Raw genomic sequence first — 72089 nt, 5'->3', positions numbered from 1 at the left:
CTTCAATGCCGCTGTATAAATGTTTTCTGCAAAAAGTGTTTCTGCATTTTGCCGATGATCACAAAACATTGATACGAGTTTGTCAATGTGCTTCTTGACACCTAACATGTTCAATTGGACTGCCTGAAGGGCTTGGGTGACAGGCTCCAAAGTTGATGAATACTTAGCGATGATATATAGCGTTACTACAAAAGTAGCGGTTCCAGAAGCGGTCCGCAGCTGGTGTGCGGTCTGCCGTCCCTTTGCATTCGATTCGTGCTGCGCTAAATTCTCCAACTGCCTGTGAATTTCGGTGAAATTTTCCGCGAAGAGTCTTATACTTTTATATTTCGCGCTCCACCTCGTTTCACATAACAATGGCGTGTTTGGTATTAGGCATCTTCGTTTCGGGCTCTAAAAAATTTTATTATAGCCTTCACTGTTCCAATAGTGTTCCGTACATCCGAAACTGCATTCAGATCGTTGACCACGAGGTTAAGGCGATGGGCTGAACAGTGGACAAATACTGCCAACGGATACTCGCTTCTAATACGTGCCTGTACTCCATTTTCTTTGCCTGCCATAGTGGAGCATCCATCGTATCCTTGACCACGTAGTTTATTTAAATTTAGACCGTACCGGTACTTATTACACTGATTTATTATTGTCCCTGCAATCGTTTCTGCGTCCATTTCGTTCAGTGACGCAAAACCAAGAAACTCTTCTCGAATGACGAGATTTTTTCGTCGAAAAACCTCACTCCAATAGCCAGTTGCTCTTTTCCTGAAATGTCAGCGGTCTCATCCGCTAAGATTGAGAAGCCAACGGAATTGTTTGCTTCAGTAACAATTTCATCTCTAACCGTTTCTTCACACAAACTTATCATCTCGTTTTGTATAGCCTACGAACCGATGTATACTTAGCTTTGTCACTTGCGTGCTCCATGTGATCTTTCAAAATTCCATCACCAGCTTCAATTCTAAAACTTAATAAATCATTCAGATTACCGGACTTGGAATCCTTTCCCCTTAATGCAATGTCATGGGTACTACAAAAGATGATGCTTGACAAAATCGGGCCTAACTTTGCACGGTTACTGGCAACTGTGGCATTGAAAGCATTGTCCAATAAACTATCAACGCGACGTTCCAGATGTTTCACATTTATGATGAACTCGTTAGCGTCCTCCTGAGCATGACAATGCCAAGCACTACTAACATAATAATGGTTTCAAAGATTATAGACTCCCAAATACCATCGCGTAATTGAAATGCTTCTTTTTCTCTGTTCTTACCTTCCTTTACTATCTCTTCTTGGAACTACTAGCTACTAGCAGTCGATCGCTGCTGAAACCACACAGTTATGACAAAACAAAGTGCATTGTTACCCCAAATGTAGGCTATATATTATACCTTACGCAAGGTTCACTTGAGCACGATAATAGTATGCAATAAAACGACTATATAACTCTGATAATTTTTGCTCTGGCCATTTTTGATAAAAATCCGTAGAAATGTAAACACTGATATAAAATGATAAATTGTCTGGATGGTGTAATGGTCAAATTTTCAAAAAAATTTTGCATCCAGCCGAAAGGGCAGAGTGAACCCACCTTGACCCCCCATAACCGAAAACCTGCGGACGCCCATGCATATGTTGGTTAGATTATAGCTCAATCAGGACGGTAGCGAAAGACCATAAGCGGTCATCTAGTCAGCCATCACCCTCATAACAATAAATCTAACAACACATTCATACACACAGGAATGCATGGGCAGGCCACACTATTTCAGTAAATGAAAAGGGTTCAGCCATCACTGACACTAAAAAACAAATTAGCCTACTGTAGCCTACAATAAACAGTTGCAACAAGGGCGAGTTAACGGTGATAAACTGTTTCCACCCGGGAGAGCGGTACACTAGGTACCAGGGGCTCCAGGAGGGGGGATCGGGCAACTTTCCCTCCTACCATAACATTGTAAAGAAAAAACGAGGAGTTTTTTGTTTTTCCATGTTTAAGGGGGACCCATTTTGCCACTAAAATAAAAGTGTACGGTACCAACTGAAAAAATAAACAAATGTTTGAATGAAATAGGCATTTCCAAGTATTTTTTGATCATGGTAGATGCTACTTCAGATGTTTCTCATCAAGAACAAATCATTCTCATATTTAAGGTACAGTAGGTCATGTTAAACTGCTTCAAGACGTAAAATTTGATGGTGTTAGCCTACTGCTTTCTGCATCATTAAAGGGTTTCCATTGTTTCGACTTGAAAACTGGCGCTGCTGCGTTTGGTTAAGGATTAGCCTACAATTTGTGCTTGACCAACTGAACCTTGAATTCAAAAACTGCGTTGGCCAGGCGTATTGATCCAACATGTCTGAAAAGATTAAAAATGTTCAAGCAAGATTCAATTTAAAGGAAGTAAGCCCTTTTGCCTATTGTCCAGATGTCATATCATTTTTGGAGTAATTGATCGACTGTTGGCTAAGCTTGTGTCATTTTCAATTGTAACCCGACCAGATAGGAAATTCCAAAGAAAACTGTCTCATCCAAGCAGACTACATGAGCAGTTTGAAATCTATGCTTCTCTGCATTTTGTGGATTACAGATCTAAACAATATTCACTTGACTAACTTATTTATACAGCGATAAAGAACTGTTCAATGGATAGCTAGATATTCAATGGATAGATGTCCGCCCTGATAGCTCAGTTGGTTAGCGCGTGTGGCTTTGTGAACGAACAAGTCTCAAGATCAAGCAGCGCTAGTCCGACTCTTTGAGTGTGCGCTTGAGCAACGCATTCTGAAGACTGCTCTCAATTCAGCAGCACCTAATGGATGGAATAATTCTGCCGCAACAACACTTCAATAATCGGAACATTCACTCTGTCAATTTCGGTAACCGACCCTGCGTCAAAAGCCTCTACAAGTGTGCGAACCTACCAGGAATAACCTATTCAAGGCTTTGTCAGTCCAAGGATAAAGATTCAAAATCAAACTAACCAATCCATAATCAACTTATAAAATTGTAATCAAAGTTAAGGGAAGCTAGGAAGAGTAGGCCAGACTATTCGCAAGCCTAAGTTGTTATTACAGGAACTATGAATTGAAAATAAAAAGATTTGATTTTTCCAGGGACGGAACGCTCCAACAACAACGCTTCACCAGCTCAATTACAGCCTACAAACAAAATTTATTCTACTATGTTGTAACATATTCGCTAGCTGTTGATAGTTAATTAACAACTGTATCAACAAACTCAAAACATATTGAAATTTCATCGTACCGATATGTCTGATGTGCAGCTGGGGCATGTATGGAACAAATTTAAACAAATTGTGGGCTACAATAATGCCATTTTGGATGAGTTGGTACTTTTGAAAAAAAGCTACACAACAAACCTGTGCTGCAAACCGAATCACACCACCCATGATCTCTGCTCAAAGAAACTATTGAAAGCAACTTTCGAAACACTTTTTCAAATAGTTTTGTTACTTCGAAAAATTTTGACGTAAACTGGTAACCTTCAACGGTTGCTAGTTGAAAACCTAATTTTAGGGCACACAAATCTGTAAAGAATTGTTTACAATTCACCAGGACTCAAAACCGTGGCCACGCTTAAATCCGATTGAACAGCCTAGGCAATAGGCTATGCATGATGTGTATTAAATCAGACGTTGCAAATCTTTATTAGCCTACTTGACGCTGTGACCTGCAGCTTTGCATTGCAAAAGGTCTTTTTTTTTATCTTTATCCTGCATTGCGGGAAAGCGGACTTGAGCGCTATGCATCGGTGTACGTCTTCCGACGTACACCTGACCCACGCTGCAGCCGACTGCAATGTCTGTTTCTGGTTGTCTAAATTTGGTAAAAACTATGAATTTATGAATATTATGAAAAATATTAATATTAATAATATTAATTAATATTAAAAATATTATGAATTACTAAATTTGGTCTAAATTATGACTTAAATTTGGTAGCCTACTTACTCATTACTCGAAATCGATCACTGGGTAGAGGCAATTATCGTAAAGTTTCTTGCCCAGAGAAACAACAGCAAGAGCGGGTGACTGGAGTCGAACATGCAGGCTCTCGACTGCGAGCCCAACGCGCTAACCACTCGGCCACTGCTGCTTTGAATGTTTTGTTGAGCTATTTTCATTGCCTGTATTGGGTGCTTATAATTTTCTCTCCACTTACCGGTTACCAGCTACAATAAGTTCGACTCGCATCATGATCGGAACGAATAGGTTACCTGCACGCAGACTTGTCAAGAAGAGGAGACGTCATCACCGACCCAACAACGGCTCTTCCAAGATTCCACTCAACAAACAGACAAAAGTGGATAACAGGATCATCAGCAAACACGCCAGCACTGCCCAAACACTACATAAGCAGGGTATACCTTCAGCAGTCCTGAATGCCCATCGCCAAAATCAGTGTCGGATATGGAGTAGTATATGACGACAGATATGTGTAGATGTTGATATATGACAGTATATATGTATTTAGGCTATGTGACGACATGTTTAAACACTGGTTGAAGTGCCAAAGGTATGAGATACGCAAACCATACGACTCTACAATTTTTTATTTTTGCTGCAAGTGTAGTCGAGTGAATTTTGTTGATTTTCATATTGAAAGAAGTTTTTTTTTCGTATTGATACGTTGTTAAAATCTGTAGGAAAGTAGGCCAAGTTCAGCTTGAAACATATGATGCAACGCATGATACAAATTCGTTGCTTTGGTTTTTTCTGAAAAAAAAATTGGGGCTCATTTTACGTATTGTTTCCCGACCAGTCCTGATTTCTCTCCGAGGCCTTGCTAGGTACCCGTGGAAGAAGAGTGCGGATTGAAAAATTTATGCGGCCCGTACCCACAATTTAGAATTGCGGAACGGGCCAGGGAGACAGACTTAGCTTTCCGCAACGCAAAAAAGGTCGTCCCATGACGGGCCAGGCGGCCCGTCGTGTAGGATGGCTGGTACCGACCATAGTTTGATAGCCGGGCAGCGCCCACGTCTCCATCACGTGACCTTAACACAGGTACGTTTGATTTTTATACTCGGTCTGCCCGTAGGCAGAGTAGATAACTTGGGGTCTCTCACGATGAAGAGAAGCTGAGCCATTAAAAGAAAATTTAATTCTCGTGGGCATTGCCGTATGAGATGGAAGGGCGGGGGGAAGGGGGCGATCGTTCTCCTGCTAAAAAGAACGTTGCAAATTTGGGCACAAATTTGCAGTTATTTGAGTACCGTAAATCAATCTCACCATGACATTTCGACACCTCACCAGTTTACAAATTTTAGCCTACATACTGTAATTGTTACAATTTATGAGATACATTCTTATTTTCCACCAAATGTAAAAATGTATTAGGCCTATCATCGATTTTCGAAACTATTGCATGTGGTAGGCTATTGCCATTTGGGTAGAATGATAAGCTTCGATTCAACATTTGCACAAAGTAAGTTGGTCACAGCGGTAAACCATAATTTCTTCGTGGGAAAATTGTAACTTAAAGTTCCCGGATCCTTTCGTCTGCATATAATGACCGAAGAAACACACACTTGAACTTCTTTTCAAACAGTGTATTTCTGTAAAAATTAGCCCACGGCTACCAAAAACGAGGGGGTGCAACGCGTACACCACTTAAACTGTCACTACACAACAGATTACTTGGATAAAAGACGGAACTTTTGTCCAGCTAGCAAGCACTAAGCCAACAGTTAAATGTGCGGCCAACTTTCAAACAATCATTTTACGAATGACCAGAATAGATATCAATATCTCAAATTCACGTAGAAAGTAACTGTGACGCAATAAATGAAAGACAATTATGAAGTCATTCCAACAGGTGTTTAAGCTGATGTAATATTTCCTGTTTAAACAGGCCCAAACAGGTCCAAACAGGTCTTATGAACGATGGTGCAATTTTGGCACATGCTTTAGGAATTTCCATGACGTAATATTCAGTAGACTTGAACGGTTTTTATATGACGTTTGATTTGGCGAAAATTGTCGGGAACATAGCGGCCCCTAGTTATGACAGTCTGACATGGCATAACTAAAAAGAAATGACGACAATTGTGAGCCAATGAATAAAAACACATGATACACAAATTGTTTGAATCACTCACGTTTAAGTTAATACGCAAATACAAAGGGCATGCAAAGAATGAACAGCAATAAGAATAAACACGACGATACATGAAATTGGTACCATAGGTACACGCTAAATGACGCTATATACAATGGTTGCGCTAATAACCGACTGTTCCGGGCTCAGACAAGGGTCGGCCACCGCAGACAAAACCAGGCTCAAACCCTAACACTTAGGTGTTCTTTACGAGGGCGAGGCACGAAATATCCCTCAACACGTAGTCTACTTTCACTTTCCCCGTACTCTCATCATAGTTGCAGACGGCAACTTTGGCTCTACGAACCACAGGCTTCCCTTTCCTAATTTGTGGAACTACCTCACGCACCCTCCCAAGTTGATACTTCCCACGTTTACCAATGTCTTGGAGAGAACCTACCACTACAAGTTGACCAGGCTCCAAATTCTCGGCCATTTTTAGCCATTTTTTGCGGCCCTGAAGACCTGGCAAGTAAAAATCGATCCATTTATTCCAAAACTGCTGAGAAAGTGACAAATTGAACCGATAATCCCTTCTTAATTGGTCACGATCATGTGGTTGCCCAACAGCACAGTATGGGTCTAAGTATGGGGTCAAAAGTGAGGCAGGGGTGATGACAGTAAAATCCCTAGGGTCGTCACTCAAAGGTACCAAAGGGCGTTCGTTCACGATCCGAACGGCACTGCCTGTGTACGTAAGCAGTTCAATAAAATTGGGCTTACGTATCGAAGAGTCCAAAATGTGAAAAAAGTATTTGGTCACATCAGCCATGAAACCAAATCTTTCAAGCCGAAATCTAGCCAAGACATCTGCCAGAGGGTTTAACAAGTCAGACAAGTCAGGGCAAGAAGACATTACATCATTTACACAAGTTCCTCGAAATTCAGATTGTTTTAAAGCCTTCTTCCTTAAAGCAACAGCTCTATCTGACGCCAACACAAAATTGTTAGGTAAATCAATATCTTCCTTCAACGGTACAGGTATCTCAAATCGACCACCTTTCAACTCAATATTCGGTTCAACAAGTTCTCTAGCCAAATTATCATTGCGAGACAATTCACAGGTTTCATTTTGCAACGTCAAATCCTGAATGACTTTATTCAGGTCTGCTATTTCCATATCACGAGACTCAATTTTACGCTGAAAGCCAGAGATGACATCCGACTCTGAAGACGTCTGCACTCTGCACACTTTAGCAACGCTTTCAACTAAGGGTGACTTACCACCACAAGCCAACCAACCGAGAGGAGTGAGTAAAGCATGCGGTTCACTACGATTTTCACCAACACGTTCTTCTTTTGTCCACATCAAATAAGCGTTGTCATTGCCAATCAGTACATCTACAGTACTACAATCATTCAAATGAAACATATTCACGTCATGAAAATGACGGAAACCACTTAAATCTTGTTTATGAGGTAAAGTTTTAACATCGTCAGCCCAAGCTGGGTTAACCACCGAGGTTATATCACAAAACAGTTCATCAGTCTCTAACGACTGGATGTTGAGTTTAACAAGGTCAGCACAAGTAGGTTTCTGACCAGCCAGAGTATCTATTTTAAACGACGCTTTATCATACGGTTTAAGACCAAGTTCGCACACCAAGTCACTCGAAACAAAGGTCAACTGCGAACCAGGATCATGCTGACAATACACCAACTTCGATTTGCCAGTCATTGGGTTCAAAACACGAGCAGCAGTAACGCGGTTAAAGGCTGCTTTAACATTTCCAATCTTAACATTACGCACAGGAACTCTGGCACCAGCATCATCTTTACCGACCGAATCCAGAGAATCACGTGACGTCACATAAAAATCATGCAGAAGAAAATAGTGTTTCCTATCGTTGGTAGGTCCACACTTACGACAGTTATTTGCATGATTACAGTCTCTAACCATATGCTGGCGCAAACAATTCAAGCATTTGCCAGCTTTCACAATGACATCTCTCCGATCTTTAGGTGTCAAGCGCAAAAATTCTTTACAATTAGACAAAAAATGATATTCAACTTGACCACGTGACGAACAACAAAAACACGCCGGTATGTCACTATGTCTGGCCACACCGCCGCGCGGTGCGCCAACAGCAGTCGAGTACTGCGAACTCCCTGAAATCACATTATCATGGGGCTTTACCGACGTCTGCCTAACCGGACATGAAGGCAATTTTCCTTTGCCAAACTTTTTAAAATGCTGCGACTCACCAGAATCGCCCATTAGCATAATGCTAAAATCAGTCGACTTGCGCGTTTCCTCCCGTACTACAAAATCAAACAAACTCTGAAAAGTAGGTTCCTCAGTGCTACCATACTGATCACCTAAAAAGTCAAGATAACGCTGCTTAGCGTCAAACGGGAGTCGCTTAGCCAAATCCAAAACAAAACGTCCTTCTAATTTATCACGCTGACCATAAGCTTTCGCGTAAAGCAAACACTGCGACAATTCATCTTTAAACTCTTTCAAATCACTGGAAGAGATAGAAGTCAATTTGCTACCATAGCGATACTTTCTAATTTTTGGTTCTGCGAAAAGACCTCCACGAACTCCAAAACGTTGGGACAAGCGAGCTAACGACATTTCTATCCTGTCTTCCTCTGACAAGCCAGGAGTGTCGGAAACCAAATTAGCAATCGTTTGTGCAGCTGTTCTAACACAAGCTGCTTGCAACAAAGTCAAACGAGTTCCCTTAAAGGGCGAAGCTGCCATCAAGGCCATAACACGATTTTTAAAGAAGACAAATGGCATATTATTACCATCGTAACCAATCAAGGCCGCCTTATCGAAGAACGTCCTACTATTTTGGTATTCAAAAAAGCAATCCTGCTGTTGAGAACTCGATTTAGCGGGAGAAGACAAGCTATATCCCTTAAGGGGCTGAGTGGGCTCAGTCACATGCACAGCCCGATCACGATCCTCAAACACGTTAAAATCAGGAGACACGATACGCCTCTCACAACCACCCAAATTACGTGTAGCTGGGCGATCAGCAACTAGCGGCGCAGAAAACTTTGAAGGGGGCAAAGCATTACTGCTAATGGCGGCCCCGTGACCTGTACGCTCTGGGGGAGGAGTTCGGTTGTAATTTGCAGACCTTGGCTCTACAGCCTTCGGAAGACCCTTAGCCGCGGCCCTGAGACCTCCTGAAACAGCTTGAAAAGATGTGGATTGTACTGGTCCACTTACAGATTGAACAGGCGTCTGGAAAAGGTTATGTAAATTAAACTGTGATTGATGTTCACTTCTGGAATGCCTAGAAGATCCCTTCTTAGAGCTACGCCGGGAGCCCACCTCTGATCGATATTCAGCTAATGCCACTTCCTTACGTTGTTCAGCCCTCAACTGAGCGTCTTTGAGTGCGAACTCAGCAGCTCTCGCTTCGGCTTTCGCGGCAGCCTCAGTTCGTACGGCCTCAGCTCTCGCGGCGGCCTCAGCAGCTCTCGCTTCGGCCTCAGCTCTCGCGGCAGCCTCAGCTCGTATGGCCTCAGCTCTCGCGGCAGCCTCAGTTCGTATGGCCTCAGCTCTCATGGCAGCCTCAGCAGCTCTCGCTTCGGCTTCGGCTTGTATCTGGAGCTCCTCTCGTCTTAGCTGTAAGTTAATTTGTGCCACTATCCGTGACGAGCTCTCAGACATCCTAGTGCTTACATTTGAGGCGCTATCTTCAGGATGTATGTCAGCATCCAACCTATCTGAGAACTCACTTTCTTTTTGTTGGAAGTTATTTTTTAACGAGTTAAATTCGGGATCTACCCTATCACGAAGTTCTGCTAAGATTGCAGAGTTAAAAATTTTACTCAAGAGAGCATGGAAATGCCGTAATTCCTTTTCTAAAGTAGATAAGTTAGATCGAAAAATTAACAGTTCCTGCTTATCACTCAAAGAACCTAGGGCCACAGAAAGTTTCCCAATTTGAGTCAAAATATCCCGTCTAAGATGCCGGGCCTCTCGAACTGACTTAGCCTCATCGTTATTGGGTCCCTCCCCAGAATGGCCTGCCCGACCGCAAAGAACATCATCAGGCTTAAACTCAGTCGAGTCGACGGCGGTCGAGTCCCTGTCGCCACCGAGTGTAGACATATTAAATGTTAGGGCTAAATTTAACAATTAAAAAATTAAGTTACACAAACACACAAAATTACAGTAGTTATAAAAAACTTAACTGCAAAGACCGTAAAAATACAAAAAAGAATTTAAATGCACGATACCGTAGCTGTACGAGTATGTGAAGTCCAAACGTCCACAAAACTTGCTTGGATTCTTCCACTTGAATCTTCAAGCACAGATGGATTGCCTTTAATCTTCTTTCTTGCCAATGAATGTCAAAGTTATTTTTTCTTCTGTACCAAACTGAGAAGAAATGTCTTTACTTTTTAGCTTAAAGTTCTTCAGTTGCCTACCGAGAAGAAATGTCTTTAATTTTCTTTGCTTCTTTAGACTACCAACCAACAAGATCTTCTTTTATTATTTCTTTGCTTTTGTAGCCTACCAACCAACAACTACGTCTTTTATTTTTTTTGCTTCTAAGTGCTTCTGTGCCAAACACTAGACAGAGAATCGTCTTTTATTTTTTATGGTCACAGCGGTAAACCATAATTTCTTCGTGGGAAAATTGTAACTTAAAGTTCCCGGATCCTTTCGTCTGCATATAATGACCGAAGAAACACACACTTGAACTTCTTTTCAAACAGTGTATTTCTGTAAAAATTAGCCCACGGCTACCAAAAACGAGGGGGTGCAACGCGTACACCACTTAAACTGTCACTACACAACAGATTACTTGGATAAAAGACGGAACTTTTGTCCAGCTAGCAAGCACTAAGCCAACAGTTAAATGTGCGGCCAACTTTCAAACAATCATTTTACGAATGACCAGAATAGATATCAATATCTCAAATTCACGTAGAAAGTAACTGTGACGCAATAAATGAAAGACAATTATGAAGTCATTCCAACAGGTGTTTAAGCTGATGTAATATTTCCTGTTTAAACAGGCCCAAACAGGTCCAAACAGGTCTTATGAACGATGGTGCAATTTTGGCACATGCTTTAGGAATTTCCATGACGTAATATTCAGTAGACTTGAACGGTTTTTATATGACGTTTGATTTGGTGAAAATTGTCGGGAACATAAGTGTTAAAGAGAACAATTGGCGAGCTGAAGTAAAGTCTTATTCACTAGTAGGCTATGTAGGCAAACACTTTTTTGCGGGTAGGATTCAAAAGTCTACTGGGTAGTGGTAACCTCATGACTTTTTTTGCTTTTTTCTCTATAGCCTATCCTATTAATGCAGGTAGACTACAATAGTAGCCCACATTTTTTCATCGATACAATTTTGAAAGCATGATGGGTACTGATTACTTAGTTATTACTGGTTATTACCTGGTTATTACATTATTACTGGTTATATGAGGTTTCTGTTTTAGCATCAGAAGCCTGTTCAGGTTTTTTGATTTTTTGTTCACATCCTACTAATGCAGTTATTTGTAAAAATATTTGAGCAAAAATGTCCAGTTATTAACGTAACGGTGGTGTTGAAAGAATATTGACTATGATTTCATAGTAATATTAGGCTGCATCAAATAGCCTACTAAAACTAGTTTTGTTCAAAGGTGCAAGTTTGATGCAAAAAAGATTTAATTTGATAGTTTATTTACGATAATTGGGACACAGACAGGTTTACGAATGTAGATCAGAGTTAAGTCAGCCTTATTTACACTTCCTCTATGGGCGATCACAAATCTAAAACTTTAACGAATGATTAAATGACCTCGAAGTCAATCTTCATATCATCGACGACTAGCTATCTTCCACACAGCATTACAATTTTATTTTGCAATTTATTTGTTGCAGGACCGGTTTTCGTTCATAAAAAACTCATCAGTACAACTATTAATAAGTGTCATAAACATTTAGTCAAAGTCGAGTTGAAATTATCAGCTTTAACAATAGCTATTGTCCAACATTGAATGATTTAGCGCCAATTCCAGCAAGATCATAAAATTTGCGAATTTGTACATCACCATCATTTGCTACTTATCCAACAAGAAATGTCCCAACGTTCCAAAATCACCAGTCACAGTGCCGAATACTTTCATTTTCATGTTTCCTTTTAAAATGATATCACTAGCAGCTTCCAAACCACCATCAACATCAGGAGCAAACACAAAAACATCGGTTGGAGATCCAACCGCAGCCAAGCACGGATCTCCTCTTAGTAGTGTAATTTTAATAGATACATGGTTGACTTAAATGTGGTCATGAACATTTGCTACTCCATTTATTTTAACTTTCTTCTTTTTCATAGCAGTAGCTTCAGATTGTAAAAATTTGAATAAAATTTTACAAAAGTTATAATGTTTATATACCGAAAAAGAACAATTGTTAACAATCTCAAATAAAATACTAAAATAGCATAACTCATATATGAAAACAGCCCAAGGGCAGAGCGAAAAATAGAAACAAAATAAGGTAATGCTATGTGGGAAATTTTCATAAAAGCTACGTCAACGTGTAGCCGATCCATTGACGTAGCTTTTGACCTATCTTTCGCTCTGCCCTTGAGCTGTTTGAGATTGACATTTGAGGTTGATTGTTGAGATTGTTAACAGTTGTTTTTTTTTCGGTATATAAGCATTACAACTTTTGTAAAATTTTATTCAAATTTTTACAATCTGAAGCTACTGCTATGAAAAAGAAGTAAGTCAAAATAAATGGAATAGCAAATGTTTATGACCAAATTTAAGTCAACCATGTATCTATTAAAATTACACTACTAAGAGGAGTTCCGTGTTTTGCTGCGGCTGGATCTCCAACCGATGTTTTTGTGTTTGCTCCTGATGTTGATGGTGGTTTGGAAGCTGCTAGGGATATCATTTTAAAAGGAAACATGCAAATATTCGGCATTGTGACTGATGATTTTGGAACGTTGGGACATTTCTTGTTGGATAAGTAGCAGATGATGGTGATGTACAAATTCGCAAATTTTATGATCTTGCTGGAATTGGCGCTTAAATGATTCAATGTTGGACAATAGCTATTGTTGAAGCTGATAATTTCAACTCGACTTTGACTAAATGTTTATTATAATTTATTAATAGTTGTACTGATGAGTTTTTTATGAACAAAAACCGGTTCTGCAACAAATAAATTGCAAAATAAAATTGTAATGCTGTGTGGAAGATAGCTAGTCGTCGAGGGTATGAAGATTGACTTCGAGCAAAAATTTTAGAGTTTTATGTCATTTTATATTAAACCTGATTACATTACTCGGCTTCGTATGCTTATGGTTTAACAAAACAAACTCTCTGCCAAAGCTCTATTTTTCAAGAAAAGGTTTCTATTCATGTTTTGAAGAAACGAACGTGATTTATGGCACCGTCCCACGACCCCAAACCATGCCTTGTTGCAAATTTTTTTTCAAGTTTTCCAGCAACCCAATTCTTGTTTTTCGTGCTTTCACTAGTTTGTCTAATAGCTTCTGATGAAATAATTCATTAGGTAAATCGCAAAGTAAGGAAGAACATTTTCGTTTCATTGGCAATTATTCAAACATCAACTACGTTGTTGTGATGTACAATGATTTTCTTTTTATTCTTTCCACAAATTTAAAGAATTCAATCGACTGACAAAAGCAGCGGTTGAGAAATATGTGGCAAAAACTAACAGTGCGGTATTGATGAGCCCAGACTCATGGGCGAAACACGTGTCTATTGCTGAGTTCTTGCTACACTCGACGAGAAACAGAAATGATTACTCTATAACTCTAACAACCCAAGCAGCAATTCAATGGTTGTGTGGAGTCACAAAGTCGTTTGTTCACGCTTCGTTTGTGTCGACGATTGTTTTTGGACAACAAGGAGTGCACAGAAAACGAAATATTGCGCAATGCGCATGTCGACAATGCAAGTAAATAACAAAACAATGTTAAAAAAATTAGCAACCCAGTAGGCTACTTTGTTGTGAGATGCAACTGATTACTGACTTTCTTTTAATTTTAACAAAAATGTTAAACCACGTCAAGCATCTTTAAATATTTTCCTTGCAAAATTTGTAAACAACAACATCTTTTGGGGTGCAGAACCCATGGGGCGAGTCACGTCGTTGGGGATATTAATGCAAGAGTCAAACATGTCAAGACACAGTTCAGAACTTTACTGCTTCTGATTCATTGCTAGCATGAAGTTTAATAAAGTCCAGGACAATTACAATCGTCCAATTTTTCATCACATACTTCAACTTGCATCTAAAAACCAGAAGTTGTACTGTTTTGTAGTCAAAGATGTGAGCAGGCCATTCTTACAGACTCAGTACTCAACGACTTAAAACATTAGATAGAAGAAAAGAGTAATTTTAGAATATTTGCGTGAAAATACAAAGAGGTCAAAATAATCGAAAAATGCACATTGCACTCAGGTGTATAATTGATTGATTAAATCTTTATCCTCGGACTGGAAAAGCTTCTTGCAGAGCTTAATACTGACAGTTTCGGATGCTTGTAGAAGCTTTGAATCACTGACGCAGGCCCTGTCACCGAGATTGACAAAGTGAAGTTTTCCGATTGTTGAAGTCTTGTTGACGAGGTATTGTTCCATCCATTAGATGCAGCTGAATGAAAAGCAGTCTTTAACGTGCATTGCTCAAGCGCACAATCCTAGAATCGAACCTGCGCCGCTTGATCATGAAACTTTATCGTTCCAGAAGTCACGCGCTAACCAATTGTACTATCGGGGCAGACTTATCAAGGTAAATTGATAAAGTAGGCTACTGTTTATTAAATCCAAAATTGTTTAGGACGAAAGCACATGTGCAGTCATTGAGTCAGCAGTTCCCAATTGTCTTGGTATGCCATTGAGTGCCTTGTCGAGACGCAGCCGTGTGCTTTGGAGCGGTGTCGAACCGACATCTTTTCAAGAGTTGCGGAGGTGCTCTCACCACTCGGTCAGGCAACAGAAGATGCTATATGTAATGTAAATGTCCAACTGTATAATAGGCTTGAGGGATATTTGTGTTTAAATTAACAAAAAATCGTTAATTTTTGTTTTATTTCAGATAAAACTTGTATCAAACTAAAATAAGATTGATAAAATCAGTGAATTCAAGATGAACTTTTCTTTGAAAGTTGTTCTTTTGGTGGCGCTAGTGGTCGCTTCAAGCGTGCAAGCAAACCGTAAGTTTATTTTTATGTTTGGGTTACATTTATTTTGGACTTTTTAAAAAAGTATGGTTTATTGTCATATGTTTTACAGTTTTCCATTAACCGCTATTTTTAAAGCTAAAAAATATTTTCACAATAATGCTGCTGAATTACTATTAAAATTAAAGTTAAAATATTTGCACTTTGTAAAAGATTCATCATTACCATTTTTGCTTCAACATTTTTATTATTTAATATTTTTTACGTCATGCATTTTCAGCGAGTACAGATCGTCTCAAGGTGTCGCTGTCAGCAAGCGGAAAATGTACATGCAGCTGTCCGGACTCCAGACCGAATCAGGAAGTCGAGATTCATGAGGACGGTTCATGTTCCTGCTCATGTGAACAATGATTCGTGATTGTCCATCGACATTTCTCATGACATGAAGTTGTGTGATGAAAGACATTTCACAGTGACTTTTGTACAAATATATTTTGTTGTGAAAACTATGATTTGAAAACAAATATAGTTAAATGTCTTGGACAATGCACTTTACGCTTAGTTGTGGTTTTGTTTTAACTTATTACAAGTCTAAGCAATTTTTAATTAATCCATCGATGAAAACGTTGTTCCATTGGTGGGCTCTGTGATCCTCTCCTTGAAGCTGGGTTACTGGGCATTCTAGTATGTACGTAGTTATGTGGTCATAGAGACTTGATTAGTTAATGGTGATCGATAAACATTGGCTACCGACAAAGTGAACATTTAAGAAAAATAAACGGCGTCAAACTGGAGTTCCTAAAAAGCTAACTTGTTTGCAGAAGGGTGTAAGGGGCCAAGGGCGCCGGAACGATTTTTGACTTGGGAGGCAGGATTATGAAAAAAGAGCACTTTTGTTGCTTAAAGGCCAATTTTCTTTAAAGTTTTAAGATAAGATATACCGGTAGCGATAATGCTGGGTAGTTCGTTAAGCGTTTTCCCCCAGAGCTGGATTTATCAGTAGGCAGAGTAGGCAGTTGCCTAGAGCGGTAAATTATTGGGAGCGGCAAAATATACGAATATATTACATAGGCTACTGTACGTGAATATAATAATTCACAACAGATATATTCAGATATATAGCAATTAATAAATATGTTATCACATCACACACATTTATAAACAGTGCGGTAAGTCATGTAGGCTATGGCAAGTCATCGCCTCTAGAGTACTTCACGCTTGATTGGTTTTCAACAAAATGTGCTGCTTAGCGCTTCTTTTAGTTATCTGTCTCGCTTAGTATGGAGGTCTAGGCTTTGTCTGTGCAATTTTTATTAATCTTTGTTCGGTTTGTTTCACTGTCAGTAAATTTAAAGGAGCCTAGAAAAAATGTTTTTAGTCAATGTTAGGTTGATGGAAAAGTTGCAGGCTATTTTGGGTACTTGCCTTGATGCTTAAGAAAAATTGTTTGCAAGAGAAAAAGCCTGCCGGAAGCGATTTTAAACAATTAGTTCATCATACAATGACATTCATTGATGCATTCAAATAAACAATGCAAATAACTTTTTTGTAAGGAATTGAAAATATGTAAATCGTAGCGCACCATTGAAAAAATTTTTTTGGGGGGCAGCACTTTTCTTATCTGCCTAGGGCAGCACTTGGGCTAAATCCGGTCCTGTTTCCCCCTGTCAGCCATATAAATCGAAATGTGAGACAGATGAAGATAAATGAATGAAACATATTGAAATAGCTTGAACAAGAAGAAACGAAACATAAACTTCACGTTCATAACGTCAAAATCTGCTGCTAAGTATAAAATGTGTCCACGGGATAATTTGCATACTGCATAGTGTATGTACGCTATATAGACAAATATCAAACCAATCCGAAGTACATTTACGCGTGCCGGTTGCTCGCATAAACTCATTTGCAACAGCTTCTAAGTCAATGGTATTCATCACCTGTTTGTAAATAGACGCAAACATTCGGTTGTTTAAACTTTAAACTGTTGTCTGTCATTGTGATACAATACAAGCCATGTTGTTACTCGTGCCATGGCCCTAAAACTGCGTTCAGCATTCACCTTTCCTAATTTGATGCTATATCATAACGGCTTACTTATACTTTTTCTTCTAAAAAATCTTAACTTCCAGGTTTTCACACTCTTTGCTATGCTAAGACGTTTATAGGCTACCATTTCTTAACTTTCCTACAATTCTGTATCACGCAGACCTTTTTCCTAACTAAACCCAAGACCAGTGCCGGATTAAGGGTCTGCTGGCCTGTAGGCACATTTTATAAGTGGCCCAAAAATCAGGGTTGCCAACTAAAAAAATTAGAATTATTAGTGTTGCCAAATCATTGTCACAAAGATCGTTGTTGCAACTATAACACAGGGTAGCCTACCGTGCAAAAATTTGGTCATATGCCTATCTAAATAACAACTTTGCGCGTTTTTGCGATTGAATTCATCTGGAAAAACAGAGCTATTAAGATAAATACTTATTAGTTTAGAAAATAATTATTTTGAAAACATGACTAAATTTCTACTGATTTTAAAGTGGCCTGGATTTTTGACTGGCCTGTAGGCACGTGCCTACTTTGCCTAATGGTTAATCCGGCACTGCCCAAGACCACGAGGAACATTTTCTTTTCTCACAAGTTTGCCATCAACAATATCCCGGCCATCCGGCCCTACCTTTGGACCTCTGCAATGCAAAATCATTGGCGTTTGATTTTCACAGCTGGTGGTAACATCAAACATAGTTGTGACAAAACCGTCTTTGAAGAAGCATAGGAGTGGTAGAATTTCAACAAATTATGTTTGTGACCTACACAATAGCTCGTTATCGAGTAATGATACTAAAACTACATACTGGTATACAAAAACAATGGCACGGAAGGGCATCATGCTATGTTATAATGATGTAACTGTGATACAGAATTTTGTGTGAGAATATTATTTTGAGGCAAAAATGAAAAAATATATTTAGGCTAAAAGCGTATAGCAGGAATTGTTATATTACAAATGCGCAGTAGCTTACATGATCTTAAAAGGGCACCATTCCCCTCCCATCCAGAGAAAAATTTGAAAGCCCTCTTGCCTTCCCTCCCGCTTCCGGTGCTGTAGGGGGCTGACCTCAAACAAAATTTTGACAAAGTTTAATTTAATCTGGCCGTTTTTTTTTTATGTAAATTGTGATCCAATAACGCTTTTTGTTTAAGATGCACACTTTTCATACGCTCATAGGCCCTTTATCAAATTAAAGCTAATTCTATAGAAGTTGGACTTAAACATTTGGCTTAACAGTTTTTAAGTCCAAATCTATTTTCAATGGCAACATGCCTTCCCAGAATATTTTGAATAAACATTTTACCTTTGGTTACAGCATCATTAAACAAAATTTTACTATGGATTTAGACTGAAAGTACTATCAGAATGCGCAATTAGAATGCGCAATTTTAACCCTATCTTAGCACGACTACACGGACTAGGTCCGGTGGTAATCCGAAAACTAACTTTCGTAAATTCGTTTTGACGACGAAGTAAGTGAACAACAAAAAATGATTCGGCAGTTCTCTTAAATATCGATTAGTGAAAAACGAATAATGATTTGGTTGCTTGCATAAAAAAGCAGTGAAAAATGCGCATTCGATATTTACTTTCAAAAGGAATGGGTATAAGCATTTGATATTCAGAAATCAACGAATAATACTATCGAATAGTAACAACTAGTCGTTACTTCCAGCCCTGCATTAACATACATATAACAAGCATTGCACGAAAATGTCTAGCCACCTGAGACGAAATGCTTATTGTGAAGGACAAGAAGGTAGAAAAAGAACAAGTGTAGATTTAGGAAAGTCGCAAAGAATAAAAACCAAAAGTCAAGAAATTTCACATTTCTAGCATATTTCCTTCTGTGAAATATTTCACTGCTAGAGTGGGGCGTCCTCATAAAACCCCGTGTCTACAGATAGGGTTAAGGTAGGTTTTTTCAAAAAATTTTGTGGTAGGCCTCCCAGACCCCCGGTGTGCTTCGGTGACTCGTTAGCAAGCTCAACTGGCATATGCAATGATACTTACTCGCCTCCCCAGAAATTTTGTGCCGGCTACTCCTCTACCCTTTTGATGATTCAAAAACTAGGAGTGCCTTACGCCGTTGCCCAGTGGCTAGGTTGGTGTCTTGTGGTTGAACGAGCAAAACAACATTTTACAGAAATTGATAAAAATTGCATGAATTTTCTCGATTTCAAGAGGGGCACATGATCAATTGTCTACTTTTCCTGAATTCGCTGCTGTGCACAAAAGTAACTTAGCTGTTGAATTTCACGAAAGACTGATTTTTCCACTTTTCAAGAAAATTTAATACTTAACCATTGTACTTTGTTCAGATGTGGACAAATTCATTGTATTTTATTCCTGAAAAGGACATCATGTGTTGTCGAAAGCGTTCGATGTGTAGGACTTATTTTAAAGTAGTTTTTGTTTCCTGTAAATTTTAAAATAAACGTGAGTATGTTAAACCTGATTACGTTACTCGGCTTCGTATGCTTGTGGTTTAACAAGACAAACTCTCTGCCGAAGCTCTATTTTTCAAAAAAAAGGTTTCTATTCATGCTCTGAAGAAATGTAGGCTACGTGATTTATGGCACAGTCCCACGACCCCAAGCTATGCCTTGTTTGTATTTTTTTTTTTCAAGCTTTCCAGCAACCCAATTCTTGTTTTTCATGCTTTCACTAGTTTGTCTCATAGCTTCTGATGAAATAATTCATCAGGTGAATTGCAAAGTAAGGAAGAACATTTTCGTTTCATTGGCAATTATTCAAACACTAACTACGTTCTATAATGAGTAGTCAGGTAGTGCTGACGCCAGGAAGATCGCTCCTTTTCAACACTAACTACGTTGTTGTGATGTGCAAATGATTTTCTTTTTCGAAATGTGTGTTTTTGCAGAAATCGAAGAAAATTAAACCAATGTAGTTTAGGAGAAATGATTACTATGACAACCCAAGCAGCAATTCAATGGTTGTGTGGAGTCAGAAAGTCTTTTGTTCACGCTTTATTTGTGTCGACGATTGTTTTTAGACAAGGAGTGCACAGAAAACGAAATATCGCGCATGTCGACAATGCAAGTAAATAACAGAACAATGTTAAAAAAAATAGCAACCCCGGATGCTCCTTTGTTGTGAGATGCAAACGATTGACTTTTCTTTAATTTTAACAAAAATGTTAAACCACGTCAAGTATCTTTAAATATTTTCCTTGCAAAATTTGTAAACAACAACATCTTTTGGGGCACAGAACTCATGGGGCAAGTCACGTCGTTGGGAATATAAATACAAGAGGCAAACATGTCAAGACACAGTTCAGAACTTTACTGCTTCTGATTCATTGCTAGCATGAAGTTTAATAAAGTCCAGGACAATCACAAACGTCCAATTTTTCATCACATACTTCAACTTGCATCTAATAACCAAAAGTTGTAATGTTTTGTAATGAAAGATGTGAGCAGTGAGCAGGCCATTCTTTCTGGCTCAGCACTCAACGACGAAAAACATTAGATAGAAGAAAAGAGTTATTTTAGAATATTTGTGTAAAAATACAAAGGGATCAAAATGATCGAAAATTGTACATTGCACTCAGGTGTATAATTGATTGGTTGAATCTTTATCCTCGGACTGGAAAAGCTTCTTGCAGAGCTTAATCCTGACAGTTTCGGATGCTTGTAGAAGCTTTGAATCACTGACGCAGGCTCTGTCACCGAGATTGACAAAGTGAAGTTTTCCGATTGTTGAAGTCTTGTTGCCGGGAGTTTATTCCATCCATTAGATGCGGTTGGATGAAGAGCAGTCCTTAGAATGCGTTCCTCAAGCCCACACCCCTAGAGTCGAACCTGCGCCGCTTAATCATGAAGCTTTCTCGTTCCAGAAGTCACGCGCTAACCAATTGAGCTATCAGTGCATGTTGATAAAGTAGTGCTTATTAAATCCAAAATTGTTTAGTACGAAAGCACATGCAGTAATTGAGTCAGCAGTTCTTAATTGTCTTGGTATGCCATTAGGTGCCTTGTCGAGACATAGCCGCATGCTCTGAAGCGGTGTCGAACCGACATCTTTTCAACAGTCGCGGAAGTGCTCTTACCACTCGGTCAGGCAGCAGAAGATGCTGTAGGTAAATGTATCACTGTATAACAGACTTGCATAATATTTGTTTTTAAACTGATCAAAAATCGTTAATTTTTGTTTTATTTCAGATAAAACTTGCATCAAACTAAAATAAGACTAATAAAATCATTGAATTCACGATGAACTTTTCTTTGAAAGTTGTTCTCTTGGTGGCGCTAGTGGTCGCTTCAAGCGTGCAAGCAAATCGTAAGTTCATTTTTAATGATTGATTTACGTCTATTGTTGGTCTTTTTAAAAAAAGTATGGTTTATTGTCATATGTTTTACAGTTTTCCATTACCCACTATTTTTAAAGCTGAAAAATATTTTCACAATAATGCAGTTGAATTACTATTGAATATTTTTACGTCATGCATTTTCAGCGAGTGCAGATCGCCTCGAGGTGTCGCTGTCGAGCGGAAGATGCTCATGCAGCTGCCCGGACTCCAGACCGAATCAGAATGTCGAGGATCATGAGGACGGTTCATGTTCCTGCTCATGTGAACAATGATTCGTGATTGTCCATCAACATTTCTCATGACATGAATGACATTCCCAAGAAACTTTACGATAATTGCCTCTACCCAGTGATCGATTTCGAGTAATGGGTAGTACCAAATTTAAGTCATAAGTAGAGTAGACAACCGGAAACAGACATTGCCGTCGGCTGCAGCGTGGGTCAGGTGTACGTCGGAAGGCGTACACCGATGCATAGCGCTCAAATCCGCTTTCCCGCAATGCAGGATAAAGATAAACGGCATCCAGGCCGGATAGCGACTGTCAAAACAGCGACTGTCATAATGGCGACTTCATAATAGCGACGTAATGAAGTGAGCGACTGTCAAAACAGCGACTGTCATAATGGCGACTGCATTAAAACAGCGACTGTTATGATAGCGACTTAACACTTTAAACCGAACCAAACCGAACCCAGCTACTACAAGGCAGAGACCTGACTCAGCGAATGAAAAGATACGTGACAATGAACACACGAATCACTGTTGTACAGCAAAATCGAGGCCAGTATGATCTGCGGCAGTTCCTTCGAGCCCTTGCTCACAATTTAGAAATAAACGTGGCTTGATTTTTATTGCAAGACTTTTGGTTGTTTTAAAGTCCCTTTTGGTTTCAATCTTTTTCTAGACCCTGAATTTTATTGCAAGGCTTGACGACTTTCTGTTGTTTGGCTTGACTAGCCTATTTCTTTTTAAATCATGTGACTTCTATGGATAGTCCAAATAAAATGTTGTTTTAAAGTCCCTTTTGGTTTCAATCTTTCACTACGCAGTGTTTGCCTATTTGTGCGTGCATACGTGTGTAGAGAGGTGTGGGGGATGGAAGGTATGTGTGGAGGGGGTGAAAGAGTGCGTGTGCGCGTAAGCCTTGGATTTAATAAAAGAAGTGAGGTCGCTGTTGTGGCAGTCGCTGTTTTTGATGAATCGCTGTCGTGTAGTCGCTCTATTGACAGTCGCTGTTTTAAATGAATCGCTGTCGTGTAGTCGCTCTATTGACAGTCGCTGTTTTAAATGAATCGCTGTCGTGTAGTCGCTCTATTGACAGTCGCTGTTCTGACAGTCGCTATTTGGAACCCGAGCCAGATAAACAAACAAACAAAAGTTGTGTGATGAAACCCATTTTACGGTGACTTTTGTACAAATATATTTTGCTGTGAAAACTATGATCAGAAAACAAATACAGTGAAATATATTGGACAATGCACTCCACGCTTACTTGTTGTTTTGTATGACGTTATTTTCTTACAATTAAAAGCAATTTTTAATTATCTATCCATGAAAACGTTGTTGCATTGGTGGGTTTTGTGATACTCTTCTTGAAGCTGGGTTACTGGGCATTCTAGAGTATAGCCTACTGTAGTTATGTGGTCATGGAGACTTGGTTAGTTAAGGGTGGTCGATAGATATTTCTTCGTTGTTTTACGAAATAGTCATCTCATCACTTTTTGGTCTGCTGCTGTTTTGGTGTTTATCGTTTTCATCACGTTGAATATACATTCTGTACCTTACGAGCTACATCGTATGTTCAATGCAATCAGCAGGAGACAGGCCATCAATGAACCATGCTCTCTTCCGCGGGAAAATCGTTTAAAAGTTTTGTTCGTTAAAAGTAGTTTGTCAACAAGCGCCAACGTGAATCAGCGATCCTACTGCTGCAAAATTCTACAGTTTTCATTCTTTTGTTATACGGATTCCAAACGACGTGGTCTGCAGACGTTGAAACAATAACAAAAAATACGGATTTGCTAACTTGAATACTTGTGCCCTTTAAAAAAAAAACAAGAAAATATGATCAAACAAATACTTACTAAAATAAAATCTATGCCATGCGTTTATCACATGTTTTTATAGAAAGTTTAAAGTTGAAAATGCAAAGTTTTGACAAAAGTAAAACAAAAAGTTTTCATGAAATTAGATTATAGGCTACGCTATTTGAGGCCAATGACTGGGTTGATATTTTTATGTTGCAACTCATACACAAAAGCGTTAAAAATTAACACACGATATGTATTTGTATAAAATGAATTGATAATATGGGTTTTGTTTAAATCACTTGTTGTATATAAAAACTACGAACGTTGCATGAGGCGCGCAGTGTTACGGATAAGCGGAAAGCGGATACAAATTGGAATCCCCTGATTTGAAAACTTTAAACCTTGCTAGCAATATCCGCCAATACCAGGCAAAGCCGTAACGATGTGAAAACAGCAATTGTTTGTCAATTCGGAGGACACAAGGACACGTCCGAAATGTGATGGAAAACTGTCTCCCACTAAACTGCTTGACAGCAGAGATGAAATAGCGACCGCACGAGTTGAAATGAACAACAAACCAATCTCGATTATTTGATTATTTCTTTATTCGGTTCAAACCTAAACGCAAACAAAGAGATAGAAACCATATTAGGTCTACAACACAAAGACATATATCAAGTCAAAACGTCGCAAGGAAACTTAATGCAGATGGAAAAACAAATGAATATCTCGTCAACTTCACATTTTGATCACATCACAATCAGCAAATCAGTGCATTTGTTACATTTGGTTTTAGTTTGGTTTTGAATCTTTATTCTCGGACTGACAAAGCCTTGATTGGTTATTCCTGGTAGTTTCGCTTATACTTGTAGAGGCTCTTGACGCAGGGCCGGTTACAGAGATTGACAGAGTAAAGTTTTCTTATTGTTGAAATGTTATTGTCGGGGAATTATTCCATTCACTAGGTGCCGCTGAATAGAAAGCAGTCCTTAGAATGCGTTGCTCAAGCGCACACCCCGAGAGTCGAACCAGCGTCACGTGATCTTGAGCCAGGCGTGTTACCACTGAGCTAACGGGGCGGACTTAATATATGTAATTTGGATTTAATATTATGTAAAAGAGCGCTGACTTGCTTTCAAACACAGTTGAAAATCTGTGCATTCAAATGTACAGATTTGTATAAGGTGATTTATATCTCAAAATGTAATTAATTTCCATGTAAGATGGATGAAGAGATTTTTGTCAACAATGCTTTGAAATGAAATCAAAAATGAAGCCTAATGCTACTCCCCCCCGACCCCTGTATTAGACTATGCACCACCTCAAAGATTGTGAATTATGTTGCGTTTTTGAAAGCATATTTGCAAAGACAAAATTTGGGCAAATTTTGTTTGCCCCCACCTCCAAAGTGTTTTACTCTCCTAAGGCTATGCTCGTGAGAGACAAAATTTTAATAAAATCTGAAGCGAAGGCTCAATTAATTGGTGTAAAAAAGGGTAAGTGGGAATATATTGTATGCTTTACCTACTGGAGAAATGTAGTCGTTGAACCAACGAGCACGGATATGCACTGGCCAGACGTTGGGAAAGATTCTCCCAGCTGGGCTGGGGACTAGCAATCGAAGAGGAAACATGACTAGGTTACGTTACCAGAAAAAAAGATAAAATAGTGGGATGAAACTTTGGAGGTTACATCGAGTTGATCAGGAGATCGTGATTATCGATGTGTTAAAGCAACGCGAGGTTGATCCGAGCGAGCAAGAACAGCATATCAAACCAGGACAGTGTGTGATATGCTAAAATATTGATTGATGAGAATACAGATCCAGTGTTGTTAATAATATTACGTAATTGATAGATGATATGAGTCCATTCACAATTATGCAATAAATACTTAATTCATAATAGTGGCAAGTTTCCAGAACTTTTCACTTTAAAAGTTTAAAGAAAATCATGATGTCACAAAATATAGACTCAGCAAGGTGAAGAGTTTAGGAAACCAACTCAGTGTAACCACATGAATTCAGAAAAAATATATATATCAAACGTGCGAAATAATAAGTGTAATCAAATGCATGGGTGGTCAAATTTTAATCAATATTGTGCAAGGTTGTACATTACAATGAAGACTTTCATTTATCTCCGTCCAAGCAATTTTGAAATCAATAAGCAATGAATTTAGCAGCCATGACTATACAATATTGATCACATTTGACTACTTCGCTTATGCTTCTTTTAAAAAAGATTATTTGCTTTTGTTTTGTCTTGTTTTTTTTTATCTTCTAATCGTAAATGGTAACTCCTTGCTTATGAAGATCAACAAGATCAGCCTGAGATATTTCACTTCTTGCATTTATATTTCAAGCTATGTGACTTGCCCCATGGGTTCTGTACACCAACAAATGTTTGTGTTGACAAATTTTGCATTAAAAATATTTAAAAAAAAACTGGAGTGGTGATTTAACATTTTTGGCAAATTCAGAAAGTCAACCAGCGATGACTTGCACTCCACAACAAAGCACTGGGTCCCTGTCCTTTTTTTTTTACATTATTTTGTTGTTTACTTGCATTGTCGACGTGAGCAATATCTCGTTTTCTGAGGACTCCTTGTTGTCCAAAAACAATTATCGACACAAACGAAGCGTGAACTAAAAATTTGAAGAGTCCTGGTGCATAACGATCAAACTCCAATATTTGTGATTTTTAAATTTTACCATCTCCCGTTTTGTTAACGTCGAAAGTTTTATGTAGCAGCTTTTATTCGTGGCAAAACGATCAATATCTTTCAAAATAAGGCTTTAAACTAACAGGGTTGAGCCACAAAACGATCAATCTCTAACTTACTTTTCAGTTTACTCGAAAAGTTGGTTTTGCTAGTTTGATAGTTTTGCACTTGGACTCTTCATTTTCTGACGGCACACAACCATTTCCAATATTTTGTTGCATCGTGGACAACCACAACTGTATAGTACCTCGCATTTATGAGAATCAAAAGTTTACAAAATGTGTAGTTTAGTTTTTGTAGCAAATCTTTCGAAGCGAAATCCAAAAAAAGAATTTTGCAACAAATATATTCGTTTTGTTTTAAGAATTTCCAAAATCGTCAGCATCATCACACGTTCAATTGATTTCGACTCTCGGTCACTCTATAAATCATCTCTCTCCACAGCTCTCAATTCCTCACAACCTCTTTTAGCTCTTTCATGCCCATCCTGCTGCCATTCGTCGCTGTATCGATCCATCTCGTTTTTGGACGGTTCTTTTCTTTTTCTCCACTGACCAAACTTTGGCAAAGAAACTGTTTTTAACATAATTTACGCCAGCTACAATTTTTACACGAGACATGTCGCCAAGTGAATTGATTGTCATCGATGATGACAATGCAATAAAATTTGCATATTAAAACCCTAACTGTGCTCGATGATCCCATTTATCTTGCATGCATATTGATGTAGTTTTGACTCCGCACATGCAGTAGCGAGTTTGAAAGAATGCTTTTTAGGGGAGGCATAATTGGCTACCGGCGAAGTCAACAGTTAAGTAAGAATGAACGGCGTCAAACTGGAGTTCCTAAGAAGCTAACTTGTTTGCAGAAGGGTGTAGGGGGCTGACTTCAAACAAAACTTTGACAAAGTTTTAATTTAATCTGGTCGTTTTTTATGTAAATTGTGATCCAATAATGCTTTTTGTTTAAGATGCACACTTTGCATACGCTCATAGGCCCTTTATCAAATTAAAGCTGAATTCTATAGAAGTTGGACTTAAACATTTGGCTTAACATTTTTTAAGTCCAAATCTATTTTCAATGGCAACATGCCTTCCCCAGAATATTTTGAATAAACATTTTACATTTTGTTACAGCATCATTTGACAGAATTTTACTATGGATTTAGACTGAAAGTAGTATCAAAATGCCCAATTTTAAGGCGCGTTTTTTTTAAACAATTTTTGTGTAGGCCCCCCAAGCCCCCTGTGAGTGCTTCGGTGACTCGTTAGCAAGCTCAACTGACATATGCAATGATACTTATTCGCCTCTTCCGAAATTTGTATGCTGGCTACTCCTCTACCCTTTTGATGATTCAAAAACTAGGAGTGCCTTATGCCGTTGCCCAGTGACTATAGGTTGGTGTCTTGTGGTTGAACGAGCAAGTAACATTTTACAGAAATTGGTAAAAATTGAATGAATTGCAAGAGGGGCACGTGTCCAATTGTCTACTTTTCTAAAAAAGGTTTCTATTTATGCTCCGAAGAAGCGTACGTGGTTGATGGCACCGTCCCACGACCTCAAGCCATACCTTGTTTGTATTTTTTTTCAAGCTTTCCAGCAACCCAATTCTTGTTTTTCAAGCTTTCCAGCAACCCAATTCTTCTTTTTCAAGCTTTCCAGCAACCCAATTCTTGTTTTTCAAGCTTTCCAGCAACCCAATTCTTGTTTTTCATGCTTTCACTAGTTTGTCTAAAAAGCTTTCGATGAAATAATTCGTCAGGTGAATTGCAAAATAAAGAAGAACATTTTCGTTTCATTGGCAGTTATTCAAACATTAACTACGTTGTTGTGATGTGCAATGATTTTCTTTTTCAAAATGTGTGTTTTTGCAGAAATCGAAAAAAATTAAACCAATGTAGTTTAGGAGAATTGATTACTGTGACAACCCAAGCAGCAATTCAATAGTTGTGTGGAGTAACAAAGTCGTTTGTTCACGCTTCGTTTGTGTCGACGATTGTTTCTGGACAACAAGGAGTGCACAGAAAACGAAATATCGCGCATGTCGACAATGCAAGTAAATAACAAAACAATGTTAAAAAAATAACAACCCAGTAGGCTACTTTGTTGTGAGATGCAACCAGTGGCGTAGCTAGGGAATGTGCCGCCCGGGGCGGATTCAGATTTTGCCGCCCCTTCAAGAAAAAGCATGTGAAAATGAAATGCGTTTTTTTATCAGCACTGCAATACGCAACGTGCTATTTTCAATTTGCGGTGTAAAGTCAGACGAACGTACCATTATCAGTAGCGTAGCCAGGAATTGTGAAAAGGAGAGGTTTTGACGGCCGGCGGGCGAAGCCCGCCGGCGTACTCGCTGGGGGCCTCGGCGGGGGTCTGGGGGGCCTCCCCCAGAAAATTTTGAAAAATTACTTAGAATTTGGTGCATTCTGAGAGCATTTTCAACAAAAATGTGGGTATGAATATTCCTGTAAAATGGTGCTGTCCGGTGGCATAGCAAAAGAATAAGATCATGTTTTCTTCGGCATTTTTCGAAAATAAAGCTGAAGTCTTTATGTTTTCTTGTTGCTAATTCCTGACTGAGATATTTGAATGTTTGGTATTGGCAAAACTAGCTCTTTTAATGCAGTTTCGTTTAAAATTAGGCAAACTTTTTTTTAGAGACATAGGTTGATTGCTTTTTTTTTTTGCGAGATTATTACAGTTTTATTATTTATCAATTTTCTCCTTAGTTGATCCAAAAAACGATCTTATTCCGGTAAGTCACTAACTTTTATGTTTTAAAGTTAACCCGAAGTTTAAAAAATGTAACGTCATAGACGTCATACATCTTAATGAGTGTCAGACAAAAAGCTTTGAGACAAAGAATTTACTTTATTTCTGATATATTCAAGTTTTGTATAACGAATCACTGGAATCGGTTATAGGCTATAAAAGGTTAGTGCAATTTTTCACAGCTGTAGATATTGCGGTGTTTCCATCGACTGCACGAGTTAGCTGGATACCATGGATACTGAACATTTGTAGAGCGGTCACACCCTGCTATATGAATTATGAAAGGTCATTCGAATTATAAAGCATAATATGACACACAAGTTCTTACTCATTTTAAAAGATAAAGCACCAGAATTGCTTTAACATGTCGAATTAGTAGAATCATGCTTACAGCTAACAGCTATGAAAAATTCATCAACACAAGCAATAAGAATGCAAAAAATCATCAACACAAGCAATAAGAATGATACTGATGAAACTAAAGGGAAAAAGGAAGTCGACGAACCTTTTCACACATCTTGTTAATGACATCCTCAACAGTTGGGACCAATTTTTTATACAGATTAAGCAAAGCCAAACCATTTAATCGGTTTTCAGAGGTTGAATTTCTTAAATAAGTTTAAGTCTTCGAAGAGCAGAAAAAGATCTTTCATTGGTGCAAGTGGTAGGCTAACTGGAAGAGTAGCCAGCATGCGGAGTAAAATATTAATGTTTGGAAACGTTGACTGCGGGCAAAATGGCAATGCACTTACAGCACTTTTTGGCAAGCTGGTTTGGGAAGAATTGAAAAGACATCGATACCACATATACGCAGTTCAGATAAAATAGCAAGGGCGTTTATACATGGCAGATCTGCTTCGTAAAATTTAAAGAGTGATTCAGTTTTCTCCATTTAGTTTTTCTCAAAAGGGGGGGTTGAAACCCCCAACCCTTCCCCCCCTTTGGCTAGGCCACTGACCACTATAATTTAGTAATATACTGAATGCAAAAGCACAAAAACTGCTGCAGAATTAAAATAATCAATTTGTAACCTTTTACAAGGCTACCCAAATTTGAAGAGCATGTTTCCGCCTCTGCTTAATAAAGGCTAGTAGAAATTTTGTAACGTATTAAAAACATAACGGCAGAAAAATTCATGAAAATTTGAAACGTTTTTAGATATTTAAGATGTTTTGACAGGGCCGGATTTAGCAGTAGGCAGTTGCCTAGGGCGGCAAATTATTGGGGGCGGCAAAATATACGAATATATTACATTGATAAATGATAATACTGTACGTGAATATAATAATTCACAACAGATATATAGGAATTAATAAATATGTTATCACATCACACACATTTATAAACAGTGCGGCAAGTCATGTATGGCAAGTCATCGCCCCTAGAGTAGGCTACTTCACGACGTTTGATTGGTTTTCAACAATATGTGCTGCTTAGCGCTTGTTTTATTTTTCTGTCTCGCTTAGTATGGAGGACTAGGGACTAGGGTTTGTCTGTGCAATTTTTATTAATCTTTGTTCGGTTTGTTTCACTGTTAGTAAATTTAAAGGAGCCTAGAAAAAAATGTTTTTAGTCAATGTTAGGTTGATGGAAAAGTTGCAGGCTATTTTGTGTACTTGCCTTGATGCTTAAAGTATGTAAACCATGAATGATCGCATGAATGATCTCACATTTTTGAGGATTAACTCATGTTTACTTGCTTCTACAGACTTTGAAGAAATTATTGATTTGTTTGCAAGAGAAAAAGCCCGCCGCAAGCGATTTTAAACAATTAGTTCATTATACAATGACATTCATTGATGTATTCAAATAAACAGTGCAAATAACTTTTTTGTAAGGAATTGAAAATATAAATCGAAAATATAAAAAGCACCATCGAAAAAAATTGTTTGGGGGGCGGCACTTTTCGTGTCTGCCTAGGGCAGCGCTTAGGCTAAATCCGGCCCTGTGCAGTTTTGAACGTTGCCATTCTGTTTGCTTTTATTTTTCGTGTACTTTTGCATTATCAAAAAAAAAACGTCCTGTCTGAAAGTGCCGCCCCCCCCGCCCCCCCCCCCCACCCCTAGCTACGCCACTGGATGCAACCGATTACTGACTTTCTTTTAATTTTAACAAAAATGTTAAACCACGTCAAGTATCTTTAAGTATTTTCCTTGCAAAATTTGTAAACAACAACATCTTTTGGGGCACAGAACCCATGGGGCAAGTCACGTCGTTGGGAATATAAATGCAAGAAGCGAACATGTCAAAACACAGTTCAGAACTTTACTGCTTCTGATTCGTTGCTAGCATAAAGTTTTATAAAGTCCAGGACAATCACGAACGTCCAATTTTCCATCGCATACTTCAACTTGTAGCTAATAACCAGAAGTTGTAATGTTTTGTGGTGAAAGATGTGAGCAGGCTTTCTTTCTGGCTCAGTACTCAACAACTTAAAACATTAGATAGAAGAAAATAGTTATTTTAGAATAAAAAGGTAAAGGTGGTTGCATACTTGATTCAAGTGTTGGGTATGAGAAGATAAGGTTCTCATTGTACTAAGCCTTCGGCACAAAGAATAGAAGGGTGGCCAGTTCCTTTCTCTCGGCCGTATTTCCTGCAGCAATTGTGCTCACCCAATTTATTACACTCATTTTAGAATTTTTGGGTGAAAATACAAAGAGGTCAAAATGTATAGGCCTATTGCACTCAGGTGTATAATTGATTGATTGAACATTTATCCTCAGACTGGAAAAGCTTCTTGCACAGCTTAATCCTCGCAGTTTCGTATACTTGTAGAAAATTTGAATCACTGACGCAAGCCCTGTCACCTAGATTAACAGAGTGAAGTTTTCCGATTATTGAAGTCTTGTTGCCGCGGAATTATTCCATCCATTTGATGCCGCTAAATGAAGAGCAGTCCTTTACGTGCGTTGCTCAAGCGCACACCCTTAAAGTCGAATCTGTGCCGCTTGATCTTGAAGCTTCTTCGTGCCAGAAGTCACGCGCTAACCAATTGAGCGATCGGGGCAGACTTATCAAGAAAAGTTGATAAAGTCCCGCTTCTTAAATCCAGAATTGTTTAGGACGAAAGCACATGCAGTCATTGAGTCAGCAGTTCCAATTGTCTTGGTATGCCATTAAGTGCCTTGTCGAGACATCGTCGAGTGCTCTGGAGCGGTGTCGAACCGACATCTTTTCAAAAATTGCGGAGATGCTTTTACCACTCGATCAGGCAACAGAAGATGCTGTAGGTAAATGTACCACTGTATAATTCACTTGCATAATATTTGTGTTTAAATTGACAAAAAATTGTTAATTTTTGTTTTATTTCAGATAAAACTTGCATCAAACTAAAATAAGATTGATAAAATAAGTGAATTCATGATGAACTTTTCTTTGAAAGTTGTTCTCTTGGTGGCGCTAGTGGTCGCTTCAAGCGTGCAAGCAAACCGTAAGTTCATTTTTATGTTTGGTTTACGTCTATTTTAGACTTTTTAAAAAAGTATGGTTTATTGTCATATGTTTTATAGTTTTCTATTACCCACTATTTTTAAAGCTGAAAAACATTTTCACAATAATGCTGTTGAATTACTATTAAAATTAAAGTTAAAATATTTACACTTTGTAAAAGATTCATCATTACTACAGTATTTTTGTTTCAACGTTTTTTATTTAATATTTTTCGTCTTTTCAGCGAGTCCAGATCGTCTCGAGGTGTCGCTGTCGAGCGGAAGATGCTCATGCAGCTGCCCGGACTCCAGACCGAATCAGAATGTCGAGGTTCATGAGGACGGTTCATGTTCCTGCTCATGTGAAAAATGATTCGTGATTGTCCATCAACATTTCTCATGACATGAAGTTGTGTGATGAAACCCATTTTACAGTGACTTTTGTACAAATATATTTTGCTGTGAAAACTATGATCAGAAAACAAATACAGTGAAATATATTGGACAATGCACTCCACGCTTACTTGTTGTTTTGTATGACGTCATTTTCTTACAATTAAAAGCAATTTTTAATTGATCCATTCATGAAAACATTGTTGCATTGGTGGGTTTTGTGATACTCTTCTTGAAGCTGGGTTACTGGGCATTCTAGTATATAGCCTACTGTAGTTATGTGGTCATGGAGACTTGGTTAGTTAAGGGTGGTCGATAGATATTTCTTCGTTGTTTTACGAAATAGTCATCTCATCACTTTTTGGTCTGCTGCTGTTTCGGTGTTTATCGTTTTTGTCATGTAGAATATACATTCTGTACCTTACGAGCTGCATCGTATGTTCAATGCAATCAGCAGTAGACAGGCCATCAATGAACCATGCTCTCTTCGGCGGGAAAATCGTTTAAAAGTTTTGTTCGTTAAAAGTAGCTTGTCAGCAAGCGCCAACGAGAATCAGCGATCCTACTGCTGCAAAATTCCACAGTTTTCATTCCTTTGTTGTACGGATTTCAAACGACGTGGCCTGCAGACGTTGAAACAATAACAAAAAATACGGATTTGCTAACTTGAATAGGCTACTTGTGCCCTTTAAAAAAAACAAGAAAGTATGATCAAACAAATACTTACTAAAATAAAATCTATGCCATGCGTTTATCACATGTTTTTATGGAAAGTTTAAAGATCAAAATGCAAAGTTTTGACAAAAGTAAAACAAAAAGTTTTCATGAAATTAGATTATAGGCTACGCTATTTGAGGCCAGTGACTGGGTTGATATATTTATGTTGCAACTCATACACAAAAGCGTTAAAAATGAACACACGATATGTATTTATGTGGAAAATGAATTGATAATATGGGTTTTGTTTAAATCACTTGTTGTATATAAAAACTACGAACGTTGCATGAGGCGCGCAGTGTTACGGATAAGCGGAAAGCGGATACAAATTGGAATCCCCTGATTTGAAAACCATAAACCTTGCTAGCAATATCCGCCAATACCAGGCAAAGCCGTAACGATGTGAAAACAGCAACTGTTTGTCAATTTGGAGGACACAAGGACACGTCCGAAATGTGATGGAAAACTGTCTCCCATTCAACTGCTTGACAGCAGAGATGAAATAGCGACCGCACGAGTTGAAATGAATAACAAACTAATCTCGATTTATTTGGTTATTTTTTTATTCGGTTCGAACCTAAACGCAAACAAAGAGATAGAAACCATATTATAACACAAAGACTCTGCCATATTTCAAGTCAAAACGTCGCAAAGAAACTGCAGATCGGAAAACAAATGAACATCTCATAAACAAATCACAATCAGCAAATCAGTGCTTTTTTACATTTAATATATGTAAAACAGCGCTGACTTGCTTCCATACAGTTGAAACTTGCTTCAAACACAGATGAAAATCTGTGCATTCAAATGTACAGATTTGTATAAGGTGATTTACTTCTCAAAATGTAACTAATTCCCATGTAAGATTTGTATTGATTTCAAACACGTAAAGTTTTGTAAAATGTTTAACGTCACCAGATGTATACAGTGACAATCTACTTTTATTCCGACGTTTGGTCACTCAGACACGACTGACTTCTTCACGGGGTTAGACCAGGTACTGACTTCAGTCGTGTCTGATTGACGAAACGTCGGAATAAAAGCAGATTGTCACTGTATACATCTTGTGATAGTTTAGCTTAATTTGCACCAGTAGAACATCTCATATTATTTAATTTAATGCCTGGTGAACAGCCTCATTCAATTTTCAGTCTGGGGAAAACTTTCCAAGCGAATTATATTTCAAAAAAACTTCATATACCGTACTCTATTAGTTGAAACGAAGTAGTATGGAAATTTGGCAAACCTGTTCTCAAGAACTGCCAAAAAAGGACCAAAATCACATTTTTAGAACCAGCGAATAGCTTTGTACGAACAACTTTTTTATGTTGATTCCTCTTTTGCAGACGTCAAATCAATGTAAAAACGACCACTTCTGCCATTTAAATAATACAAATAAAACTGCACAGTTTCAAGTTCTAAATAAGCGAAGATTTCAGAGACATCTAATCTGAAAAGCTTGTGAAAAGCGTTGCTGCGCTCAGCAGATCAATTCTCTTTTTACGTCTGCAGACGTTGAATTAATATAACACAGGACTGATTTAATGACCGGAAAAGACAAAAAAGAAAGATTTCAGTATTCTAGTTTGTGAATCTGTACGTCACTATAGCAATTTTTAGATAATAATCAACCAACGTAAGCAATGAAAACAGTTTAAACATGTAAGACAAAAATCTATCAGCATTACACAAAGAAAATATTATATATCCAAGTTTTTGAAAAACGACATCACAAAGGTTATTATGTTCAAAGTACATAATAACAATTTACAAAAATTATCACAACAGTTGTCAACGATAATTTGGCTCAATTAATTTCGTATTTCTTGCATTTTATACCTTGTAGATGGGATTGCGAAAGACGGACGCAAAAAGACAACAATGATACCTCTGAACAAACCTCTGCTTCATATGTAATAGCAAAAATAACGCAAAAACAACGTACGGTGATTTCCAAGGTCAACGCACAGGTCTGATGGTCTTGATGGCTGGTCACAATAGCATTTTATATTCCAGCTTGTCCCAGACAGCATATCATTTCAAGTAAAAATGGACTTGATTTGCTGGCTGGGACAAAATCCATCTTCTTTTGTATCAGCTCTGTGTACGTCTGCAGAGTCAATGTGAAACGGATGCATTTTGCAAGCTAATACATTCCATGAACACACCTTCCGCATGTGACGCTTTTCACAAAGACAAAGTTCCGTCCAGGCAAAGAAATCAACTGCTGCCCATATCTTTAAGCTGGCGATTAATCTTTTCTAGACAGTAAAAACCCGTCATTTTTACATCAATTTAACGTTTGCTGACGTTGAATCCATGTAAAATGACGGTTTTTGCTGTCTGGGTTACAATCAGGAATTCAAATTTGGCATATGGCTTGGCATTTTCACTCCAATCTCAGATCTATCACACACAGCTTCGATATGTGACATAGTAAAACCATGGAAATAAACATTTACTAGGCGGAAGTTGAAAAACATAGTCTTCAAATGTTCTGGCACTGATCGAAATGCCACAATGCCGCCTCGTTTTAATTGCAAAAATTCTAACGTTTGGACTACGTAGATGCGTAAACTTAATGTCGAAATGACGCTTTCAAAACGAAAAAAAAAGAACAGAACAAAACTCTAACTACGCTTTCTAATACACACTGAGTACGGACAAAATATAACTATACGTAAAACTACAGGCTTTTTATACACAGTAAGATTATTTGGCTCACAAATTATGCTTTTCTTCATCGTATAGACGTTGTAGAAGCATAATTTGGTGATCGAATAGACATCACATCGGTACAAAATATACAAGGTACGATCTACAAGCAAAAGCACAGATAACCAGGAAAAAACAGAGCTTGTATTTTTTGCTTAATTTTGGCTGCAGAAACGCTTTTCGGACATAACGTTAGAATTTGATGTCAGCAAAAAAATGTTATGGATTCTTTTGTACAAGCACCTTTTTCAACGAACGCAAAGCCATGGAAATACAGCATATTTTCAAACTAGTCATTTCTTCCACTTGTAAGTTGGTTTCATTTTTAAGAAATACTTCGAAATGTGGATTTACCTCCGGTGACAAATTCTAAGGTTGAAAACTAATGTAGTATCTTACTTTGATAGATGACTGAAAGAAAGTTTTCGAACAAAAATTGACATCACCAAACTTCAGAATTCTTTCATGTTTCGGTGCAAACTATCTCTCTTGCGACGTTTTTTCAACGCTGAACGACATTTTTTAAACGTGAAAATAAATAATCTACATCAATACAAGTAAAGCGATTTGGCAAATAGCACTTGAGCTTTCAGCGTTTGTGCGGTAGAAAAATATAAGCGTTTCGATGAGGGGTACGAACAATAATTTGTACGAATATAACATTTTATGTTAAAATTTTGCCAAGGATTGTATTTATGTTAATTATGTCGCGTGCCGGCGATTTACAACGAATCAGAAAAAAAGACACACCAGGGTATCCAGCACCAATATAAACCAATTTTGACTGAATATGCTCAGTTAAATCGTTTTCAGACGCAAAGTCTTCATCACAACTTAACCTTCCAACACTGTTCTCAATTGAACACAGCAAAACCCGTCATTTTTACATTGATTCAACGTCAGCAGGCAAAGAATCAATGTAAAAATGACGGATTTTGCTGTTTGGCAGCCCAAGTCATATGTTTTGGCGATATTCTACAGGAAAAAGCGGGAAAAAAATTGGACGTTCTTTCATGTTCGTAAAACTAAAGGCCAGGCTCAACACGTTCAAAGCTGCAACAACGCACATGTCCCTCAGCAAGCTGAGCCTGTCAACATTCTTCAAATGTGGTCAGATGTTGAAACGACACAAACACAAGCTAGCACAAGACTTTCCGTTTTTTTCATCCCCAGACGTTGAAACGATGTAAAAAGCTATCACCATTGTGAGCTGGGAATGAGTAACCGCAAAAAGATTTAAACCTAGACAGTAAAATCCGTCATTTTCACATTGAATCAACGTCTGCAGTCGTTGGATCACTACAAAAACGACGGATTTACTGTCTGCAAAGTTGGTAAACAAAGTCTTCTGCTCTGAAACAACTAAGTCACGTCTTTGCGGGTTGTTATTGATAGTTGTTTACCGGCTTGGCTGGAAAGCAAATGTGCTCATCTTACACTAATCCAACGTTACTAACCGTTGTATTAATGCAAAAAACAGCAGGATTTTGAAAGCGAAATAGCCATGATGCCCACCCTATTGAAGAGTTTCGTGCAGCCAAAGTTAATTTTTAATGAATCATTTTAACGTTAGAAGATGCGTGATAAACAAAAAACTGATGAACGATTGTTTTCAGTTTCCTAACCGCAAACTGCAATGTGTTTTGAAACTGTAGCGTTGAATAACAAAATCACAACACGACTGAAAAGAGGTTTAATATAAAATGTCGGGATTTCAATGGCTTAAAAATAAGGATGTTCAATTGTTATTGTCAAAAATAGCGGATTTTCTTCACAAGCAAATTCTCCTTACAGCTGCAGACATTAAATCAACTTAAAAAGGGAGGGAATTATTTTAACTGGTATGTCAAAATTTAGTTATCTTCAAATCATTGCAATCGCATTTTCAAAATTGACCAATAGTAAATCAGTCCTTTTTACATCTATTCATCGTTTGAATACGTTGAATCAATGTAAAAGAGGTTTAATTTGCTGACTAGGAATTACACACGACAATCCAAAGTTTCGTTCTTGACATCTCTTGAATCGAAACTAAATTTGGAACGACTTCTTGAACAGGAACCAGGAAAAGCGAAATTGCTCCATTTTGACACAAAACTTGTCAAAAATCGCATTCAAAGTTGTTGATTACGGTTCCCAGAACTTCACAGTGTCAAACGAAAACACGTCATTGATCTTTGCTACGACACTCGATTGATGACGTCAGCGACGCCTGCGGCGACGACACAGTGACGTCACTCGACGGCATCTAGGTTCGATTGAGCGCGAACTTAGCAAAGCAGCCGTCAACGCATTGCGGCAGGTTATGTGAGTCAGGCACGGCATGGAAGCCAGCCTCTTGAGCCATGGCATGGACTTTGGTGGAGAAGCCGTCAACTTGAGTTTTGTTCAAGTCTAAAATGTACCTGTTGAAAACAAAGCCACATCAAAGCACGTTTGAAAAATGATCAGCAAAAATGTAACGTACAAAGAGTTCACGTTCACTGCTGTTCGAGAAGATGATTGTTTTAGTCCAAACGAATCGTTCTTTATGAAAGACAGTTTGCAATGCAACCAAATTCTTCATAAGAAAACGAATTCGAAACGAAATCAAGACAAAACAATTTTAAAAGTATTTTACTTTGACCACTCGCAAGCCTGAATAATATTAATCGGTCATTTTTCTAACAACATTCCGTTTATCAAATCAGTACTTTTAGCATTGATTCAACGTTTACAGAAGTTGCACCAACGTTTCAAAGGACACATTTGCTTTTGATTGCAAATTTGAAACGAAATTTTATTCGAAACGAAACCGAAACAAGCAGTCTTGCATCGAAACGACAGTTTTCAAATCAATTGATTCGAACAGCTCAAAATACGTGAAATCTGGTCTTCTTTTAATTACATTCATTTTTTTTAACGTCGCCACACGTTAAAGCAACGTGAAAAGGCCAAGTATAGTTTGCCTGTTCACTATGTCACAGGTAATCCAAACAAATTCCCGTTTGACCAGCCGAATAAAAAAAAACAAGTAAAGATGCACTACCAAGGCATTTGGGCAACACACACTTGGTAAACAACGCGTGTGTGTTTCTCAAAGCCCAGCCTGCAATATCTGCATACGTTGCACCAATGCAAAAATGACCGATAAGCCAGGAAGTTGTTTCTAACAGATACGTACTTGACAAGCTCGATGGTGAGAGTGGCGTGGTCGGCAAACACGTGCCGCAACTCTGGCGTCAACACTTGAACCATGCTGAAAAATAGTTTGTTTCATTTGTGCTGAAATTATGACCTTGGATAGAAAAACGTTAATTTCGTTTGCAAAACTGGTGATCATTCCAGACAGTAAAATCCGTCATTTTTACATCGATTCAACATCTGCAGACGCAATGTGAATGTGAAAATGACAGACTTTGCTCTCTGGGATGTTAAGCCGGTTGCCCCATGCAACACCATGTATTGAGAAATGTAAACTTGAACAGAATTGTGACTAGTAAAGCACACAAAATAAAATACAGCAACCATAAAGCTGTTTCTCAACTGTTGATAAACTGAAGGAATTACGTTAAGTGGACGTCAATGATCACCCAACGACTCAGACAGTAAATCGGTCGTTTTTTACATCGATTCAACGTCTGCAGACGTAAAGTCAATGTAAACGTAATGTGAAAAACGATTGATTTGCTGTCTGGAAAGTTAACAAGGACCCTTAAAAAAAAATGAACAAAATTGGAAGCAGACACCATCGAACATCTGCCAACCACTTCCATATGAGTGTAGTGTCGATACTAGCCATGAAGACTTCGAACTGATGGATCAAGATGTTGAACCACATTGTTTTGCTGTGCAAGTGAGTTCTCATCCATATGCTGATAAGAGAGAGATCCTGTTCTCTAATATGCTACCTAGGCTATAGTATGGTGGTTAGTGATACAGTTTCATGTGAGGTGAGAGCACTGGAGTAATGTTCGATAGGACTTTGGTTCGAGAAGGTTTCGACAAAGCGAATTCGAAATATCTCGAATTAAGTCAAAGCCAGGTTATTATCGGGTTACCTTGCAGAGATGAATGTGGCGTTAAATAGATTCTTGAATTTCGATTTCTTATGTAAATCGGCGACGGAATTCAGCGGCAAGAAATGGACGCACACTTCCTCGCAAGAGATGGGTGCTGAAACACAAATCGTTTGGTGATTCACTTGCAAGGTTCAGAGGGAAACCTGCTGAACAACAGGAAGAAAGTAAAATATTAGACTTTTTTTTCTATATAGCACACAAAGCGCCTAGTGATATCCTTAGTTGCGCTGGCTTACGCCGGGTGCTTTGAAGATTTGGATTAAGTAGACGCGAAGACAAAAACAGATTTTCGTGTCCACCTTCAGAAATGCCATTAATAATAATAATAATGCTTGTTTTTATATAGCGCTGTATCCATCGCAGAACGCGTTGCTTCTTAGCGCTTTACATAGCAAACAGTGTCAATGCAGCCGTATAGAGACACAACTGAGTACATCATTCCCCGAATCCATTCCATTACTCAGCGTCAAGCATGAATTCGATTTAGTACCATTTTGAAAACGTCTTTGGTATGCCCCAACACCGACAGGGTATCGAGCCCATGCCTACCGATTCAGAGGCAGACCCACTAACCCACCGAGCAGGTATTAAGCGTCCTACCAAAGATACAACCGCATGCTCTTGAGCGGTGTCGAACCGTAACCCTATTGACCCTCAGCCCCTCACGTGTCGAACCGTAACCCTATTGATCCTCAGCCCCTCACCATTCGGCTATGCAGTCGGATGTTTCACATGACGCTAAATACATCTTTGACCACAAGTCGAAGAAGTTCTCATTTATCCACTCGTTGAGTCATCATTGCATTGGTGGACTGTGTGAGATTTTCCTTGCAGTTGGGTTAAGGAGCATTTCAATGTAAGATGATCTATGGACGTTACATTTTGGAAAGTTTGGTTGAGTTGCCAAATTTAGTTTAGTTGTAGCTTGTTTTGGTCTTACGCAGTTTGCAGTAAGCCATAGTTTTCTGATAACTACTTTAGAATTTCGCAGTCAGGCGTGGTTAGTGGTTGCTGAGGCATACCATCATTGTTAGTGATAAAGATTTTCAGTTAATTGAAATCGATTTCGAAAAGGGCTTTCACAGTTAGACACATTTTAGATATTGGCAATTCATTCAAAGACCATTAAATTGATTACGTCGCAGCATATGTTCGGGTTGCAATAGATACATGGCTTGATTTTAATTTCGTAAATGATATACCCTGTTTGTCACAGTATTATGAAACTTCATGCAAAGAATAGCTAACAAAAGAACACTGGCTCAGAGTCTTAGACACTTGTTGACTTCAAACACCTGTTGACAGTCAAGCCAGTCAGCGAGTGCTACTATGGAACGGCTTCATCTTGTTGTTGAGGTGATGAATGGTAAACAAATCAATTAGCGAAACTGACGTGCCACTGCAAGCAAATGTCACTGTAACTGACGTATCTTAAAACGTTTGTTTTTTGCCGTTATAGATTTCCACGATTTCTGACTACTGCAAACAAAGGTAAACCAAATAAATCTAATGCCAATCTAATTGGTATGATCAGATTTCACGTGGTTACGTTGGTGCAACATTAGGAAGTAACCTCTGAGAAACATCCCATGTCGATCAAAATTAAATTTGCAAAAGTGACAAAACAACCTCGTCTGTTGGCCTACACATATGTCAACTGCATTCCACGATGAAAAAACAAAACTGTCCAATCAGAGCGGCTTTTTTACGTTGTTAAGATATTTACATTGGTTGAATGAATGTAAGCCAATTTTTAAGCTCAGCTCATCGGTTGCAATTCTATCTGCAGCAGCACACTGCCGGAATAAAGTTGTCGTTTTTACGTTGTATTTAAGTTTTTGCATTGGTAACCTATACTGGCTGAGTAATCTTTTGCAAGCAGATTTCATTTGTCGTCATTATCAGTTAATTGTTATGCCGGTCATGGTCACACTTACACCACGAGACAGTCAAGATACATGCTAGCAGTGGGACGAAATCCACTAAAAAGTTGATTATAACAACGTTGTAACAAATAAAAAAACAAAACAGCATGCACTAGAGTCCTAGACCAAGTAATGTACGAATTATAGAATAAGTTTAAGTGATTTCAGTAAATTCTAACGTAAACGTTAAAATGTCGTGTTGGGTTACACAACTCAATATTATATGGCATTCGCGCGTATTTCATTTATGAGCACATAATGTTAGAGCATCACCAATGTCAGTAGTCGTTGAGACAGCGCAAACAAGAAAAGTTTTTGCTAATTGGCTCCATGACCTCGGCCAGCCAGTTGATAGCAACTTTCCCAGCTGGGTTTTGTGTTGGCTAGACGATTTGATTTTCTACTTAGTCACGAATTAACAACTCACACTATCTTGCATATTCGTTGCTGCGATAATAAAACGCGTCAAACTAACGTCTAAATTTCAAAAGTTTTTATCGGCGCCGTCACTTTCACGTTTTGGCTACGTCAACTTTCAAATATCAATCATCAGCTTCAGCCAATCGGGCTTGGTAAAAAAACGTGACACTTGACCGTCGAAAGATGACATGAAAGAAATGGGGGAGAGTCACAAGACATATACAGTTATTATACACCTATGTAACGGCAGCACCTTAATTAGCACCTCGATGGCAGTGACTTAACCTTGATCAAAAAAAAAATCAACCAATTTCGTTTACTATTAACTTTTACAAACATATTTGTTAGTTCATTAGTTGTCAGTCAGCTAGTTAGTTTTGTTTGTTGAATCATCATATATTCAAACATAGTGAATACGATACCAGATCACGAACCATAGAACTCTCGATTCCCATCGGTCCTGCTCTGCTCCATATCACTCTCTGAGTTCCTCCTAGGCTCTCTGCCCTCCCCATCTTCCTCTTCCTCCTCAACTATCTCGTCCAGCTCCATAACCTTGCTCTCTTCTTTATTCTCGTTGAGATGATACCGAGAACCGTTTTGGAGCTCGTAAAAGAGGGAAGTGAGATTATGTAGAGTGATGTCCTCGGAATTCTGTAAGATGAAATTATCCTCGTCAGCAACAATTGTGGCAACGTTGATACGATGTAAAAGCGACAAAGTTTTCTGGCAGAATGCACTAACAGAGAGTAAAACCAGTCTTTTTTCATTGATATCAAAGTTTCAAAATGACAGAGTTCAAAAACGACAAATTTTTCTCCACGCATGAAGACTGATCACTTCATACACCGATTTGGCTAATTGCAAACGTTCCAAGCAGCCACAGATGAAAGTTGAGTAATGCAAGTGATCAGTCGAAGTACAAAGTGTTTCAACAAAAAAACAATCTATTTTAGTACGTTTAAAGCTAATTAAATGCAACCATGGCTGTTAAATCAGCGGCGTTAAGCAAGTGCACTCACTTTAACTGGCTTTCCATTAGCTGTTTTCAAAAGCGTCTGTTCTTCGCTGTCGATGCCAAAAGCGATGTAGGGACCAGTGACCATGTCACCCCAGTACCCCCGACAAGGTACCCGTTCTCCGTCTCTCTGCGGATAATTAGGTTCCAGTCAGCAAACCAGTCATTTTTATATTGATTCAACGTCTGAATCAATGTAAAAAGGATGGATTCGTTGACTGGGATTCTGTTAGTTTCTTGTGGGCAGTAAAAGACACTCCTTAAATCACACCTCGCAAAATGTAAATTACTTTTAAGTATATAAACAATTTACAAAGCTGAACAACACAATAAAAAACACAAATCGCTCAAGAATTAAACTAACAGCGTCATTTATGACTTGAAACTTTAGCCAAGAATTACATACACATAAAACTCTTCACACATTAGCATTAACAAAATTGATCAAGAATAGATATTTTAATGAATTTACTCTTTTCAGTATGATTCCACTGGCCATAGATTTATTCGGCCTGTCGTAAATTCCTTCTCTTGCTTCGAATGCGACACCGTTTTCCCTCCATCTGAAATACTCCTGTTTGGTCATCACTTTGGCCTGTGGGGGAAAAAGCAGCATCACATTATATAAGACTTTGTTTGAGAGTTCCGTCACTGGTTGAAGTATGAGAATAGAACTAGCATCCAATCATACAATTCTTAATAGCATTAAAAAGCTTAACAGGGGACAAAAATGAATTGTAAAGTCCAGGCAAGGACTTCTCTCTGCATTTAAGTTCAAAAGTGTTTTGCTGCAACCTTCAATTATTCGTGGTGGTCAGTGTGACGTAGGAAAGCGATGCATTGCAAAACAGTCTGAAAGATTAACAACATTTGGCTGTTTTGCTCATTAGCAGGAATGTCAACCACTAGTGTATGCAGCGTACTGCGGTTCCACGACATTAACGAGAATTCGATGCAATTCCGCATCTTTCAGTTGTTGATTGAGCATGGAATAAACATTAAACAAGTTCTGTCGGTGGTATTTAGCATTTGTCGCCATTCAACATAACATTGGCTTTCATACGCACGAACGTCCTACAAACAACAAAACAGTCGCTTTTTTTACATTGGATTAAAGTCTGTAGACGTCGAATTAATGTTAAAAGCGGCTGATTGCTAGTTCGGTCGTCATCAATACGTTAATCTTCTTACAAAGCACTAATATTAAACAGAAATGTTTACGGCAAACGCCCTATAATCTTAACCCAACGTACACAATATGAAGAAGGATGATTGAATCAAGCTAATTGTGAAGAGATTTAAAAAGTTAAATTGCATGAGTAAAAAACGAAGCGTTAAACACTTGAAAGTTTATTCGTTCATGAAGGTAACCTTTTCAGTGAATGCAAAAGAAAGCACTGTTTTGGCTTAATTATGCTTCACAGCATTTTTTATGCTATGCTTTCGCATTGTGTTCTGTCGTCCTCATATCTTTGCTGATCAGTCGGAGCTCAATACAGTACAACAGTTCTGACACCAAGGATAACTCAATAGATGCCAAAATCGACCAGGAAATAGAGTGCAGACTGGCGAAAGCAAACGCTGCCATTCGAAGACTTCACAGACGAGTTTGCAACAATTACCACTTGCAAAAGAAAACAAACATCATGACGTATGGGGCAGTCGCTCTCACAACTCTCCTCTATAGAGGCTGGATGAGTTTTTATAGAGGATTAGGATGCTGGATGCTACTGTATATCTTTAGCATGCATGTACAAGTCTTGGAACATTTCCACCAGCACTGTCTCAAATTTACTATAAACCTGCACTGAGGCAAACATGTCCAAGGCACTGCGGTCCTCAAACAAATTGATATATACTTTCTTCACTAAAGCGCTGTGGCTGAAAAGACAGCGACGTTGCGTCAACCGTGTCTCCAGGATAGGCAATCGTGGATTTCCAAAAACCACCTCATTCAAGAAGTCCTCCACATGCCAACGCAATGTTGGTGCCTCCATAAAGTGCTTCATAATCATATCCTTAAAAAACTCTAAAGTTATACAACATAGACATTCAACAGTCAACACTGGACAAATCCTGCTGAAGATAAGGAATTGTGGAGGCTCACTGTGCATGAGGCGGTCTTTAAGTAGAAGGAAACGCAAATCAAGCAAGAAAAGCGTCGAAATAAACAGACCCGCCAGAATTTTCTACCATCACCAGTCACACATTAGAACTTTTAGACATAGGCGAGCTTACAAATGACGTAACTCTGAATTGCAGATCTTCTTTACGAAGTACTGCCATATATTGCCAACGACAGCTAAGTGCTGCTGGGTGTTTTCTTTGGCTGATAAACATAGACGTTGAGTGTGGTTGAAAATTACAGGTTTGAAAGCTAAATACCTTGAGTCTGCTATGTGTGTTCCAGCAGCGTGTTTTGAACCGTTTAAGATAAGATCTTCAAACGAACATCATAGAGAAAAATGCCTACATTTCAACTGTGATATGAATGATTTAGTCAATTTTGTTCAAATAGTTTAACTTTTTCCCATTGTGATAGTGCTAATTGACCAACATATTACATATCCCTGTGTCGCGAAAGACTAAGCAATGAAACTTCAAACTGTAGAAAAATACTGAAATACCAAAAACCATACTCCAAACTAGATTAACTACAAACCAATAAAACAATCAAAATTGCTTTCATTGCATGGCAAAACAATTATCCTCAATTCGATAACTTCACAATGATTGTACGTCGGTCAAAAATTAAACAACAAAAAAGATCAGCCCAATCAGCCATCGTTGTTTACCCCAAGGTCGCCAAGCTTCATCGATAAATCCCAGTCATAAGCTCCCTTGCGGGTGTCATAGCGGGTGGCGAGGTATTGACGCAACCTGTTATTCCACATGGTCGATATATTGAAGTACAAGGCCTCCTTCTCTCGCCAGAACTTGAATATGCCTTCCAAGTAATCTCGTTCTTTGTACTGGAAAAATAATTGCATTTTTTGTAAGAAAGTTTACGCTTTTTAGCTAAAACGAATACGTAAAGACGATGGTGTTGGGAAAAGTTGGAGTCAACTTTTGCTTGCTTGTCAGTTTACATTTTATGCGAACGAACATTATGCGATACGTCAATGTAAAAGATATGGTTTTGATAATTAATTTTTCTATCAAACGTAACAAAATTAAATTAAACTATTCAAAATAACTGCGATAAGGTGTGAATGGTGTAGCTAGCAATTAAAACTTGGAAAAGGCTGCAATGCTCGGATATTGTAAACCTGTCTGAAATAAAAACTTTAAAGGAAAAGTGTTCCCTGTGAAGGCAGCGTTAACATCAAACCAGACATTACCAAATATTTGATTACGCGTTACGCGTGGATGGCAATTGAACCTACAATCAGCAACACACGCCAAACCTTTAGCTGCGACATGTCGATCACAGGCATGCGTTCGTCAGAGTAATCCAAGTCGGTGATCATCTCAATGAAAAGGTTCGCCTTCTCTTGTAGATATTGTACGGTCTGTTGCCTGATGAGGGTATTACCATACAACTCTGCAAACAGCTCGACTTTTTCTGAAAGCAAAATATTTGACAAACAATTTTCAAGACCAAAAGTTGTTTAATTATACTGTATTGTGGTTTTGACAAGCCAGGGAACAAAAGTTGCTGTTTTTACGTTGCATCATTGTCGCTAGCAATTGAAACGACGTAAAAGCTGAGGACTTTTCCAAATCTTGGAGTCTGTCACAGAGAAACACACCATGTGATGGCAGAGAAGGATTATAATTCAATTATAATAATTGTAACCAAAAAAAAGCTTTAGGCAAACGAAACATGATTTACCTGAACTGAAAAATCAAATGACGTTTGATGCATACAAAAATGCTTAAAATTTAAACTTGATAAAGCAAAAACGGGTTATCACAACCATGCGTTGTTAAAACTTTATTCTTCATACACCCAGTTATAACAATGTACAATAGAACTGTGATCTCATATAGCAAAATCCGTCATTTTTTACATTGATTCAACGTCTGAATTAATGTGAAAAACGGTTGATTTGCTGTCTTCAAAGATCAATTTCTATGTTTCAAGGTCATTTGCGGTCATCTCAACAAACAATCATTAACGATTTTCATATTAGTTCAACGAATGTAATTTTCCAAAAAGGTGAACAGGGCACGTTGTGGCATGAAAACTTCACTATGGAATTTTTCAGTGTGAAAAGAAAAATTTCGTAGGTTTCAAAGTGTATAGTGTCTTCGAAGTACATTGAGCACACCATTACATACTAGCAGTCTTATTGCAAAAATATAAAGTAGTAATAATCTCAGCTCACAAACCCACCTTGTAGACCCATTCTGTGGGAAGGTTCCAGTGACAGAGTAAGAAGTAGAAGATGTTTGCCAAATAATTCAAGATTAGATTCAACAACATATATCTGAAAAAAATTTCACCGATGACTCACTAGCTCCAATGTTAAATGTGACAAACAGTTTCCCAGCCAGCAAATGTCAACTTTTGACATCGCTTCAAGCGACGTTGAAACGACATGAAATGGAAGCTTTTGCTGACTGGGACCACTTGCCAAACATTAACAGATCAACAACACTGAATGTTTGGTTGGATAGCGGTCCGTGTACACTGCAGCAATGCATCGCATGCTGATGCAATGTGCATTCCAAGCAGACAAAAGTTATTTTTCTCACAACGTTTCAACGTCACTGCACGTCAAAACGACATAAAATTGGTAACTTTTTCTAGCTGGGTTGTACCAACATGCGTGAAAACGTTTTAAAAGATCCCTGCAGTTTCGTTCTTCATTATAAAAGTTCAGATATGGTATCAAATAAAAATTATGGTTGAAAAATGAGTACACGCCCTCCGAAGAAAAGCTAGCTTGAAATCAGTAAAGCAACGTATTGAGAGGTCGGTTAAATGTACGAAATATAATGGAAGCTACAGAATAATGAAAGTTGTTTACCAGTTTTATAGATTGACTGCCAAACAAGCTACACAGACAGCAAAATCCGTTATTTTTACATTGATTCAACGTCTGCAGATTTTGCATTTGGGGAGGCATTGCCTGCTTAGTGCATACTTTATTAAAGTCCACAGTTCTAGCAAGTTGATACCACCCTCCAGGGGAAAATTGTCACAATTTCAGTAATTAAGAGGTTGATTAATCCAAGCATAACTACAAAGAGAAAAAAATTGCAAGAAGAGGTTGAAGACCTGCTCTTAAACTTCCGCAGTTCGCCATACATTGCAGTAGTTATTTTGTGTGAACAGTTTTTGAATAACAACACTCACGTTGTGAAATTGTGTGAACAGTTTTTGAATAACAACACTCACGTTGTGAAATTGTGTGAACAGTTTTTGAATCACAACACTCACGTTGTGAAATTGTGTGAACAGTTTTTGAATCACAACACTCACGTGTATCTTTCGTTTTTTGTGCCGTTTCCGATGAGCAGCTGTTTTTAAGACGTGCCTGCAGTCTCCTGCTCCAATCATAAGGATATTGATAACCTCCACCCGTTCATGAGAGCCGAGTTCCTCCTCCATGTTCGACAAGCACTCACAGCCACATATGTCTAGAAATGTTGAAGTAACGAGTTAGAGAACTACCACGCAAAAGTAAGGATAAAATCGCTTATTAATAAATATAACATTAATTTCTGAACACGCGAGGTAAGTGTCAAACGTGTATTGCTGAAACATGAGAATTAAATTGACAACGTTCCAAATCCAGTAAAACTTGAAGTGCCAGGAAACATGATGCATCACCAGGGTTGTCGGTATTTTACCCGACCCAAAAAAACCCGGGTGGGTTTTTAAAAAAAAAACCACTTAAAAAAACCCAGAGCATTATATTTGTCCAGTTTTTATTAGAAAATTAAAAAAATGAACAAAAACACTACAAGGCACTTAAAACAAACTTTAAATTAGGACTTAAGGATGTGATTGTGAAGTAAATTTCCAAGAATAAATTGAAAACGCTGTGGATATTGTACGGTACACAAAAATCAAGTAATGCCACTTTGTGTATACTATACTAAAACTCATTTATGCAAAAAGGCCTTATAGTTAAACTGGTGAAAGTACTACTCTACTGTAGTCTGTATATATGAAGTGACATGCAATTTAGGAGGCTATTTACCAATGACAGATTCTGGATTCTAACGCATGGCTGTTTCAGAGCATTTGCCTAAATGGCCAGCAATCGCTCAATTGCTCATCCATTACTCGTATAATATAAATGATAAAAAATATTTAAACATGATGGCATAAATGCTCCTTGCCTTCAAATCTAAAGCAAATGATGCAATAATGTGATTTCTACTACAGTAGCATCAACTTGGTATAGAAATCAGTGGATGATGCAACATCCAACTTGATCTTGAAATTAATGGATGATTCAACATTCAAGCAACAACAGCCCTAGTGCATTATTTTATTGAGTTATGCAAGCATGTACTGTGAGTGAAAGGCACTTCATTTGTAAAAAGTAGTTTTGAGGTGAAATAAGCATGAATCTACCTTTTTTGCATCTTTTTTAAAAAAAAAAACAATAAGTTATTTTTATTTAAAAAAGCCAAACCCGGGCGGGTTGGGCTTTTTTAAAAAACCCGGGTTTTTCTCAACCCTGTGCATCACAACCAGCGAAATTGGTTTGGAGTCGCCAAATATTTCGCTTTCTGTCCTGACTCCACTTGCACTTTACTTCCTCAGTTTACCATCCCAGAAATGAAGCGGAGTGATCCAAATGCGTTGGATCATCTGGTCGTCTAGTTCAACTCTATAAGTTGTAAATTAAAACTTAATATTTAAACATATGCATAATAATAGATCACCTTCTTGTAAATCCAAAGCCGGACTAAATCCCCACATTGTCACGCTCCCAAACCCGTCTCCAGTCATCTTGGCTTCCTTGTGATTAAGTTTACATCAACAGACCTCAAAATTAAATTTAAAAAAACTGTAATAAAATTGAAACATATAGTTATGTTGATGGATTTGAAATTAAAAATTTCCTAGAAAAAACATTAAATACTTACAAATTGCGTGATAAACGATAAACAAACATAATTATATGCAACACCGGTAGCACAAAGTTCAACATGGCAACCATATAGAATAAACGATAGTTATACAAATGTGGTATTATTTTTTTCTTTTAAAAGCAATCTTTTGCCAAGTCAGCCTGAAGAAAAGATACACTCATAATAAACGAGTTCTATATATCGAAAATGACAAAGTCAAATATTCTTAGGCAAGTGCAGTTCTACGGTTTAGAACTATATCAAGCAAATCAATTCCTTTCTACGTCGATTCGATGTTTGCAGAACAGGATTGATTTGCTGCTCTCCCGTTCAACCACAACCTTATTTCAACGTTGCAGTTAAACTGCTCCCGTTTGACTAGTTGAAAAGATCGGCTTGATCATCGAGATCATTACAAAGCGTTGATATGGCTCTCAAATTAAACGATAGTCGTTGACTGACGACGACATTTTTTGTACCACCAAGCACAGTAAACAAATGCCATCCGTTTTAAACAGATAATATTTCATTGATTTTGCATATTTGAAACAAGTGGTAACGTGAAATCGATGCAATGACAAGACTTCCACTTCTACAGACAATGTTGCAGGCGTAAAACTCGCCCTTAAAAACATATACAATACATCACTCAGAACGAGTAAGGATGACAGTGAATTTAACAAGCAATTCTTGCACTAGTGTCAGTGAATAACCAACATAATATATGAAAAATTAATCAAAAGTTGATAAAATGTTGTGAAGAGTGTTGCAAGGGCATTGTTGTTTGTGCCTCGAAATTTTTGCTGGATTGCCAGTGTTTCCAAAGTCAAAGGTGATGAAATAAATTTCAATATCAGAAATCTTCAACTTTCTTTACTTTAGCAATTAAATGCAGACTAAAATTCGATGACAAGTATTTTGTGCACAGCATAATGAGCACATGCGACAATTTGTTTCTTTTTTCAAAATTATCTTTTGTTAAATAGTTTACATGGAACCAACATCTGAAGATAAATGTCAGTATGTGCCCTATAAAGCATATACAGTACCTATACAACAGGGATAGTTCCATGATACATATACATCTAATTTTCTAAAAAGTTACTGCAGTAGGTGTCATACTTCATAAGCTAGGGCTTCACACTAGCCACTGCTTGACACATAAAATCATCATAACTGATCTGAGCAGTTCCTATCATTTGAGTGTCTCTCTGTTTAAAGGTTCCCGTTAGAGTTTGCATGATCAAAGAACAGTTTATGAAATCCTCAAAAGTGAGTTGCCTTCGCCCTGTGATGTCATACCTCCAAATAGCTGTCCGCACAAAGTTAAGCGAGACGTTGAAACCCATTCTTGAAAAGGCTGAAAAGTGAAATAATTCGTAATGATCTGTTTCGTACACAAATACATTTGCTGCTTGTACACAACCTAAACAACAAACTCTGCTATAATTTACACTTTACAGTGCCCTTGAGTTGGTAAATAGAACATAGAAAGACAATCGTCAAATCTAAATTTCTGCTAATATTTAAGTTTTGAATATTTGATTAGTGTCAAATCATGTGAGGACTGATGAGGCAAGTTGATGATAAATGTTATCAACTTATAAAAGAAAAACAACAGTTTCAAACTCCCTGGAGCCAAATCATGCAACATAACTTTAATCAGCAAGCACTTGCAAATCAAATTAAAAATGTCGAAGCATTACAATATATTGTTTTTAAATAAATTAAAGAATAGTATGTATTTCAACTCGGTGGAAGCGAAAGAAAAATCAAATGACAGTGTAAGTTTTTTGCAATGGGAAGATACTGGTAAACCTTGTGGTGTTAATTGTTTCATATGTTTGTTATTAGACAATATAAAATTTGTCAAAACTCAAAACTTTATAGCATGCTCATTGCTCATGACTAATTGGAGATTTTCAGTAAAATATATGTCTTTAACTCACACCACTAGTACCATCTTTCCATGGTCTCAGGCAACCAGTAAAGTGCTTTTGCTTTAACAGATTTTTGCAAACAATCAAATAATGTTGAGGTATCATGTGGAAGCATGGTCACCGGGAAGCTTGGTACCGTAACCTTTTCTTACAAGTAAACTGATGACTTCATACAGTAAACAATGACAAAAGTCAATACTCATGTCAGTATTAAGCTATATCATAACATATCATGTGTAAATATTAAACCAGGAAAATTTATTTACTGTTTACAACAGTTGATGTAGCAAAGTTCCACGAACCTGTATGAAGTTCTTGTTCATTGATTGCACCTGACCTATCCTGATCGTAAGCTGAAAACACGCTTCTCCATTGATTGATGTACGTCCAAAGAGAGTTAAACTCATTAACATTTATTGTCCCAGAATAATCCCTGTCAAATAAAGCTGCAATACAAAAAAATACTGTATGACCTTCACTGCCATTGACCAAGTATATATGCTACACTTAGAAAGAGTCATAAAATACCAACATAGTTTGGAAAAAAGTAGCTTGATCACATGAACAAAAACGTTTCTCACATATCATTTGGTGGCAAGTTTCCAATTTAAACCTTGACCAATCGTTATTTGTCAAAGCTTGTTGGAGTTCAAGGGCAGATATCTGTCCACTTCTGTCCACATCCACCGACTGAAACCAAGCCAACACATTGGGATCAACTTGAGGTCCATAACCTGGCTAGAAAATTATAGTTGTTTCAATTGACAATTGATAAACATCAGAAACAATTTACTTTCCGAACTAATAATTCACTTTTCAAAATTAGTATTCTGGAATAATTACTTCAAATATGTAATTTTAAATCTTGTCTCAGCACAAAAATACAAAGTTTATAATTTGTCTTTAAATGTAATAAGCGACATGATGCCTGAAACAAGGTACCATTTTCCCTAAAGAGACCTGATTAACAAATTTCTAAACAAACAAAAGTGCTCAGTTTTTATCATTGCAAGCAAAGCAATTTAATTTATAAAGAGATTGCTTTTACAACACAATAGCTATGCATAATGCAGTCTTGGTGTCTCCATGCTGTAAGGTCAGTATATAAATTTTTTTACAATTCAGTGACATATTTCCACTCGTGCAATATATATCAATGCAATAAAGTGTATACACTATACATAAAAATATTTGATAAATAGATAAAATTTCTTGGTCGTTTCAACATTTTACAAAACTGCAGTGCTGTCACATGATATGAGACCACTACAGGCCTCGAAATTCACTTTTGTTGACGGCGGACAAACGTGTCCGGTCTGAGCAGCTATCTCGGCGGACAAATTAAGTCTCACGGCGGACACACCAGTTTTATCGTCGATCGTCATGCTTAATCACTTTATCTTGATAATTCTTCGCCATTTGAGAACTACTGTATAGCTACGGTTGTTAAGGCTTTTTAAAATTTCAGCAAAGTCACTCTGAAAAGCTTTCATCAGACCAACAATGTGCGCTCGAAGAGTCAAAGCGCCGTGTAGATGCTTAATACGACGCATAATTGATTAACTTCCACCGAACGAGGTCGTGTGGCTTGTTGCGTCACATTGCTCTGGGCATGAGTCGGAAAACTTCTACACTAATGCCACTATTTTCTGCAGTGCAAAGTTTCATTGGGCTTTTTTCTTAAGCTTTATTTTTGCGTGTCTTGTGAATTTATTTTTCCTTGGGAGTTTTTTTTCTTACTGTAATACCAAAACTTAACAAATTTTGCTGCATCTTGCTGTGATATAGCCTACTCGTATAATCTAATTTTGTAACCAACCTTGCGGTATCAATATTACTCGATCCATGGCCACCTGGAGATGCGGCCTGATTTGTCACATTTTGATTACAGCTACTGCTAGTGCTTGACTGACATTTTTTGAGATGTTTTTACTTTTTGCGGTTTTCTAATGGCATAAAACTTTTTTGTTGCCTTGGGGAAGCAATAGCAAATGAGAAAAAGTAAGTTGAAAAACGCAAAATCAGACTGTTATTGAAAATTAACAGTCTGACTAAAATCTTCGAAATCAAATTTTCTTTGTTTTTCAACATGTGAGGATGTTAAAACCTATTGTGTCATCTGGGGAAAAGAGTAAAGAAAGCGTAAAAATCTAATTTTTAGAAAAATTTATTTAAACGTTCGCCCAAAGTTAGAAAAACCTGGAAATTTCTGCAAAATGTGACAAATCAGGCCGTATCTTTAGGTGGCCATGCTCAATCAAAGCCAGACATTGTGATGTAAGACTTGAACTAAGTTTCGCGTAATTAGTGTAGAAGTACTGGTATTCCCATCGATTCTTAGTGAAGAATTTTCTCGCTGATTCAATGTCATCAATCGCTGAAGCAACGTAAAAATCGAAAGTTTTCCTTTTTGAATGGAAGCTAGGAGATACAGTATTCACATTTTCTAGATGCGCGAGAAATTATATTCTTGCAACAATTGTTTGTGCTATGCAATGACGATTTGTATCGCTAGTTCCTGTGTTATTTCTTGGCGGACAAATATGACCGATCTAGAGGGTACTTCCCGCGGACATCACATGCTGTGACGGCGGACATGTCCGCCGTGAATTTCGAGGCCTGCACTAGATGATTTTTTACTAAAGTTGAGTTTTTGAAAACTTTTTGGGACCGGTAATAAGATTTTAGATCCCCTACAATGCTTACATGGTATGTATTCTCAAACCCACCATGTTCAGCAGAATATGTTCAAGTTGTTTCTATAAGATTAGATTGTGCCACTTCTAAACTACCTAGGTGCTTATAAAAATGCTAGCCTGAACTTTCCTTTCACACATGAACACTACTGCAATCCTAAAACTTTCAGTCTTTCATCCTTCTCCATTCTACAGTATTACAATGACAGAAAAGAAATCAAAATCGATAGTCTTGTTGCATAATAAAACTTTCTCAATATGAAAAGCTAAGCTTGATGTAAAGCAATCTTTCCAAATAGTGTATATTTGGGCTGTCCATATATAGAAGAATGGGTCTGCTACTATTCAGTGAGTCCGATTCGGTGAGTTCCGAACCTCTAACCCTAACCCTAAAACGGCAATGATAATTAGGCTACGGTACCCGATAATTTAAAAAAAAAAATTGAAAAAATCCCCCGTTAAGGGATCGGACTCACCGAATCAGACTCACCGAAACGGGCCATTCCGTAGAAGAATAGATAGTCACAATAAAAAGCAATTAAACCTTGCAAGAAATACATCAACAAATTATTCTGAACATGCTGCGCTTGTTAATATATATACCGTGGTACGTTTTATACAATTTACCAAAGACAAATGGAGAGAAAATAATCCAGGTGGTCATATTATTTCTAACAGTATTTGCAGATAAAGTATGTTGTTGTTGTTTCATAGTTTTAAGCATATTCATAATGTGCAATTGTACATTTATGTATATAAATTGAAGCTTGTTTTGCTTGATGATTAATTCTCCTATAGTTTATTTAAAACCACATGCTTCCACACAAATGAGTCAGGTTTTTTCAACATTCCTAGGGCATGTAAAAATCAGTTTAAGAAAGATGTTGTCTCGGATAGAACAAGCCAAAAGATTTGAAAACTATTGTATGTAAATCTTAACATTTTGAATGGCATAGACCTACGTCCTACATGGTAAGCTGAAATGCTTATTGCATTTCTAAAATTAATACAAAGCTACAATGTATCTTCCTGTTTTTATTCATATTTACAAGTGATGGTAATTTTGTGGTATTGTATTCCTAGTTACTTTTAGCGTACTGCCGCCCTATTTTAACAAGTTAGGGAACGTTCAAATATTACGTAACGCATGGGGGAGGGGGGATTGAAAAAAGCGTTACGTTGGCGTTACATGGGGGAGGGGGGGGTCAAAAATTCGGAAAAAAAGCGTTACGTAATATTTGAATGTTCCCTTATGTACATTGTACAGCTACATCATAAAAATTAATGTATACTGTTGAAAACAATACAAAACTTATTTAATGGATAGATTAATTCTGTGCATGTGTAGCGCCTGAGAGCTTTATCCGACATCACGAGCTCTTGCTTCGTGTCAGAATGCTGGAAGTTATTTAATCTGTACAACACCGCAGGCCTATAGCACAGTCTCGTGCCTCAATAAAAAATTGAAAGCACAGAATTTTTAAGAATGCCTAATTGCATTCTGGCTGTTACTTCATACACATAGTTTTGGCATTCTGTTACATTGTGTGTTTGTGTTTAGCAATTGCGATGCTCACAACGCTGCTTTCCCAATCAAAACTAGGGTCCTTTTTAGTAGCTGCATACATTTCACTTAAAAAAAGAAAAACTGTTTCTATTCAATCAAGTAACCGAGTACGGCAGGGCATTGTTGAGGAGTGTTCACTTTTGGTTTCGGGGCTGTCAACCATTCTGGTGTTTTTCGTTCAGTAACTGTTACTTAACGTCATGGTTGCTGAGTTGGAATAAATCAGTAAGTGTAACATTGAAGACTGTCATGTCCTGACCACCTTTCACCAATATTGTGCCCAGAGATGTAGTCCTGCCAACATCTATGTATGAGCAGGCATGTCAACAAGCAACGCGCCGCTACACACATATCAATCAGATATTTAAAGTGCATGACCAATCAAACATTAGCTTTAAATTTAACAACTGGTTTAACCAACCCACCTGTTGTTGCCCATAGTATGCCATATTATGACCAAGAAAAAGTCAGTTTGTCTTTGTACTTCACTGAATTCTGTTTCCAAACTTAAAATTAACAATCAGGCTTAAAGACAATAAAAAAGGATTTTAAGTTAGATAGTTCGGTTAATTTTTTTCTGCTGGCAAATTAATGCCACCGGTTAAGTCAGCTGCCACCCAAAAATACAAAACATCAAAATCTAGGAATATAATACACAGAGATGTACGTATACGCCGCAAGTTCTACGCCGCATACTTGCGACGTAGACTTCTTGTTTGCGCTACCACTTGCGGCCACATTTTTTTGGATAGTTTGCGCTTGAGGCTACGCCGTAAAGTTTTCGCGGTTTTTTAGCGCATAGCGTCAACGCATACTTTTTAATGTATTTTTTCTCTACAACACGCCAATATATTCCAGCGCTGCAGTTGAAAGAATGTTTTAAATGGGCAAAGACATATTGGAACTAAAACACAGCAAAATGTCAGATTAACACTTTCAGATGCTTGTGTTTCTTCGTGGAAATTCAAAATAAAACTTGTTTGTTTCGAGTGGTTTATACCATGTGAATGTTTAGCACCTAGCAAACAAAATTAGTTTACGCTAGTGTATGTGCTGACGCTGACGGCGTATGTTTTTTAGAACGTTTGCGTTTACGCTGACGGCGTCAATATTTTTGGTATGCGCGTACATCACTGATAATATATACCGGGTGCAACCTAATTCGTATCATGAACAATTCGTACCGTCAGTTCGTACCTTGAAAAGATCAAGAGAAAAAATTAAAAAAAGCTGAGTCACTGATCGGAGTTTCCGCAAACAAACAAACTGAAAAGATCGAGACATAAAACTTGAACAATGCCGAAGTCGCTGATCGCAGTTTCCGTTTTTCCTCAATTTCTGCAAACATTTTAAAATTTCCGTTAATGATCCGAAGAGTTTGCTGAAGTCGCTGATCGCGGTTTCCGCAAACATTTTAAAAGGGTTAGGGTTGATCGGAGTTTGCGCAAACATTTTTAAATTTCCGGTAATGATCCTAAGGGTCGAATGCAGAAAGGTAGCTCAAAATAAGCCTAGCTTAACGCCAAGCTCTTCTCAGGCAAGCGGAGTTTTAGTCAAACTCGGTTTAAAACTTGAGCGCGATGCAGAAACTAATTTGCAAGGTCGCTTGGCCAAGCCACTCTTTGAGCTGCGCTTCATAATAAAACTGGTTTTAAGCCACGTTTTTGACGCAAAGTGTGACGTCACTCGACTTGCAATGGTGATTTTTGAAACCTACCCGACAAATAAAGTAATATTGTAAGTTTAGAAGTTGTTCGTGTAATTAGGGATGCTTTATTAATGACACCATAATACCTTTTGTTACATCACAATTGAATTTGAAACGCAGTTTCCAGTTGGTGGTAGCAAGTTAGTAGCCTGTTGTAAGACAAAGCATGTTGACAGCAACTAGCAAGCATGTAGTAGACAACAATAGCAATTTCTGCTATTTCCTTTCAGCCTAATTATAATCTTTTCTTTTTGCCTCAACATAATATTCACGACACAAAATTCTGTATCACTGTAGGTTACATCATTATAACATACCATGATGCCCTTCCGTTCCATTGTTCTTTGTATACCTGACACTTGTATCATTACTCGATAATGAGCTGAAAGATGAGCATTATCGCTATATGTTGTTTTAAAACTATAAAAAAAATGGGCCTTTCAGCAACAAAAGTGCCCTTTTTTTATAATCCTGCCCCCCCAGTGAAAACTCGTTCCGGCGCCCCTGCAAGTAGCAATCGTTTTTTAACAACTTTGTAACTGAAAAATAGCAGTGAACCAAAAATATCTGGAGGTTTGTCAAGGGGCTAAATAGGGACATTCCACCTGTAACTCAAATAAATCTGGTCAGAATTTTCTCTTTAAAATATATCTATTAATTTATAAAGTTTTCTATGGTTTTGCTCCGAACTATCTGGACACTTTGCTTGTTCATTATAAACCTGTTAGAACTTTGCGTTCTCAACATCAATTGCTCTGTGCAACCCTTTATGTAAGACACAATATGGAAATCGTACCTTCCCAGTTGTTGCTGCCAGTTGCTGGAACTGTTTACCTATTTGTGTGAAAGAAGCTGAAAATTTAAATGAATTCAAAGCTCGCTTGAAAACGTTCTATTTCAATGAACATTATGACTGAAAGTACCGTATTATATATCACCATTGTCATGTACAGCGCCCAGGAGCATAGTTTGACTGTGGATGTGGCGCTATATAAATATTGTTATTATTATTACCGTATTTAACCTGGTCGTATGAAATGCTGCTAGTAAGCTTCAGCATTTCCAGAAAGGCCTACAGTGTTCTACAGACAGAGAATGCACATTTTAGCAAGCTTCAAAAAGTGCCCTGCACGATGGACTAATTACACAACTTCACCACAATCCTTTAAAATCCAGTTTGCAAAAATGCTTAAGTCAAGATCCGCCGCTGTTAAGTCGCCTTTTTTGGCGACTTAAATTGGTGGCTCAAAACCTGGAATGAAACGAGTTTTAAGCTTGGCTTAAAGTAAGAATAGTTTCTGCAGCGCAAAACTCGGCTCAAGCCACTATCTAAGCCCGGCTTGCTTAAAACTAGTTTTGAGCTACCTTTCTGCATTCGACCCTAAGAGTTTGCCAAAGTCGCTGATCGCAGTTTCCGCAAACATTTTAAAAGGGTTAGGGTTGATCGCAATTTCCGCAAACATTTTAAAAGGGTTAGGGTTGATCAGAGTTTCCGCAAACATTTTAAAATTCCGGTAATGATCCTAAGAGTTTTTGTTTGTTTGCGGAAACTGCGATCAGTGATTTCGGCAAACTCTTAAGATCATTACTGGAAATTTTAAAATGTTAGCGGAAATTGCGGAAAAACAGAAACTGCGATCAGCGACTTCGGCTTTGTTCAATTTTTTTCTCTTGATCTTTTCAGTTTGTTTGTTTGCGGAAACTCCGATCAGTGACTTCGGCTTTGTGCTATTTTTTCTCTCGATCTGTCCAGGGGGGAAATTTTAAAATGTTTGCGGAAACTGAGATCAGCGACTTTGGCTTTTTTTAATTTTTTTACTCGATCTTTTCAAGGTACGAACTGACGGTACGAATAGTTCATGATACGAATTAGGTTGCATCCAGTACTTTAGATAGCCTGTCAGAGATGAGGCTATTCCAGTGTTACCAAAGATATTTGGACCAAAGAGCATTTAGGTGGTTATTTATTATTATTTGTAAATATATTCTGATAATGGTTAACCCTGTTGTGCCTGCCTGTCTTTGGTACAAAAAAACAAACTCTCCCCCGAAACTAGCCTATATCACAAATACTGCTTCAACATATTTTATTCTCACAAAGTACGGTAATAAATACGGTAATGTACCATGCCGCACCGTAGATATAGGCACTTCTTACAAAATGTTTTTACAAACTCCTTTCAACAAAAAATATACCAGGTCTGGATTCTGAATGTATTTGCAACAATCAGCATATCTCTAAATCAGCAACTAATTCTCTCAGCACAAAGGCCTATTCTGTTAATAGCAAAAAATTCCAGTCACATCTAGCTTCAACATTTAAAACTGTGTTCAAACAATTCACATACCGTAACCATTCTAGTAAGCCCAGCCCAATTGATTCTATTTCAAGTTCTGTACAACCTTAAACTGTCTCAGAACAGACAGGCTTTCAGGTATGAGACAAAAAGCTACTCATTACTAAACTTTCATGATACAGGCTTTCACAGAGTAGGATTCCGTAGTCAAGGATGATATGCTGTGTCTTACAAACAAAAAAGATAATATATATTGAAAAAGTGGCTCCAATCAAGGACTCTGTGGAATCGCCCAAAACTTTGCTTCTCAATCTTGAACAACAAAATCTAAAACATAAATGGAGTTGTGAGCACTCACATGGCTAGTGATTTATGGCACCTTTCCAGATCAACATCACTAACAAAATAAAATTAAAAATAGTGGTCATTATGATTACTCTCCCAATGCGCATGTCGCGATATTGCAACACAAAATTTCCTGGCAATAGATTACAAAACTTTCATATCTCCAACGGCAAAATAAATAGTTGGCATCAGAATTAACAACTTCTCTGACAAAAGTTTTAGTGTTTCCAGCTGAAATTTGAAACAAGGATATCTAACCGATCACGGTGAAGGTTCATGCAAAAGTAAAATAATGTATAATGGTGTTACGGCCAATCTCTGTACAAATCAAACGTCATATAAAACCGTTCAAGTCTACTGAATATTACGTCATGGAAGTTGCTAGAAAATGTGCCAAAATTGCACCATCGTTCATAGACTTGTGTCAAACTTGTTTGGACTTGTTTGGGCCTGTTTAAACAGGAAATATTACATCAGCTTTAAACACCTGTTGGAATGACTTCATAATTGTCTTTCATTTGTTGCGTCACAGTTACTTTCTACGTGAATTTGAGATATTGATATCTATTCTGGTCATTCGTAAAATGATTGTTTGAAAGTTGGCCGCACATTTAACTGTTGGCTTAGTGCTTGCTAGCTGGACAAAAGTTCCGTCTTTTATCCAAGTAATTTGTATTGTAGTGACAGTTTTTAGGTGTACGGCGTTGCACCAGTCATTTCGATAGCCTTGGGCTAATTTTACTGGAATACACTTTTGAATAGACGTTTCGAAAGTGTGTTTATTTTTGGGTCATTGCATGCAGACGAACGGATTTGGGAATCTTACGTTACAATTTTCCCACGAAGAAATTATGGTTTACCGCTGTGACCATAAAAAATAAAAGACGATTCTCTGGCTAGTGTTTGTACGGAAGCACAGGCAGCATAAAAAATAAAAGACGAAGTTAGTTAGTTGGTAGGCCAAGAAGCACTTAGAAGCAAAGAAATAATAAAAGAAGATCTTATTGGTTGGTAGTCTAAAGAAGCAAAGAAAATTAAAGACATTTCTTCTCGGTAGGCAACTGAAGAACTTTAAGCTAAAAAGTAAAGACATTTCTTCTCAGTTTGGTACAGAAGAAAAATAACTTTGACATTCATTGGCAAGAAAGAAGATTAAAGGCAATCCATCTGTGCTTAAAGATTCAAGTGGAAGAATCCAAGCAAGTTTTGTGGACGTTTGGACTTCACATACTCGTACAGCTACGGTATCGTGCATTTAAATTCTTTTTTGTATTTTTACGGTCTTTGCAGTTAAGTTTTTTATAACTACTGTAATTTGTGTGTTTGTGTAACTTAATTTTTTAATTGTTAAATTTAGCCCTAACATTTAATATGTCTACACTCGGTGGTGACAGGGACTCGACCGCCGTCGACTCGACTGAGTTTAAGCCTGATGATGTTCTTTGCGGTCGGGCAGGCCATTCTGGGGAGGGACCCATTAACGATGAGGCTAAGTCAGTTCGAGAGGCCCGGCATCTTAGACGGGATATTTTGACTCAAATTGGGAAACTTTCTGTGGCCCTAGGTTCTTTGAGTGATAAGCAGGAACTGTTAATTTTTAGATCTAACTTATCTACTTTAGAAGAGGAATTAAGGCATTTCCATGCTCTTTTGAGTAAAATTGTTAACTCTGCAATCTTGGCAGAACTTCGTGATAGGGTAGATCCCGAATTTAACTCGTTAAAAAATAACTTCGAACAAAAAGAAAGTGATTTCTCAGATAGGTTAGATGCTGACATACATCCTGAGGATAGCGCCTCAAATGTAAGCACTAGGATGTCTGAGAGCTCGTCACGGATAGTTGCACAAATTAACCTACAGCTAAGACGAGAGGAGCTCCAGATCCAAGCCGAGGCCGAAGCAAGAGCTGCTGAGGCCGAAGCGAGAGCTGCTGAGGCCGCCGCGAGAGCTGAGACCATACGAGTTGAGGCCGAAGCGAGAGCTGCTGAGGCCGCCGCGAGAGCTGAGGCCGTACGAGCTGAGGCTGCCGCGAAAGCCGAAGCGAGAGCTGCTGAGTTCGCACTCAAAGACGCACAGTTGAGGGCTGAACAACGTAAGGAGGTAGCTTTAGCTGAATATCGTTCTGAGTTGGGCTCCCGGCGTAGCTCTAGGAAGGGCTCTTCTAGGCATTCCAGAAGTGAACATCAATCGCAGTTTAATTTACCTAACCTTTTCCAGACGCCTGTTCAATCTGTAAGTGGACCTGTACAATCCACATGTTTTCCAGCTGTTTCAGGAGGTCTCGGGGCCGCGGCTAAGGGTCTTCCGAAGGCTGTAGAGCCAAGGTCTGCAAATTACAACCGAACTCCTCCCCCAGAGCATACAGGTCACGGGGCCGCCATTAGCAGTAATGCTTTGCCCCCTTCAAAGTTTTCTGCGCCGCTAGTTGCTGATCGCCCAGCTACACGTAATTTAGGTGGTTGTGAGAGGCGTATCGTGTCTCCTGATTTTAACGTGTTTGAGGATCGTGATCAGGCTGTGCATGTGACTGAGCCCACTCAGCCCCTTAAGGGATATAGCTTGTCTTCTCCCGCTAAATCGAGTTCTCAACAGCAGGATTGCTTTTTTGAATACCAAAATAGTAGGACGTTCTTCGATAAGGCGGCCTTGATTGGTTACGATGGTAATAATATGCCATTTGTCTTCTTTAAAAATCGTGTTATGGCCTTGATGGCAGCTTCGCCCTTTAAGGGAACTCGTTTGACTTTGTTGCAAGCAGCTTGTGTTAGAACAGCTGCACAAACGATTGCTAATTTGGTTTCCGACACTCCTGGCTTGTCAGAGGAAGACAGGATAGAAATGTCGTTATCTCGCTTGTCCCAACGTTTTGGAGTTCGTGGAGGTCTTTTCGCAGAACCAGAAATTAGAAAGTATCGCTATGGTAGCAAATTGACTTCTATCTCTTCCAGTGATTTGAAAGAGTTTAAAGATGAATTGTCGCAGTGTTTGCTTTACGCGAAAGCTTATGGTCAGCGTGATAAATTAGAAGGACGTTTTGTTTTGGATTTGGCTAAACGACTCCCGTTTGACGCTAAGCAGCGTTATCTTGACTTTTTAGGTGATCAGTATGGTAGCACTGAGGAACCTACTTTTCAGAGTTTGTTTGATTTTATAGTACGGGAGGAAACGCGCAAGTCGACTGATTTTAGCATTATGCTAATGGGCGATTCTGGTGAGTCGCAGCATTTTAAAAAGTTTGGCAAAGGAAAATTGCCTTCATGTCCGGTTAGGCAGACGTCGGTAAAACCCCATGATAATGTGATTTCAGGGAGTTCGCAGTACTCGACTGCTGTTGGCGCACCGCGCGGCGGTGTGGCCAGACGTAGTGACATACCGGCATGTTTTTGTTGTTCGTCACGTGGTCAAGTTGAATATCATTTTTTGTCTAATTGTAAAGAATTTTTGCGCTTGACACCTAAAGATCGGAGAGATGTCATTGTGAAAGCTGGCAAATGCTTGAATTGTTTGCGCCAGCATATGGTTAGAGACTGTAATCATGCAAATAACTGTCGTAAGTGTGGACCTACCAACGATAGGAAACACTATTTTCTTCTGCATGATTTTTATGTGACGTCACGTGATTCTCTGGATTTGGTCGGTAAAGATGAGGCTGGTGCCAGAGTTCCTGTGCGTAATGTTAAGATTGGAAATGTTAAAGCAGCCTTTAACCGCGTTACTGCTGCTCGTGTTTTGAATCCAATGACTGGCAAATCGAAGTTGGTGTATTGTCAGCATGATCCTGGTTCGCAGTTGACCTTTGTTTCGAGTGACTTGGTGTGCGAACTTGGTCTTAAACCGTATGATAAAGCGTCGTTTAAAATGGATACTCTGGCTGGTCAGAAACCTACTTGTGCTGACCTTGTTAAACTCAACATCCAGTCGTTAGAGACTGATGAACTGTTTTGTGATATAACCTCGGTGGTTAACCCAGCTTGGGCTGACGATGTTAAAACTTTACCCCATAAACAAGATTTAAGTGGTTTCCGTCATTTTCATGACGTGAATATGTTTCATTTGAATGATTGTAGTACTGTAGATGTACTGATTGGCAACGACAACGCTTATTTGATGTGTGCAAAAGAAGAGCGTGTTGGTGACAATCGTAGTGAACCGCATGCTTTGCTCACTCCTCTCGGTTGGTTGGCTTGTGGTGGTAAGTCACCCTTAGTTGAAAGCGTTGCTAAAGTGTGCAGAGTGCAGACGTCTTCAGAGTCGGATGTCATCTCTGGCTTTCAGCGTAAAATTGAGTCTCGCTATATGGAAATAGCAGACCTGAATAAAGTCATTCAGGATTTGACTTTGCAAAATGAAACCTGTGAATTGTCTCGCAATGATATTTTGGCTAGAGAACTTGTCGAACCGAATATTGAGTTGAAAGATGGTCGATTTGAGATACCTGTTCCGTTGAAGGAAGATATTGATCTACCTAACAATTTTGTGTTGGCGTCAGATAGAGCTGCTGCTTTAAGAAAGAAAGCTTTAAAACAACCTGAACTTCGTGATTTCCTTACTGACACCATGAAAGATCTTAAATCTAATGGCTATATTGAGCGTGCGGGTGAAGCAGGAAATGTCAAGGGATTTGAATGGTATTTACCATACTTTGTGACGTCACAATTAAAAAAACGCATTGTTTACGATGGCAAGTCTGAATTTCGAGGAACTTGTGTTAATGATGTAATGTTTTCGGGTCCTGACTTGTTAAACCCTCTTGTAGATGTCTTGGCAAGATTTCGGCTTGGCAGATTTGGTTTCGTGGCCGATATGACCAAGTACTTTTTTCACATTTTGGACTCTTCAATTCGTAAGCCCAATTTCATTGAATTGCTTACGTACTCCAGCAGTGCCGTTCGGATCGTGAACGAACGCCCTTTGGTACCTTTGAGTGACGACCCTAGGGATTTTACTGTCATCACCCCTGCCTCACTTTTGACCCCATACTTAGACCCATACTGTGCTGTTGGGCAACCACATGATCGTGACCAATTAAGAAGGGATTATCGGTTCAATTTGTCACTTTCTCAGCAGTTTTGGAATAAATGGATCGATTTTTACTTGCCAGGTCTTCAGGGCCGGAAAAAATGGCTAAAAATGGCCGAGAATTTGGAGCCTGGTCAACTTGTAGTGGTAGGTTCTCTCCAAGACATTGGTAAACGTGGGAAGTATCAACTTGGGAGGGTGCATGAGGTAGTTCCACAAATTAGGAAAGGGAAGCCTGTGGTTCGTAGAGCCAAAGTTGCCGTCTGCAACTATGATGAGAGTACGGGGAAAGTGAAAGTAGACTACGTGTTGAGGGATATTTCGTGCCTCGCCCCCGTAAAGAACACCTAAGTGTTAGGGTTTGAGCCTGGTTTTGTCTGCGGTGGCCGATACTTGTCTGAGCCCGGAACAGTCGGTTATTATCGCAACTATTGTATATAGCGTCATTTAGCGTGTACCTATGGTACCAATTTCATGTATCGTCGTGTTTATTCTTATTGCTGTTCATTCTTTGCATGCCCTTTGTATTTGCGTATTAACTTAAACGTGAGTGATTCAAAAAATTTGTGTATCGTGTGTTTTATTCATTGGCTCACGATTGTCCTTCAATTCTTTTTTAGTTATGCCATGTTAGACTGTCATAACTAGGGGCCGCTATGTTACGGCCAATCTCTGTACAAATCAAACGTCATATAAAACCGTTCAAGTCTACTGAATATTACGTCATGGAAGTTGCTAGAAAATGTGCCAAAATTGCACCATCGTTCATAGACTTGTGTCAAACTTGTTTGGACTTGTTTGGGCCTGTTTAAACAGGAAATATTACATCAGCTTTAAACACCTGTTGGAATGACTTCATAATTGTCTTTCATTTGTTGCGTCACAGTTACTTTCTACGTGAATTTGAGATATTGATATCTATTCTGGTCATTCGTAAAATGATTGTTTGAAAGTTGGCCGCACATTTAACTGTTGGCTTAGTGCTTGCTAGCTGGACAAAAGTTCCGTCTTTTATCCAAGTAATTTGTATTGTAGTGACAGTTTTTAGGTGTACGGCGTTGCACCAGTCATTTCGATAGCCTCGGGCTAATTTTACTGGAATACACTTTTGAATAGACGTTTCGAAAGTGTGTTTATTTTTGGGTCATTGCATGCAGACGAACGGATTTGGGAATCTTACGTTACAATTTTCCCACGAAGAAATTATGGTTTACCGCTGTGACCAAATGGTTTGGTTTTAAATCTTCATTCTAGGATTGACAAACCTTTCTCTGATAGGTTATTCCTGCTTAAGGTAGACCGGCTAGCGTGAAATTGGGAATAGCTAGCCTATCTGAAGAGGGTCTTTTGGAGGAGGATGACGAGTGCCCGGTTGGTATGGACAAGCTGCTTCACAACTTGTGTAGCCTTCTTCTTCTTCACAACTCTGTGTAGCCTTGTGTAGCCTTCTATGTTGAACCGCAGAATGGTGGAGCGTTTGAACTTATCAATTGCTCCTTGCAGCTGTATCGTCCAGGTGGAGGCTCTTTGTTGGAAAGTTTCGTTTCTCATCTGCTTATGTGCAGATGGTAGGCTCTTCCAGTGGCGTAGCTAAGGGGAGGGGGGGGGGGGGGGGGTTGGGGGTTATAACCCCCTCCTTTGGCACGCGTGTGACGCCACGATATTGAGAATGATGCTTTTAGTCTCTTTATGCTTGAGAATGATGTTTTCAGTCTAAAAAAAATTGCCTAATTTTGAACAAAACTGCATTAAAAGAGCGAATTTCGCCAATACCAAACTTCTACACATTTCAGCCAGGAATTAGCAACAAGAAAACATAAAGACTTAGCTTTATTTCCGAAAAATGCCCAAGAAAACATGATCTTATCCTTTTGCTATGCCACAAGACAGCACCATTTTACAGGAATATTCATACTCACATTTTTGTTGAAAATGCTCTCAGAATGCACCAAATTCAAAGTAATTTTTCAAACTTTTCTGGGGGAGGCCCCCCAGACCCCCCGCTGGGGCGTCGAAACCCCCCCTTCTAAATTCCTGCCTATGCTACTGATACAGATACTTCACAGAATGGGACAAAGAGCCACTTGTCGTCCATCTCAAACACAGAGCTGAAGATACAAACGCGGAGTAGTGATTGAGCGTCAACCTACTGGCAGCGTGGTTCCCTTTGACACGAAACAAATAAGCTACAAATTTATCACACATTGGAACTAAATGATCGTAGCCTGTTACTTTTTTATACTATTGCGGACAATTTTCATATCAAACGTCACATAGAACCGTTGTCTACTAAACCTGACGTCTTACGTCATGGACTGTTGCTAGAAAATAGCAAAGATTACATCATCGTTAAGTCTTTAATTACTTGAACAGTTGTTGGCCGGGCTTGAGCAGGTGTGAGCCAAACTTGAACAGCTGCTTGAATATCTTATCATTGCCTATGGATTATTACGTCACAGTAACTGCTTACGTGCGTTTGAAATATCGTAATTCATTCTCGTCATTTTAAAATTGTTGCTTGCTTGAACAAGTTGGTCGATAAAATTTAACTGTTTTGCTTAGTGCTTGCCAGCTGGACAAAATTTCCGTCTTTTATCTAAGTAGCCTAGTTTGTATTGTAGTGACAAGTTTTTAGTGGTGTATCGCGTTGCACTCCATTTTCGACAGCTTTGAGGCTATTTTTACAAAAATACAATTCTTGAATAGACGTTTCCAGAAGAGTGTTTTTTTCGGTCATTACATACAGACGAACGGATCCGAGAATCTTATGTTACAATTTTCCCACAAAGAGATTATGGTTTACCGCTGTGACCATATACACAAAGCCTATGTGACCGATTTCACCACAATAAATAGTGTAGTGGGGTCGTTTACTTTTAGGATGTTCGATTCGTAGACTCAAAAAAATACAATGGGAAGTCGATGCAGCTGGAGATCACTTATTATAGGCTAAGTGGACTACTGAAATTTTTAACTCCGCAGTCGCAACAAAATATTCACGCTGGAGTCGAGTTTTATAACTTATTTGAATGTTTTCCTTTGAACTGCCCCTTATAAACAATTTTGTAGCCTACTTCTCTTCCAATTTTGATAAGCTTATTAATTCGCATCTACCCTTTTCTCGACCTTTGCTATGTTGACGTGTATTGTTTTGATATGATGGTCAGAAATAAAAACAACTGAACTGAATTCATGTTATGGTAGAATAAAGATTAGAATTTTGCAAGTTGTGTAAGTTATTATTTATCATTTTGGAAAATCTCACAGTAGGCTATAGCCTACACTGTGCTTTTTTACAAATACAGCACTGCGCTCGACCGTTTACGTAATAATTGCAGGCGGCTCAATGATTTACCCATAGGTTGCGTCCATGCGCGGATCTATGGGGGAATTTTTGAGAAATTGTTGAATGGTTTGATATGCTTCTAAACAGCTGATATTAGTCCCACAGCGGACTTAACTTATCCCTGGGGGGGGGGGGACGATTAGCCTATAGGCTACATTTTAATAGCAACATTTGTTGGAGCTGGCTCAGCCGAAACCAACGCTGAGCCAAATGACGTCAGTTGAAACAATCTGAAACCCGAATTGTTTTATAGTTTTTAGACTTCATCATAATTTCAATCAATTACCGTAGGCTATATATGTCTGCAAACATACAAATATCCAATTGGTCATGGACACTGCATAGCCTACAGGGTTTTAAACCAGATTTCAAGTTTACTTTGCATGCTTTGCAATTTTTATTTCAGCAAAATTTATTGATGAACATGGCTGTTTTAATGTCTATTTTATAGCATATCGTACATGTCGTAGAATCCTTGTTCACAGTGGCGTAGCCAAGGAGGCGGGGGTTGGGGGTTACAACTCCCCTTTGGCACGCGTGTGACGTCACGATATTGACAATGATGCTTTCAGTCTCTGTCTCTAAAACAAAGTTTGCCTAATTTTAAGCAAAACTGCATTAAAAGAGCGAGTTTTGCCAATACCAATCATTCAAACATCTCAGCCAGGAATTAACAACAAGAAAACATAGAGACTTAGCTTTATTACCGAAAAAATGCCGAAGAAAACACCAACTATTTGCTATGCCACCGGACAGCACCATTTTACAGGAATATTTATACCCATATTTTTGTTGAAAATGCTCTCAGAATGCACCAAATTCAAAGTAATTTTATAAAATTTTCTGAGGGAGGCCCCCCCAGACCCTCGCCGCTAGGTGTCGCCTTTGGCGAACACGCCGTCTGGCTTCGCCCGCCGGCCGTCAAAACCCCCAAATGCCTGACTACGCCACTGATTGTTCATATCTGTTTTATCTTTTTCTTACTTTTTAATTCATTTTCGAATCTTCTGGCCCCCCCAGAAAAAAAACTCCTAGATCCGCGCCTGGTTGCGTCGAAGCACCTATAGCATAATCCTATATGATCCACAAGACAAGTCAAATTACACAGTGGTTAATTTGGTTTGGGAAAGCCTGAAGCAAAATTTTGTGAGGGGCACTTTTGCCACCACTTTCTTTTTGTGAAAAGTGTTAATACTGATAGTATTTTGTTTAGTGTTGGTCTAAAGCATCGCGGATATCTATATAGCATTGAGATAATCGCATGTTTTTATTTGGTAAATTTCACATTAAATGTGCCAGCACCGGCAACATTTTTTTGAAAATCAACAAGAACCAGCTGCGTTGATGTGTCTTATTTCCAACGTTTATGACGCGATATGAAGTAGCCTAACTTTGAAGTAAATGTTACAATGATATGCACGACGGGAAGGGTTAAATGTTTTAACGTAAATAGTAGCCTAACAGGCACCATACGTTTCTTTTTACTGTCATATGTTGTAATTCGAAATTGCCGGGCAATGTGCAACAGCAGCTTATCCTGATGCTCCACTGCTGTTAAAATGTGCTGTTTTGTTCTAACCGTATAGCCTACATTAAGGAAATTAACCTACATTCTATGTAAAAAATCACGTGGAAGACAAGTTGTATACTTCTCAGTGCTTTGTTAACCTAATGATATTTTAAAATTGAAGAAATAATTTTACAAAAATAGTGAGAGTGTGATTCGAAAAGTAAGTATAATGTATTTTAAACAATTTCCAGTTGGTCTTTTCGTGCTGTGCGTCGAGTACAATACATTGAATGAAAAACTGCAAAAAGATTATACTAAAGGTTCTCAACCTTTGTACTCTCATTTACCCCAAGGGGTATACCAAATTTACACTCGATTAAGAATCCTTCACCGAAAACACATTTTGTCAGCGAGTTTACGTGACCGAAGTAAACATTCCACAATGCAAAATCACTCCGTCATTTAATCAGCTTTGAAAAGGCATCAATGAAAACGTCTTTCGAAGTCATAGGCTACTTGCTCCACCAGCAAAAGAGAGAGCAACAGCCGTAGCCTATTTCCACAACGCGATATTGTTCTCGTGGTGTGATGCATATCATGGTGATAATAATGCAAGCATTCACCGACTTCTTCAAAAAGCAAGCTTCTTTAACAAAATATATAGATTTTGATCCACGGTCATCCCATGCAAGTTGTTAGCGTCTCCTTGCAGTCGCATTAAAAGTCCCCCGAAAGAAACATAAGCGGACAGCCTGGAAGCCACGTCACCTCCGCTT

At 38.4% G+C, this 72089-nt stretch overlaps 3 protein-coding genes and 2 long non-coding RNA genes across 5 annotated transcripts in view; 2 read left to right on the top strand and 3 right to left on the bottom strand.

Moving 5' to 3' along the window:
- The first annotated feature begins 15149 nt into the window (after positions 1–15149).
- Positions 15150–16049, top strand: LOC145786766 (uncharacterized). The gene is made up of 2 exons (XR_014291313.1): positions 15150–15288; positions 15536–16049. It is a non-coding gene; the product is annotated as an uncharacterized LOC145786766 (long non-coding RNA).
- A 16275-nt stretch (positions 16050–32324) lies between these two features.
- LOC145786965 (uncharacterized) lies at positions 32325–33175 on the top strand. Its single transcript, XR_014291329.1, has 3 exons — positions 32325–32400; positions 32483–32600; positions 32844–33175. It is a non-coding gene; the product is annotated as an uncharacterized LOC145786965 (long non-coding RNA).
- Positions 33176–34231: 1056 nt separating this feature from the next.
- LOC145786344 (dynein axonemal assembly factor 3-like) lies at positions 34232–50822 on the bottom strand. Its single transcript, XM_082597987.1, has 11 exons — positions 50697–50822; positions 49279–49436; positions 48187–48280; positions 47255–47412; positions 46643–46819; positions 44320–44442; positions 43852–43977; positions 43264–43483; positions 40464–40578; positions 39587–39661; positions 34232–38828 (listed from the first exon to the last, which is right to left on the bottom strand). Exons 1-11 carry the CDS (start codon positions 50761–50763, stop codon positions 38672–38674), a joined length of 1470 nt encoding a protein of 489 aa, XP_082454113.1. The 5' UTR covers positions 50764–50822; the 3' UTR covers positions 34232–38671.
- Positions 50822–57815, bottom strand: LOC145786345 (peflin-like). The gene is made up of 4 exons (XM_082597988.1): positions 57514–57815; positions 53407–53563; positions 53128–53271; positions 50822–52245 (listed from the first exon to the last, which is right to left on the bottom strand). Exons 1-4 carry the CDS (start codon positions 57535–57537, stop codon positions 52016–52018), a joined length of 555 nt encoding a protein of 184 aa, XP_082454114.1. The 5' UTR covers positions 57538–57815; the 3' UTR covers positions 50822–52015.
- A 13943-nt stretch (positions 57816–71758) lies between these two features.
- The window catches only part of LOC145786621 (DNA-directed RNA polymerases I, II, and III subunit RPABC3-like), a 4526-nt gene continuing 4195 nt past the window's right edge, over positions 71759–72089 (bottom strand). Inside the window, exon 4 of the mRNA XM_082598310.1 lies at positions 71759–72089. This exon is cut by the window's right edge and continues 23 nt beyond it. Within this exon, the coding sequence (XP_082454436.1) occupies positions 71945–72089 (145 nt within the window). The 3' untranslated portion in view covers positions 71759–71944.

The sequence above is a fragment of the Aplidium turbinatum genome, chromosome 17 (assembly GCF_918807975.1).
Source record: "Aplidium turbinatum chromosome 17, kaAplTurb1.1, whole genome shotgun sequence".
Classification (NCBI taxonomy): domain Eukaryota; kingdom Metazoa; phylum Chordata; class Ascidiacea; order Aplousobranchia; family Polyclinidae; genus Aplidium; species Aplidium turbinatum.
This window is presented reverse-complemented; position numbering and strand designations above follow the sequence as displayed.

Coding starts and splice junctions, on each gene's coding strand:
- LOC145786345 (XM_082597988.1), bottom strand. CDS start 57,537: ATGGCATACTATGGGCAACAACAG. Junction 53,564..57,513: donor CATACTATGGGCAACAACAG/GTGGGTTGGTTA, acceptor ATAATTTTCTAG/CCAGGTTATGGACCTCAAGT. Junction 53,272..53,406: donor AACTTGCCACCAAATGATAT/GTGAGAAACGTT, acceptor TTTGTATTGCAG/CTTTATTTGACAGGGATTAT.
- LOC145786344 (XM_082597987.1), bottom strand. CDS start 50,763: ATGACTGGAGACGGGTTTGGGAGCGTGACAATGTGGGGATTTAGTCCG. Junction 48,281..49,278: donor ACAAAAAACGAAAGATACAC/GTGAGTGTTGTG, acceptor AATTTTTTTCAG/ATATATGTTGTTGAATCTAA. Junction 39,662..40,463: donor GCCACATTCATCTCTGCAAG/GTAACCCGATAA, acceptor ACTATTTTTCAG/CATGGTTCAAGTGTTGACGC.